Raw genomic sequence first — 72,089 nt, 5'->3', positions numbered from 1 at the left:
CCATTTGACGTGAATCAGTGGCACACTCAAGCATTGGCACAATTGACTCTTCAAGGAAGGGCCAGGGAACGGATTAGGCATCTGGCTTCCCCTTGGGCAGGAAAGGCAGCAATTTCCTGTCACTTTCATCTCCTTAGATGGCATCCCCAGCACTCATCAGCTGCAGATTAAACAAGCCTCCCACCTTGAACAACCAGGCACTCTGGACGGGTTTGTCCATCCTGCCACGCCAGATTTCTAGTGCGGCACGCTGTCGGGATTCTCTGTTTCGCCGGCTGGTCAATTGGGTTTCCCATTGTCGGGCAGTCCCACGCCATCGGGAAACGCCTGGGCTGCTGGCAAAATGGAGAGTCCCAACGGCGGAGACTTCAGCCCCCTGACTTTGTTCTCTGGTGGCCTTGGCTCCATATCCAGCGGATTTTCTCTTCCAGGCATTTCATGCCCTGAGGATTCACTTTGCAGCCTGAGGTTGGGGTTCCTTCGAACCTCACTCTTCCTCCCCACTGTGTGAGGGTCTTCTGCCCTCATGTAGCAGGTAACCACTCCTTGTCAGAGTCTCCCACTCAGACCATGCGGCCTGGCATTACACGGGGCCCCACCCAAGGACCTCACAGTCACCCCCTGTGCTGTCCCGCTGATTCCACCCACTCCCAACCACCTCTAGCTGCTACTCATAAGGGCAAACATTCACCAGAGAAAACTCCACAAGTCCAGCAAGGGGGACCTGAGAAACAGTAACTCCATCCCAGGAATGAATTTGGTGAACCTTCACTCTCTCCCTCTATAAACAACTACGGTAGCACAGTGATTAGCACAGTTGCTTCACAGTTCCAGGGTCCCGGGTTTGATTCCCGGCTTGGGTCACTGTCTGTGTGGAGTCTGCAAGTTCTCCCTGTGTCTTCGTAGGTTTCCTACCACAAGGCCTGAAAGACGTGTACCCAACAGGAGCTGGAATGTGGCGACGAGGGGATTTTCACAATAACGTAATTGCAGTCTTAATGTAATTATATTGTAAGTATATGGGCCGGGATTCTTTGAAATCCCGGCCATACGTTGACGCCGGCGTCAAAACCGGCCGAGTGATGCCAGTGTCAACGGGCTTCCAGGCCCAGGCTTTCACCCCTTTTTTGGGGGGCTAGTCCTGCGTGGGAGTGCTGGGCGTTCGAAAGCCCGCGCGCCACGGCTGGCGCGAGTCCGCACATGTGCATGGGTTGCAGTCTCCGCGCCAGCCCACGGGCAATATGGCAGAGCCCGAAACGGGCCTGGCGCGGAGGAACATAGGTCCTCCCCCCCCCCCCCCCCGGAATTAGCTCGCCCGCCGATCGGTAGGCCCTGACCACGGGCCTGGCCACCATGGAGGCCCCCCTGGAGTCGGATCGCCCCGCCTCCCCCTTTCCCCCTCCCCCCTCCAGGACGGCCCCTGCAGCCAGAACTCCGAGCTCCCGCCAGGTGGGACCATACAAAACCCACGCCAGCGGGACTCGATGGAATTCGGCAGGCACTCAGCCCGTCGAGCGCGGAGAATCGGCGCAGAGGTGACTGTGCGAGTGCGATTCTCGCGCCCCCCTGCCGATTCTCCGACCTGGCACGGGATTGGAGAATCTCAGTCACATTTACTGAGGAGACAAAAACTGTCCACAGTGCTCCAGGTGTGGTATTACCAAGGCTGTATATAATTGTACTAAGACATCATGTTCAGGTTGGCAGGCTATAATTGGAGTGGTATAGCAAGGGTCAGTACTTGGACACTAGATATTCATAATCTGTATCAATGATTGAATGTGGGGACTAAATGCAATATTTCCAAATTTGCAGATGACACAAAAATAAGTAAGTGTAAGTATGAGGAGGATGCAAAGATGCTTCAAGACGATTTGAAGAGGCTAAGCGAGTGGGTAAAAACTTGGCATATGAAACATAATGTGGAGAAATGCGACGTTACCCACTTTTGTAGAAAAAACAGACACACGGAGCATTTTTTAAATGGTAAGGAGCTGGGAAGTGTTGAATTTCAAAGGGACTTGGGTGTCCTTGTTCATGAGTCACTGGAAGCTAACAAGCTGGTACAGCAAAGCATTAAAAAGACAAATGGTATGTTAACCTTTATTACAATAGGGTTTAATTATAGGTCATGATAATTGTCATGGGGCAGCATGGTAGCATGGTGGTTAGCATCAATGCTTCACAGCTCCAGGGTCCCAGGTTCGATTCCCGGCTGGGTCACTGTCTGTGTGGAGTCTGCACGTCCTCCCCGTGTGTGCGTGGGTTTCCTCCGGGTGCTCCAGTTTCCTCCCACAGTCCAAAGATGTGCGGGTTAGGTGGATTGGCCATGCTAAATTGCCCGTAGTGTCCTAGTAGTAAGGTTAAGGGGGAGAGTTGTTGGGTTACGGGTATAGGGTGGATACGTGGATTTGACCAGGGTGATCGGCACAACATCGAGGGCTGAAGGGCCTGTTCTGTGCTGTACTGTTCTATGTTCTATGTTCTATAACAGTGGGTAATGTTTATGGGCAGGGCGCTAAAGCGATTGGCCGGATGCTGCAGGAGAAAGAGGATTGGCAGGAGCACAGCCCTCTTATCCTTTGCAAAATGTCTGAGTCCTGCCTGACAGAGAGCGGTATGTAACCTCCCACTGAACGAGGTGATCTAGGGGCCCATGGAGGCCGAATAAAACATCTCAGTAGCTACAACCTCCTCCAAGGTCAGGGGTCTCGGTGTTTTTCTCCATCTACTAACAAGGTCCGAAATAATAATAATAATCTTTATTAGTGTCACAAGTAGGCTTACATTAACACTGCAATGAAGTTACTGTGAAAATCCCCTAGTCGCCACATTCCGGAACCTGTTCGGGTACACAGAGGGAGAATTCAGAATGTCCAAATTACCTAACAGCACATCTTTCGGGACTTGCACGAGGAAACCGGAGGAAACCCATGCAAACACGGCGAGAACGTGCAGACTCCACACAGACAGTGGCCCAAGCCGGGAATCGAACCTGGGACCCTAGAGCTGTGAAGCAACAGTGCTATCCACTGTGCTACCATGCTGCCCCCACAAAAGATGTGCTTGTTTGGTGAACTGGGCATTCTGAATTCTCCCTCCATGTACCCGAACAGGCACTGGAATGTGGCGACTGGGGGATTTTCGCAGTACCTTCATTGCAGTGTTAATATAAGCCTACTTGTGACACTAATAAAGATTGTTATTATTATTATCAAGGTGGACAGACTTGCACACTTTCAGCCAATGGCATAGTCATTATCAGAGATTGCTGGCAGGCATGAGAGGACTGAGTGTTGGCAGGCATGATAGGACTGAATGAAAGCACTAGCAACAGGTCCGCTCCCGATAGCTCCGGGAAAATACTCACGGAGTCTGGCAATAATAGCTTCATTGAGAATTTGGAGGCAGTTTCACCAACATTTCAGGTTGGGGGCAGGGTCAAAGGAAATGCCGATTCGAGGGAACCACAGATTTGAGCCAGGGAGGTGGGATGGAAATTTTCGGAAATGGGAGGAGAAGGGGATTGATACGCTGAAAGATTTGTTTCTTAGGGGTCAGTTTGCAGGATTGAAGGGGCTGGTAGCGAAGTATGGGCTGGAGCAGGGAGAAATATGTCGATACATGCAGGTTCGAGATTTTGCCAGAAAGGAGATACAGAACTTCCCGGAGAGCCGGCCTCCACATTGCTGGAGGAGGTGCTGACGACAGGGGGACTGGAGAGGGGGTTAGTGTCAGCGGTTTACAGAGCTATTTTGGAAGAGGGAAAGGCACCACTGGAAGGGATCAAAGCAAAGTGGGAGGAAGAGTTGGGAGAGGATATGGAGGAGGGGTTCTGGTGTGAGGTGCTCTGGAGAGGGAATGTCTCCACCTCGTGTGAGAGGTTGTGGTTGATACAGCTGAAGGTGGTATACAGAGCACATCTCGCGAGGGCGAGGATGGGCCGATTCTTTGAAGGAGTAGAAGAATTCTGTGAACTTTGCCGGGGGGGGGGGGGGGGGGGGGGGGGGGGGGCGGCGCTAATCACGTTCATTTGTTTTGGTCCTGTCCAAAGCTGGAGGATTACTGGAAGGAGGTTTTTAGGGTAATTTCTAAAGTGTTGCACATGAAACTGGACCCGGGCCCCCGGGAGGCCATATTCGGGGTATTGGACCAGCCAGGGTTGGAAACGGGTGCAGAAGCAGATGTTGCAGCCTCTGCCTCGTTTATCACCCGAAGGCGGATCCTGATGGGTTGGAAAGCAGCCTCTCTACCCTGTGCCCTGGCGTGGCGGGGAACCTGTTGGAATTCTTGACTCTTGAGAAGGTTAAGTTTGAACTGAGGGGAAGGATGGAGGGATTCTACAATTCATGGGCATTATTTGTTATGCACTTTCAAGAACAGGACAACATCGAACATTAGTTGGGGGGGCGGGTGGGTGGGAGGGTTGCGGGGAGGGGGGGGGGGGGGCGATGGGTGTTAATGGTGGCTATGGGTGATTCCTGATTCCTTTTTGTCATTTGTTTATGTGAACATGTGGGAGAATGTTTGGAGTTTGGTGGGAGGATGGGATCATTGTTATTGATATAAGGATTGACATATTTGTTACTGATTCTTGTTTTTGGGTGTAAATTTTGGAGAAAATGTGAAAAAGGAGAATAAAGAAATATTTTTAAAAAGAAAATAGGGGCATGGTTGTTGCCTGCTCCGCAATTCATTTTGATCATGGCTGATCACCTAACCATTTCCCGCCTTACCCACATATCCTTTGATCCTTTAGTTTCAAGTGCTGTATTTAACTCCTTCTTGAAAACGTAAAATGTTTTGGCCTCAACCACTTTCTGTGGTAGAGAATTCCACATGCTTACCACTCTCTGGGTGAAGAGATTTCGCCTCATCTCAGTTCTAAATGGGTTTCTCCGTATTCTCAGACTGTGACACTATCGGGAACATCCTTTCTGCAACTGCCCTGTCTCGTCCTGTTTGAATTTTATAGATTTTTATGAGATCTCTCCTTACTCTTCTGAACTCCAGCGAATAGGATCCTAACCAACTCAATCTCTCCTCATGCATTAGCCCCGCCATCCCAGGAATCATTCCGGTAAACATTTGCTACACTCCCCCTATAGCAAGAACATCAAGTGGACCAAAACTTCTCACAATATCCCAGATGTGGTCTTACCAAGGCCCGTATAATTACAGCAAGACGTCATTGCGCCTGCACTTGAATCCTCGCGCTTTGAAGACCAACTTACCATTTGCCTTCTTTACCGCCGATTGTACCTGAATGCCTACTTTCATTGACTGGTACACAAGGTTACCCAGGTCACTTTTGCACATTCCCCTCTCTGAATCTATAGCCATGCAGAAAATAATTTTTTGCCATCCTGTTTTTGCTACCGAAGTGGGTAACCTCAGATTTATCCACATTATACTGCATCTGCCATGCATTGGCCCACTCACTCAACTTGTCCAAATCACACTGAAGAATCTCTGCATCCTCCTCACAGCTCACACTTACATCCAACTTTGTGTCATTTGCAAATTTTGAAATATTACACTTACTTCCATCATCTAAATCATGAATAAATATTGTGACTAGTTGGGGTGCGAGCACTGATACCTGTGGTACCACACTCGTCATTGCCTGCCATTTTAAAAAAATCCTGTTATTCCTACTCTTTGTTTCCTGTCTGACACCCGGTATTTTATCCATCGCAATACACTACCCCAATCCCCTGTGCTTTAATTTTATGAGCAAATCTTTTATGTGAGTCTTTGTCGAAATCCTTCTGAAAGTCCAAATAAACTACATCCACTGGCTCCTCCTCATCAACTACTGATTGGATTGGATTGTATTTGTTTATTGTCACGTGTACCGAGGTACAGTGAAAAGTATTTTTCTGCGAGCAGCTCAACAGATCATTAAGTACATGGGAAGGAAAGGGAATAAAAGAAAATACATAATAGGGCAACACAAGATATACAGTGTAACTACATAAGCACTGGCATCGGATGAAGCATACAGGGTGTAGTGTTAATGAGGTCAGTCCATAAGAGGGTCATTTAGGAGTCTGGTGACAGTGGGGAAGAAGCTGTTTTTGAGTCTGTTCGTGCATGTTCTCAGACTTCTGTATCTCCTGCCCGATGGAAGAAGCTGGAAGAGTGAGTAAGTCGGGTGGGAGGAATCTTTGATTATGCTGCCCGCTTTCCCCAGGCAGCGGGAGGTGAAGATGGAGTCAATGGATGGGAGGCAGGTTCGTGTGATGGACTGGGCGGTATTCACAACTCTCTGAAGTTTCTTGCGGTCCTGGACCGAGCAGTTGCCATACCAGGCTGTGATGCAGCCCGATAGGATGCTTTCTATGGTGCATCTGTAAAAGTTGGTGAGGGTTAATGTGGACATGCCGAATTTCCTTAGTTTCCTGAGGAAGTATAGGCGCTGTTGTGCTTTCTTGGTGGTAGCGTCGACGTGGGTGGACTAGGACAGATTTTTGGAGATGTGCACCCCTTGGAATTTGAAACTGCTCACCATCTCCACCTCGGCCCCGTTGATGCTGACAGGGGTGTGTACAGTACTTTGCTTCCTGAAGTCAATGACCAGTTCTTTAGTTTTGCTGGCATTGAGGGAGAGATTGTTGTCATCCTCAAAGAATTGCAGTAGATTTGTTAAGCATGATTTCCCTTTCATAAATCCATGCTGGCTCTATCTGATCCTGCCATTGGTTTTCAAGTGTTCTGCTATTAACTCATTTATAAAGGACTTAGGGATTTTCCCCACTACCGACATCAGGCTGACTGGTCTATAATACCGTTTTCTCTCAGCGTCCCTTTTTAAATAGTGGTGTTTCATTAGCTACCATCCAATTTGTAGGGACTGTTCCAGAGTCTATAGAACCTTGGAAGATAACCACAAATACATTTGTTATATCTAGGGCCACTTCCTTAAGTACTCTGGGATGTTGATTATCAGGTCAAGGGGATTTATCCACCTGCAATCTCATCCATTCCCCCAACACCATTCCCCTACTCATACTGAGCTGAACCATGAAGCGGACCTTTCCCACCATTGAGTGCACATCCTGCACCAAGGCCTCCTCTGTGGATGCCACCCATACAGTGTTGGCCTTGTTGCGTCAGAGTGATGGCACCATCTCCTTCGACTCCTTCAGTCAGCCTTGTAGTCCAAGGAGGGATGCTGTCATCCCTTCCTGATGCGCGTAACTCTGCCTTTTAGGTCCAGCAGCTCTGGGACAACCGTAGCGAGGAGCACGTTGTCGGCCTTGAGCTCAGCAGAGTCCTGGGGTCCAAAATCCCTCCAAGTCCCGGATCCCTTAGATCAGGGGTGGGCAAACCTTTCCGTGCAAGGGCCACATTCAGAAATTCACAATTTTAAAGGTCCGCATAGTACATTAAGTAAAATAATTAATATTTTAAATAGCCAAAATAAAAGGTCTTTAAAGAAAAAAATGCACATTTATTTGAAAAACAAAGTAACTCAGTAAGTAACAGAACAATGTCAATGAGAATGATGCATCTGACTGCAGTCATTTACCAGTTTGTTGAAATCAGGTGTCAAGTTGCTTGTGCTGATCCTTAACACTGACAGAAGCACAGCCTAGCCGAGTCAACGATAAAAACGCGCGTAGTGGGGTGGATGAGTGGGGCTGCCTTATTGGTCGGTTTAGTTGGGTGTGCGACCAATAGGAGTCCAGGTTACAAACAATAATAAGGCTTATTGTTTGTAACCTGGACTCCTATTGGTCGCACACCCAACTAAACCGACCAATGAGACAGCCCCACTCATCCACCCCACTACGCGCGTTTTTATGCGGCCCGCCAATGAGGTGCCCGGAATCATAACCGTCATTTTTGAAAAGCCGCCGGGGAAAAGCAGCTGAAGTAAATGCGCTTATTCAATAAGCGCATTTACTTCAGCGGCTTTTCCCCGGCGGCTTTTCAAAAATGACGGTTATGATTCCGGGCACCTCATTGGCGGGCCGCATAAAAATCTTTGTCGGGCCGCGGGCCGTAGTTTGCCCACCCCTGCCTTAGATGTTCCTGCCTCTGCTTGCTGTGTATCTTCAGATGCACAGATGCAGAAGCTCGGCTACCAGATATTCCCACTGAGGTGTGAGTATCTGCATTGGTGGAGGATGCAGGTGACATCTGTGATGCCTCTTTGATGCTTGTCTCCAAGGTGGCTCACTCGGAGCTGCTCATGTCTGAGGTGTCCAGAGGGCATGAGGATGGTTCGGGCTGGTCGACAGATTGACCAGCAAGAGAAGTGAGATGGCATTAGTGCATCACTGGTCCAGACTGATGGGAGGATTTTAATCCATGTGAGGCTTACATCACGGCTGCATGTTTCGAGGGATTTCACCTTTGTCTCTTGTCCCCTCCTCGCCCTCTGCACAGGTGCGGTCGTGCGCCTCACTGGCCAGGTCAAGGACTCTTTCCTGAAAGAGGATTAGGGATTTCAGGTCGGGCATGACTCCGGCAGTCTGTGCAAACGTATACCAGTTGTGCTTGAGATTGTCCTGCAATGAGACAGATGTGGAGAGTATAGGTGGGAGTCCTGCCAATTCAGATGGTGATGAAGTCTGGCATGTATGTGGGAGGTGAGTGAGAGCGGGAATGTGAGAAGCAGAATAATAACTGGGGGATCATGTGGGGCAGGTATGGGGGGGGGGGTACAGATGGCCAGTGTTGGGAATCCATGGAGTGGCTGGGGGGGAGATCACTGTGGAGGTGTGGGGGGAGTTAAAGGATGCAGCGAGAGACATAAGGAGGCAGACTTACAGTGGCTGCATGACACCGTAGCCTGTCCTCTTATGAAGCAACCTGGCACTCATTATCGCTGCCACTGATGGGGGTTGGTGACCTTGCCTGCTGGACATCTGCCCAATCACAGGTAGAGAATATTATGCCTCTGCATAAGGTTTGGTGAGGGCGCTCTTCGTGAAACGTGGCACTGTCTTCCTGCAGCCATCACCCTCGACTAGTCTTGGAACAAGTGCCGGGGAGCTGTTTAAAAGGGGCACCCCATTGATTGCACAGATTAGGTTTTACCGGAGTGAGTGAGTCAGAGGCAATCCGCCACAAGTACGACATGAAACACATGGAAAAAAAATGTTGTTAAAGAGGCTGAATAGGCGCTGACTTTTCCCGCTGACGGCAGCAGCAGTACTCTCCCTAGTTTGCTCGCCAGGACCGACCCGACACTTTAAACAAATATCGGAAGGTTCCACCCTAGGTCAGGATTTTCCAGCCCTTCCTTGCCAGCTGGATCTGCTGGTCGCATCCAAGGTGACACCACACCATGGGACTCCCAGTGGCGTAGTCGGTGAGCATCGCAAATGTGCAGTGACTTCAGCAGAATCAGCTAATGGCGAGCCACCTCTGCTGCAGGAAAACACACGGGGGTGGGGGAAATTCTGGCCAAAATATTTGTTTATATTCTCTTTCATTTTCTTATTTCCCATACGATTCATCCTAACTCAACTTGTAATAGACCCAGATTGTATTTTTATAATTGTTTTCCTTTTTACACACCAATAAAAACTTGTTTTTATTTTTCTGACAAGTTTACTCTCATGTTCAATTTTCCCTTCTTTAATCTTCTTCTCTGTCCTTCTTTGCAGAATGTAAGAACGTTCTATGCCTCTTCCTTTGTTGTAAACTATATGTTAATTATTTAATTGTTTTTTACCATCATACCTTTTAACATAATATCCCAATCGTCAATTGGCTCCCCATACCTTCCTAGTTTTCTTTCTTAGATGTAAGATTCTAGTTTCTGACTGAACTTCACTTTCAAACTTAATGTGAAATTCTATAGTATTATGGTCACTCTTTCCTAAAGACTCCTTTACAACAATATTATTAATCAGCCATTTTTCGTTGTACAATATTGGACCTAAAATAGTCTGTTCTTTCGTTGATTCCTCAAAGTACTGTTCTTGAAAACCATCTTGGAAACATTCCAAGAATTCTTCCTCCACAACATTGGTTTACCGAGTCTATATGCAAATTCAAATCACTCCATGATGACTGTATTATCCTCGGTACATATATCTCTAATTTCCTTATTTATACTGTGATTTACATGACCACTCCAGTTTGGTGGCCTAAAAACAATTGCCGTAAATGTTACCTGCCCCTTATTGCTTAATTTCATTCAAACTGATTCTATTTCTTGATCTTTGGAACCAATGTCATCTCTTACTATTGTACTAATTCAGTGTTCTTCAACTTTTTTTCCGGGGACCCACTTTTACCACCGACCAACCTTCGGGACCTAACCTGGACGACTTTCGGGACCCAACCCGGCCGACCTGAGCGACCCACGCTGGCCGACCTGAGCGACCCACCATTTTCTCTTACCTTATTTGGTGCTGATAAAAATGGAGGAAATGGTTTTGGGTCCCTCGTACAAGCTCCTCCAATGGAACCTGTTGGATGAAGTTGATGACTTCCGGTGTCGGAAAGTATGGATTCTCCATCTGTCCAAAGTTCTGCATCTTTTGCCTGTAAAATTTTATCAAATAAAACCGTCCCAAACTTGTAAAAAAAAAATAAAATGAATAAAATAAATGAAAAAAGTAAAAATTAAATGAATAAAATAAATGAATAAAATGAATAAACCCCTCCCCGAACTTGTAAAAAAAATAAAATGAATAAAATAAATGGAAAAATAAAAATTAAATTAATAAAATAAATAAATAAAATGAATTTTAAAAACCCGAACTTGTAAAACAAAAAGCTGCGACCCTTTAAAAAAATAACGGCCGCACTGCGCATGCACGCCCGATTGTTGGCGCATGCACAATAAAGCCGGATTTATTTTACATGTTCGCAGCCATTTTAAAGGGCGCTTGCAGCAGTGTTATTAAAAGCTGGCTTCTGCGCGGGGATTTGCGCGATCAGGAGCGCCACGAAGGACGGTTCTACGACCCTCCCGACACCCGCCCGCGACCCGAGTTTGAAGAACACTGTACTAATGCCCACTTTAACGAACAGAGCTACCCAACCACTTTTTCCCAGCTTCCTGAATGTCACATACCCTTGGATATTCAGATTTCATCTTTAGTTTCCTTGTACCCATATCTCTGTAATGATTTAGGTCATTCATATGAATTTCTATTTGAGCTGGCAATTCACCTGTTTTATTGCAAATACACCGAGAGCAGGGGGGGGGGGGGGGGGGGGGGCATTCAGATGGTCTTTAACTCAGTTTTTGTTGCTTTTTAAAAAAAACTCTGGCTCTATCTGCTGGCAAACGCTTAATCACTGTCCCTTCCTGCCATACTCTGATCATCATTACCTATATTGTTATCTTGATCTAATTCCTTGTCATTTCTTTCACCTAATCGTCTTCTATATGATCCCTTCCCCCACAATTTAGTTTAAAATCTTCCTTAATTTTCCAGTTATGGAACACAGTAGAACACTGGACCCAGCATAGCTCTTGTGAAAACCATCCGAATGGTGCACCCCATACTTTCCCCAATACTGGTGCCAGTGTTCCATTATTTGTAACCCACTTTTCCAACATCAATCTTTGAGCGATGCATTTATCTCTCTATCCTTATTTACCCTATGCCAATTTGCACGTGGCCCTGGTAATTATCCAGAGATTATTTCCTTTGAGGTTCTGGTTTTTAATTTGGTGCCTAGCTCCTAATCAGATTTACTCTATCCCAATTTGCTCTCTAATCTTATTTACGCTATGCCAATTTGCTCTCTAATCTTATTTACCCTGTGCCAATTTGCTCCCTAATCTTATTTATACTATGCCAATTTGCCCCAGTAATAATCCAGAGATCATTAACTTTGAGGTTCTGCTTTTTAATTTGTTGCCTAGCTCCTGATAGCCCCAATGCAGAACCTCTTTGATTTGATTTATTGTCACATGTACCGAAGTACAGTGAAAAGTATTTTTCTGCAGCCAAGGAAATGCACATAGTATGTACACAGTTGACAGTAGTTTTACCTATGTCACATCGACACAACAGCCCACACTCTTGGCAATCCCAGCTGCCAAATCCCAGAACCGCAAATGTGTTGCTCAATTGCAAGGGCTGTGGCTCTTCCACTCTCACCTTCTGGATCCCCTTACCTGTCTGATTCAGTCACACCAACCTACTCCTGACCACTAACAAAATCAGATGATGCTAACCTAAGGGTATGACAGTCTTCTGGAACGAAGGGGATCGCTTATGGCTGTGGATCCTTGGGCAGCTGTCCAGCACTGGGAAGAGACCATTAGCTCTAGGCAGTGCTCAAAGTGGCTGGAAAGAGAGATTGCAAGGCCAAGGAAAAGGGTAGTAACTGGGAGGGAAAGGAGAGATTTGAGATTGAGAGGTAAGGGGGTGGTTTGAGATTAGCAGGGTTGATAGGAGGTCAGCAATTTGAAGGGCTCCAGAGGGAGACTGAAAACCAGGGTTAGGGAAGGACAAAAGCTCCCTAGGGGGAGTGATTGAAGAGTTGTTTGCCCTGGGGAACTGGTCCTGGATCAACTATTAATAGCCTACAGGTCTGACCTTCCATTGCCTTTTTGTGGTCTGGCTTAGCACAGGGCTAAATCGCTGGATTTTAAAGCAGACCAAGGCAGGCCAGCAGCATGGTTCAATTCCCGCACCGGCCTCCCCAAACAGGCGCCGGAATGTGGCGACTAGGGGCTTTTCACAGTAACTTCATTTGAAGCTTACTTGTGACAATAAGCGATTTTCATTTCATTTTCATCCACAATGTTATCAGCACCTTGACATGCGAACTAGGTCCCCACCTTCCTTATGCAACAGGCTTGCCCATGATCTGATTTCAACAATCAAAATTTTAATACGTGGGAATTGGGGAAGATAGGGTCCAGATAGTTTAATTCCCTTCCCCTCTATTCTCTCCTGTCCATTGAGGGTGGGGTGGGCTTTAAATCAAGATCAGAAAGCCCAAAGGACTAAAAGCATGGTTAAAGAGCGAAGTCTAAATGGGATTTTAGAGTTGGAGGTGGCAACGCAAAGAGGATTCCAGAAAACACTAGAAAGATTGCAGAAGCAGTGTTGCCAATGTAAAGCAGGGGAAACAGCAAACAAAATGTAGCCTGGCATTCGAAGATTGGTATTGCAGGAACATAGTTCTCCTTTGCAATGCCTCTGTGAAAATAAATATTTCCAAATATATAACACTGTTTACATTTTCTGTGTATGCCCCTTAGTCTGCTATCCATTTCTATTTCAAATAGCCAATTTAACTGGTCAAAGTTAATTACCTTCTTCATTTTAAAAATCCTGACCATATCTCACAAGCTAAGCCTGTGTTTCTTGAATGAAAAGAGCTCCAAATTATCAAGTTTGACTTGACAATTTTAATTTTAGTTGCCTTCTCCTGTACTTTCTACAAACTCTCAATGCTCGGCTATATTTATATGTTTGGATATCACAAGACCTGTCGGCTAAAAAATATAATTTTAAATTTATATTGCATTTTCCTGGTAATACAACCTAAAACTTTATTTACCTTTCACACTGTTATGGGCCCTCAGCAATTCACCAGCAATAATATTCAGGGCCCTCTCATATTCCAGTCTTTAGCAGGTACCCCAAATATATACACATGCCTGAGCTTTCTCAATGTCAAATGTATAACAACTGAATTTATTCCCCATCAAAGAACATTTACCACATACTGGTCAATTCCTCTAATTATTTATGTTAGCCTGTGACTTATTTATTTGGTCTAATTTCTCAACTGCAAACGTGTGAATGATTCCATTATATACTCATCCAAATTGTTTATAAAGATGATGAACTGCAGGATTTCAGGAATCCATTTGTAACCTGACTCCATGTAGAGTTACTGTCAATGAAATTACTATAAATTTTCAATTCAGTATGATATGAATGACTTGTGGTATATGACTGGTAGACGCGAAGGAGCCATCATGAAGAAAGTTACACGAAAATAGATGCATGGCACATGGGTGCATGCAGTGGTTGGAGGGTGGCATCATGTTTGCTGGCACTAAAATCGAAGAGGTATTTGATTGCTCCAAATTTTAATTTTTGAGAGGTAGTAGAGACAATGGTAGTTGTTGGTGAACAGAGAGGTGGCAAGGTAGAGCTTGCTTTAATTCGTTTAAGTGTAGAAATTGGCCCCATACTTCTGAATAACGCCACCAAGAGGCATCATGCAAATGATGATGAAGAAAGTTTCAATGGGGAAACTCTGGAGTGCATACAACGTATGGCTATGTAGCCATGTAAGAAGTCTTACAACACCAGGTTAAAGTCCAAGAGGTTTGTTTCAAACACTAGCTTTCGGAGCGTAGCTCCTGCTTCAGGAAGGAGCTGCGCTCCGAAGGCTAGTGTTTGAAACAAACCTGTTGGACATTAACCTGGTGTTGTAAGACTTCTTACTGTGCTCACCCCAGTCCAATGCTGGCATCTCCACATCATGGCTATGTAGCCATGGGAAGAGAAACTAAGGCAATGTAATGTCTGCAATGCATTAAGAAGAAATGGAATCCAGAGCAGCAAAGTCATTGCAATGATTTGTGAAGGGGAGGAATTCCAGGAGGATATGCCAAAGGCTGTAGAGAGTTTGAGGAACATGATCCATGGTCACATAAGTTGCTGAGATCTTTGACAGGAAACAGTGAGAGGTGAGAGGGCAGTTGCCAAGGGCATTTGAGTACTTTTGAAAGAAAAGGAACATTGGACAGGATTTAGGGTGTGAGAGTAGATTTTTTGAGGGAGGGTGATGGCAATAGTTTTGAAAGATCCAGGAATAGATTAAAACTGTTGATTAAGGGACTGAGAACAAAGAAGATGGTTGATCAATACTTGGGACAGTAACTAGGTAGTCAACGTCATGAAAGGGAAAAATATGACAGTAAGATTCAGCACAATGTGGGAGGGCAAAATACCTAGAGTGAATAATTAGGAAGATAGGGATAGCGGAGCCCTTACTTTAATTGTAATTAATCTCCCTATACTTCATGGCAGAGGTGTGGATGGCGAGGTCAGTGGATCAGACAATGCGACTGATTATGATCAGAGATTTGCAGTTGTTTCAGCTATGCAGGATAATTTTGAAATAGTAAAGAAATTTTGCCATCAAAGCAGCATGGTAGTTTGTGAGAAAGTTGATCTAAATTTGTTGGTGAATAACCAGGGCACTCATTCACTACTTACTCTAATTTCCTGGCAATGGTTATAAAACCCGGATGAGGAAGAGAAGCTCTCTTGACTCTTGGGTAGTCAGGGAGGCCAAACAAAGGGTTGAGACAGTTCTTGAAGTTGCCAGATTTGGGAAAGTAGAAACATGAAGGTGTTACCTTATCCCAGCCGTTGATGGGGATAGTGGAGAAGTTAAAGGTTGTCATTGGTGCATAGGGGAAAACAGATGAGGAAATAATCAAGAGAGGCCTGTCAGTGAAAGTTACCTCCCAGATCATGTGTGTTCGCAAGGCTGTTTGTGAGAGCACGAATCAATGTGGAAGATGAGGTCGAAAGACGCAAAGAATTCAGACAGAGCTTCAAATCACAGAATATGAGGTGTCTCTTGTTAAGGAAGATGCCTAGCAATTTTATGTGTTGGTGAATGTAGCTGAATGGGAGGGTGAAAGAGAGTGAGCTGTTTGAGTGTGGAGAAAGATTGAGAAGAGAACAGGGAGAGAGAAGGATGCACTCTGGAAATAGTTATGTGCTGCCACTACATGGTTTGAGTAAATTCCATGGGAGAATATGAATCTAGGTGAGGGAGATGTCATGAAGGAGCTCCTTCATGACATAATCGTTTGCAAGTTAGGTTTCTGTTGGGTGCATTATATGGAGTCGTTCCTCTAGACAGAGGTCATGTTTAGGTCAGACCTTGTGCAATGGATATATTTGGAGCACAATCAGATGAAATGGGTAGCTACCCATTTATTAGATGGGGTTAGAAAAAGAGGAAATAGAAAGAGACTCACTTGGGAAAGGTTATAGGAGAGTGCTTACACCTGCCAGTTTTATGCTTGCATAATATCTGTCTGAATTACCAATGATGGGAAGCCAGGTGAGCTGTCCCCACTGTCGTATCTTCCCAATTCAGATACTCCAAACAGTTTATTTTCTCAAAGGTTTTACCCAGATGTCTTTAATAGCGAGGAGAACAAAGGAAACCCCAAATATAAAATCAAACCAACTTTATTGAACAGCAACAATATATACGTAATTATAAATTAACCCAATAATATTTAACAAAGATTCACAGATTTGTTATTCTACACGTAAAGATGACTTCGGTTGAGTAGTAGGCCCGATTCTCTGAGTCTTTCAGGTCCGTCATTTTGAAGGTGGGTCTCACACGTTGCTTCCTTCTGCCTTTGGTCAGACGTCTCGATTGCCTCTGCATAGTGCCTTCGGGCTGGGAGACCCCAGTGTTTGATTCTTATACCCCTCTCGGTGCCTTCCAGAAACAACTCTGGTTTCAGCCAATGAGGCCTGGGGAGGGGGTCCCTACACCCGATGGATTAAATGTTGATTGCCTGACAGGACTCCCGGGCCCACCACCAGGTGTCCATCTCTGGTGCTGTAGCTTGCATGTAACCTGCAGTAGAGAAGGTTTTGGCAGGAACTTCGGGTGGGCAAAAGTCTGGCTCTATCTGGGCTACTAACAATAGACTGGTACATATCAATAGGGCCTTTTGTTTACTATGGTCCTTCCTGGAACTAGCTGTTATCATATTACAGTGGCACTCTGGCTAATGCTTGTTAATATGGATGAATGGCTCAGGCGTAGGCCATGTGCCTTTATTTATTATGTGGATTACGTTTGGATGTGGGCTTTTTGGAGAATTATGAAGTGTTAAAAGGAAAATAATGTACTAGGGCTGATTCCAAAGTTTCTCATAATTCAGACCATTGGAGCCATGGATGACTATCTTATAACTCATGAGGCTATCTCTGGACCAATGAGGAGTTATAGGGCACTATCTAATGGAATAGTTTCTAAGGATGGGATTTACCAGTCACGTTGCACCTGAAAAGCAGCATGGCGCGGCGCAAAGTGACTGGGACATGCCACTTCCTGGATATACCCGGCTCGCCACCCCCATTTTCAGGACTTTCCACACGCACTTTCAGGCTCCCCCCCTTTCAGGATCCCCATCCTTCATCCCCCCAACCTTTTGAGAGGCCCCTTCATACACAGTCTTCACCCCCCCCCCCCCCACCCACCCACCCCCACCCTTCATAGCCCCCTCATCCCTCCTTTCATGAACATGGCCCCACTCAGAGCTGGCCCTTCGCAGTGCCCTGGAATCCTGGCAGTCTTCCTGACATTGCCACCCAGGCACCTTGACAGCACCAGGGTGGCAGTGCAATGGTGCCAGCCTGGCAATGCCAAAGTGCTTAGTTGCCAGAGGGAGAGCCAGGGTGCCACCCTGCCCTACCGATGACCATCCAGGGGTCTCCAATGGCCTGAGAGACCCCCCCCCGCAAAGATGCGTGAGGCTTGATCTACATTTGTGTGGACTAGTACTAATCGGCGCCCACGTGACCTTGCACTGGTGAGCCTATTAGATAACATAGGTCATTAGATTGGGCATCCATCCTACTAATGAGGTGGAGATTGCCTTTCATTCACCTCAATTAGTTTTGCGCCACGCCTAGGTGGGAGCGGGCCGGTTAGATCGCAGACCGCTTGCCACTCGACACGGTTCCTGATTTGGGCATCTCCCGCGATCTAACCGGGCCGCACAGATCCTCGCTGGATGCAATGCGGCCATTGGATTGCACCCATAATCTCGTTATTTCATTTGGACCAAGGACAGCTTCAGAACTAATACCACTCAAAATCATGATTAGTATTGGTGATTTAAATCAGCCAGGTAATTTATTTTTGTCATCAAGGTTATGAACCCCTCTTACAATGGGAACTTTTTGAAACTGAAACTATTTACTTGTTTCAAAAATCTTATATTCTATATTTTCCTGTTGTGTTAAATTAGTAACAGATGGAAGCTTTACAGAGGCACGAAAGGCATAGCAATCAAATTTTAATCCTTCCACAGAAATCCTGGAATTGATATCATCATAGATAGAACAGTACAGCACAGAACAGGCCCTCCGGCCCTCGATGTGCCGAGCAATGATCACCCTACTCAAACCCACGTATCCACCCTATACCCGTAACCCAACACCCCCCCCCCCCCCCACCAACCAACCTTACTTTTTAGGACACTACGGGCAATTTAGCATGGCCAATCCACCTAACCCACACATCTTTGGACTGTGGGAGGAAACCGGAGCACCCGGAGGAAACCCACGCACACACGGGGAGGACGTGCAGACTCTGCACAGACAGTGACCCAGCCGGGAACCGAACCTGGGACCCTGGAGCTGTGAAGCATTTATGCTAACCACCATGCTACCGTGCTGCCCTTAGCATATGCTATCAATGTTGATTTGAACTCCAGGACTTGAGTACACAATTAAGGTTGACAGGCTGGTATATAAGTGAGGGAGTACTGCTCTGTTGGAGGTGCTGTCTTTTGAATGGATGGTAAACCAAGTCATCCCTGATAAGCGAATCAGATTTTTCCATTAAAGTTAATGTTAAACTTGCTCTTAAAATCTAGAGGACCTTCCTCATCAGAAAAAAACCTTAAAAAAATTATACCCTGAAAGTAGAAATACTTTACGTTGCTAAATTCCTATAATAGTAAATTAAAAATATATTTAAATTAATTTAAGTTTGAAAGTTAAAAGAAATATGATCGTCGGGATCCTCTGTTCCCGAGAGGAAGTGTTGATGCAGGGGCAGGGTTCGTGAACTTCCATGACAGCAAAACTTAGGACGCACCTGGACCGATTCAGCGACTGTTAAGGAGCTAGCACCAGGCAACATGTTGATGCACTATCAATTACGATGAGACGAAAGTAGAATGTAATCGAGGCTTTATTACAAAGAGATGTGTGGCCTCCTACAGCAGCTGATGAAATGGCTGCTGTTCAGACTTTATACTCCGCCTACTGGACGGAGCCAGCAGGCAGGGATCTACCCCCATACCTGTAGTACGGGGGCCTTCCCGTAAAACCCATATATACAATATAATACAACAGTGGTGACTACCACACATGTGGAACACAATAGATTCCAATGAGATACGGGGCAGGATTCGCCGGGTCCGTGATTGACACTCAGGAGGCTGACAATTTCCAGCAGCGTATATACGCTTCACTTACCACACACACATCCCAGCCAACAAGATGGCACTGGTTGCGCTGGAGCATGCCCATCCCGCTGATGTCTCAGCTGGGGTCAGGGGGCACTTAGGGGGGTGGCCTGGAGGAACACCCATATGACCTGTGGCCCGAATTTCACAGTGAGCAGTATGCACAGCTGCATGGCTCCCTTGCAGACCGTGACAATGGTGCTCCAAAAATTAACCTCACCATCGAAATTCACCCCAGTGGAGGCAGAGCATCGCGGAGACCCCAGAGAAAACCGGGTCAGGCCTGTTAATGATATGCCAAGGGCGTTTATTGTATGTGCGTTCTGAAACGCATTGACGCCACTGTTGAGGCACGGGAGAATTGTGATTTGGCATAAACCCTGCACCCTCCGCGATTTCGACATCAAAACAGATTTTCCGCCCAATCGTGTTTCCCGATTCCAGTGTTAGCTGATGGAGCATTCCACCCGGTAACTTTCTAGTTAACTCCACTTGCTGCCGATCCTGCTTCCCAAACTTCCTACTTGCCACAAATCCAATATGTGACCCTCCCATCATTGTGGATCCTTTCTCTTGCCAAACCTCCAACTTCCCTCACCCACCCTATTGATGATTCTTCCTCATTCCATTCCCTGACTCCCCCATTCATATCAGCCCTCTCCTGAACTCACGTTCTGGTTCAAGGCCCAGATCAGGATTCAATCCGAAGCCTGAGTTCCAGGGTTCTCAAAGTCCGGTTTCTGATGGTGCCAAGATGGGGCTGTTATAATCCATGTTAATTTTCAAATGCTCCTGCTTGTAACTTCCCTCTCCTGAACCCTCCCTCATTCTGGAGATGAGCAGCGAGAGGCAGGAGGGGCTGCTTTCACTTCGACTTTCAACTCAAATCACTTAAAAAGAGTGGCAGTGTTCGGACCCTTGGGACATGACGGTAGCGAGTGGTGGAAATGTGCACATTCAACAGCAAAATGGTGCAAAAGTGAACTTGTTGCTAATTTTACATACTATTGTGTGCATTTTAAAAAATACATCAATCATAACAGCCCCAACTTGGCATTTCTGCACTGTTGGACCCCACATTTTCACAACCCCGGAGTTCCATTTACAGATCGTATCTGGATCTTGGGGTTAATTATTTAATTTTGTGTATTCATAAACCCATTTTCATGTCACCATTTTCCACAGCATATTTAAATGTTTTAATATTTTTATAAATGAACCACTATGGCAGCCTGAGCGGTGGTAAGGTGCATAATGTGAATATCTTTGAATACAAAAGAAATCTCAGTAGTCTGTTGATTTAATTGAATTAGATTGGAGTTGTAGGCATTTCATGGAATTTCAGGAACCCAAACTGGTCACAGCATTTTCTCATGTTGGTCCTGACAGTCAGTAGCAGCCCCGTTTCATGTTTATTTGGGTGAATGCCTTACTCTTCCACTTGTGCATTCTAATCTCTCCAGTGCTGGACACTGTTCCAAGCCTCCATCCAACCTCCAAACTGCCCAATTTTAATAAAAGAAAAATACTGTGGATGCTGGGGTTCTGAAATAAAAAGAGTGCTGGAAAAATTCAGCAGGTCTGGCAGCATCTGTGGAGAGAAACAAAGTTAGCGTTCAAGTCCAATATGACTCCTCTTCAGAACTAGTTTTTTTTCTAAAGTGCTGGAGCGGTTGTTCTCACTTGTTTGTGCTTGTAGTGTGATCATAGGGAGGGGTGGGCAGGGGAGTGGACCTGTGTAGAGTGTTCTTTCAAAGAGTTGGTGCAGATTTTATGGGCCGAATGGCCTTCTTCTGCACTGTAGGGGTTCTATGGATTCTAAGGATTATGATCTGGACCCGAGACCTTCATTGAAATGGAACATAGGTTCAGGAGAGAGAAGCGACGAGTGGGAGGTTCAGTGAGAGGAAGTGTCAGGGAGCAGAAGATGGTGCAAGTCTGAAGATTGGCAGTGGGAAGGCAGGTTTGGTGGAGGTAGTTGGCAGCATGGTGGCGCAGTGGGTTAGCTCTGTTGCCTTACGGCGCCGACCCCAGGTTCGATCCCGGCTCTGGGTCACCGTTTGTGTGGAGTTTGCACATTCTCCCCATGTTTGCGTGGGTTGTGCAGGTAGGTGAATTGGCCAGGGTAAATTGCCCCTTAATCGGAAAAAATGAATTGGGTACTCTAAATTTAAAAAAAAGAGTTGGGGGTAGTGATTGCTGGTCGGAAGGGCAGCAGTGGGGAGAGGGGGATAAGGGTGCCTGAGAGGCCTGAAGACAGAAGATCGACGGCGAGAGAAAAAGTCAAGGAGGGAGGCCGATCCAAAATGGTATCGATCAAGTCACATGACCCTCTGTCAGACCAGTGGAAAACAACTTTAAAACAATTCTTCTGACACGTATCGAGAATACAAGCCTCATAAACTGACCAACGTTAAAACGAGGCAGCATTAAATGGGACAACTATAAACAGGGACTTACTGTATTTCGAAGGTGGGCAGACCAATTATCCAAGTGCTCTAGCCAATATTTATCCACAGTCAATATCACAAAAGGGCATATTATCTGGTCATTATCATATTTCTGTTAGTGGATGTTTATTTTGTGCAAATTGGCTGCCACTTTTTCTATATTCGAACAATGGCGACATTCCCAAAAAAACATTATCGGCTATAAAATACTTGGGATGTCCTGTGTCATGTATAAATATAAATCTTCCTTCCTTTCTTTGCTAAGTATCACAGCAGTTATATAAGGCTGTGATAACCAATGAAACATTGCAATATCACTGCACAGTGATTTTTCTTTGTGCTAATTTGATAACCATTCCCCGTGTAATATTCACAGATTATTATAGTTAGTAAACAGAAAAACAGTTGAGCATTGGTTAATTAAGAATGAGCTGCATGGTTTAGAATACCACCAATTAGATCATATATATTTAACTATGTGTTTTTGGTGATAGAAATCCAAAGTGATACATAAGACATGGTAAAGAATTGTGTCATATCTGAAATATATCCAAAGCTGACCGTTCAATGATCACGATTGTGCTCATGTGATTCTTGTTATGCCTCTCCTCTGCATCAATGGGGCATGGCTCCTCACAGGTGCCATCAACCAGGCCCTCAGAGGGTAATCCCTGTTTCCAAAGAGTCAGCTTTTCATTCTGAATGGAGATGTGAATAACTGAGAGGTGTCACTGTCACAGAATGAAAGAACCATGGCACCTTCCGGGATATATTTCACAGACATGCATTAACATTTTTTTTGGATCACATACAGCTGAACGTTGAGGGAGTGAATCCTGATCGATTGACAAATATTCCAGGATGTGACTGAGGGCTCCTTGATTGCTGCACATTTGCAGTCTATGACTCCCTGTGCCTCTGGGAATTCAGTCACTGCAGTAAGTGAGAGAGGACTCAGTCCTAAACTGGTCACTGGTCACATCAGTGGGCATGAGTGACGGCTTTGGCATACATATCATCTGGGAATACAGTTGTAAGCAGCTGAACATGAAATCCTATTGTCACCAGTAGATCCCTGGAAAAAGCATTCAGGAAAATGGTGACTGTGGTCAATGTATTCACACAAGTATGAACTGTCTGTATAGTGCTGTGACCTATGACCCGGAAATGATAATATGGTCTACCTCCAGGTACTGTACTGGAAACCCGGTGGGCTCCGCCTCTGGCTCCGTCCTCCCAGGGGCGATATATACCTGTGGGTGGGACTCATTTGTACAGCAGACACTGGCAGGCGAGTTCCTGGATAATAAAGACTCATGCCTCACAGTCTCGCAGTGAATTGACGGTATAAAAGTGACCTTTACATTACTGGCACCTTGACAGTGAGTCCACCTGGTCCTCTTGGAAGGTGGTCTTGTTCCAGGAAGCTGCAACTGTCAGCAACAATCAGCCTGAAATTGTCCAGTGGCACCTGCGCTCTGTTGTATTGAGGAAGGTGATCCTCTGCCTATACAGTCAGTGCTGAGGGTATTCCTCATACAAGCTGGAGCTCTGTATTCATTTCCTTTGTCCTGTGGAACAGCATGTGGCTGTGGAGAAATCATCTCCTGGTGTAGTTGTTATTGCTGTTACAGGTGCTGTTGGTGTTTGTGTAGCTGTTCTTCCTGGTCTTTATCAGAGGTCCATGGCATGACTGCATAAGCTACTCCGATATTACAGTGGAGGTTGACAGCAGAGAAGTGGAGATCAAGGTGGACCAAGTCCAAGATAGGTGAAACGGCTTCCCAAAAGTAAAACTTCCAAATATAAAATGTCCACTGAAAATAACACAGGCAGGAAGCAGCCATATGATTTCACTCTTTCAAACCATCATTGATCAATGACTCCTTGTTGTGCTCTCACCTTGTCCACCTTGAGAGAGACATGCTGGCTGTTAAAGCCAGAATTCTGGTATAAAGACCATGGGCGGGATTCTCCAAAATCCCCGGGGGGGGGGGGGGGGCGGCGTGAATCCCGCCCCACCGCCGGCTCCCATATTCTCCGGCGCCGGTTTTCAGGCAGGGGCAGGGATCACGCTATGCCGTTAGGGGGCCGTTGATAGCGACCCGCCCCTGGCAATTCTCCGGGCCCCGATGGGCCGAGCAGTCGTCGGTTTCTGGCCAGTCCCTCCGGTGTGTAATGGACATGGTCCCACACAGCGGGACCTGACTGGTAGGCCGGCTGGTGTGGTCCTTGGGGTCGGGGCATGGGGGATCCGGCCCCAGGGGGATCTGGCCCCCACGGTGGCCTGGCATGCGATCGGGGCCCACCGATCTGCGGGCAAGCCTGTGCCGTAGGGGCACACCTTCCTTCCGCCATGGCCGATGCGGAGAAGACACCCCTCTGCGCATGCACCAGAATACGCCGGCCGTTCTGCGCATGCACCAGAATACGCCGGCCGTTCTGCGCATGCACCAGAATACGCCGGCCGTTCTGCGCATGCACCAGAATACGCCGGCCGTTCTGCGCATGCACCAGAATACGCCGGCCGTTCTGCACATGCGCTAAGTCACGCCGACCCTTTGGCGCCAGTTGGTGTGGCGCCAACCCATCTGGCGCCAGCCTAGCCCCTGGAAGTGTGGAGGATTCCGCAACTTCCGGTTGGCCCAACGTCGGAGTGGTTCGCGCCTTTTTTCTTTACTCCGGCGTCGGGAGAATCCCACCCATGATCAACTGCGAGATGCTGGAATCATGTGAGTAATTGTGTGTAACAAACCAAATCACCTGGCATTGAACTTTCTGAAGGAGGGCAATGTTTATCGCAATATAAATGTCCCAAGCGGCTATACTATACTCAATCATTTATGTAATCTTTATTTGAGGAAATGTGTTTGAGGCACATGTCAAAATGGTTTCTGAATGTGTATATCATATGCTGATTGCTGTACACCTAAAATATTTTTGTTATGGGCAAGCAGTCTGCTGTTCATTCAAAATCATTGGTGTGCAATAAAAATTGAATTTTCCATTAATTCGAATCAAGTAATTTAAATAACAGTGTACCAGATACATTTTTTCCCCAGAGTTTCAGTTTGAATTACAGGTACAATGCCTCAATATGGGACATAGTCTGTGCCAGATTTTCAACCTTGCCAGCTTTTGGGTTGGGCCTCTTGGGCAAGGTTGTGCGGGCAAGGCTGGATGGGGGTCGGGGGGGGAATGTGGTCAAGTGTCACTCATTTCATTTGGGAGTGTGAGAAAAGACTGGTGTGCAAAGCCAATAACTAGTCTTTGCCAATACAGCACTGAACAACCTGTAAGTTAATTTATTCATTTAATAAGAATTAAAATGCATACATGGCAGCCGATAAAAATGTTCCATTTTCAGATATCTCTGATTTTCAGATAGCTGGGTTTGAGACACTGCCTGTGGAAAATAATTCAAATTAAGAAACTGTGTTTTCCGTGAAGTAACTAGTTAATGTGTGAATATCAGAATGCTAAGTGCATGAATTTGTTCCCAGCTTAGTGCCAGATACAATAACTGGAAAGTAGAATGGAATGTGCCTGATGGGACAAAATAGATGTAGCAGTTTTAATAGAATGGTTGCTGTGGTCAATAAATCTGCTGACAATGTGCATTGCAATATCTCCGAATTAGTCCTGCATTTAACAAGTCTTCAAGGCAACTTTTGCTTGCAGCAGTATGATTTGCAATTCAAAACCATGAAATTTCAACTGTTGATCAGAGGTTGGCTTCAAGAAAATACTGGGGAGAGTTTTAACCACAAAATGCAGTAGGTTTGAGTAACGGTGGGTGGGGTTCAAGCCTTTCAAATATCAACCCGCCCACTTGTGGCTTTAACAGATGTGGGAAGATGAACAGATGATCGACCGATATCAAGGAGACAGGTAGACGCTTCAAATATCATAATAAACTGTGAGCCTTGCTTTTCAAATTGAACTATGGGTGGTAAGATTCACTCTACCTTAGAAAACCAAGCAGATATTGTTGTAAAACCAAGGTCTGTGCACATTTATATTTATTGACAGATTTTCACATTACACACAGACACCTCCTAATGCAGCCACCATAGTTTCAGTCTGTGTATATTTGTAAATGCTTAAGTAAATCCCCAATTAATGCTCACCACCTTCATACAATTAAACTCGGTTAATATATAATTAATAGTCTCTTCACTCTCTATAATAAAATGAATAAAATGAACAAAATATCAATATAAATTAAATTAAAAATCTCCATACTCTGAAAAAAAATTACATTGCATTACTCATCTCCTCTTGGATTGCTAACAATGGGTGCGATGTCATTTTAGGTGGGAAGCGCAAGGTGAATTCCGCCATGTGGCTGGGCTTCATCCAGATTGCAATCCATCCACACTTACTGCAAAAATAAACCCCCATTTGAATCACGCTGAGCCAGAGTCCCAGGAGTCTGATTCGCCCAACGCGGGGTTCAGCTGTTCATTGCTAACAAGGGGGAGATGCATTTAAACCGTCCCTCAACACTCACTCCCTGTCAAGCCAAGGATATGGCAGCTCGGAGACCTGCTTCTCGCTTTCTCGATGCAGGCCTTGCTACCCCCTTCTGGTCTTCCTCAGATGAGGCTGCATGTTCCTCTTCCTCAACCAGCATGTCACCCCGCTGCTGTGACAGGTTGTGAAGGGCACATCAGACCTCAACAAAGCAGATCCTCTGGGGACTACTGCAATGTGTAGCCAAAGTGGGCCAGGCAGCGGAACCACAATTTTAGCAGTCCAATACACCGCTCAATTACAGTCCAGGTGACAGAATGAGCCTTATTGTAATTGGCCTCTGCCTCCGTCTGGGGCCTCCACATTGGCGTCATCAGCCATGAACTTGATGGCTTCTCAACTTTGCTCCTCGCTTGAAGTGTGATGATCCTCAGGATAAATCACCACCAGTCAGCTCTTCCCCTCAAAGGGGAAAGCAGCCTATGGGTCATCTGGGACTATGGTCACTTTACTTATCTTACTGGAGAAGTGGGTTCAGTATTCAATGGTGTGCTATCTTACTGAAGAAGTGAGTATACTTTCCTTAGTATTTAATGGTGTGCTATCTTACTGAAGAAGTGAGTATACTTTCCTTAGTATTCAAGGTGTACTATCTTCATTATGTCCTTTAGACAGAATCTTATTTCAAACATTTCACAAATAGAATCCCATATCCACTGATTCCACAGGAGCCAGTGTTTTAGAAATTAAAAGACTTTTATGATCCTTTTTATCTGGTTTACTCAACCTCCGTTTCCCAAGTTAAAGGGCACCATTTTCCATTTTCACCAATGAGAGATATTAAATGAGCTGCACCAGCATCACTGAAAGTGACAACTGAAGGTTCTGTAGGTCACCCAAGAATGGGAACTTAATTACCCACTTCTCCAGATTTCAGTTTTTTACTTTCCCTTAAAATATTCTCTACTTTGTACTGTTTATTGTGGAACTTAACTCTAATACATCAAAATTAGCATTGGGTCTAGTCTGAGTGGCCAACTAGTTCAACTGATTAATCGAGCTTTACAAGTTCACTGCCTCTTCTTTGGATATAATCTTTGGATATAACACAATCAGTCTGTGGTGACTCAGTGGGATGGGAATACACACTTGAAATAGAATTGTTGATGCAATGCAAGGCCTACTGTGCTTAATATTTGAACCTACAGACTTAAAAGGCGCATAAGCCTAACTCTCAATTTTAAATTCAACTCTAATCTTATTAATAACACATTTCTATAATTTTGCAGTGCCACCCCATAATAAATCATCAGCATGAAGATGCCTGAAGGTTTTCCTTTACGATTCCAATAAAACTTTACAGGATCTGCTTTTAGTTAAACACAAACTACTTAAAAAAAAAAGCAGAACTCATCAAAAAATACCACTCGTTTGAAATACCATTCAGGCAGTAGACACGTTGGTTTAGTTCCCATAATTTTCCTACTGCATCTGCTGCCCCTTTGGGCCGCTTCAGAGTAACCACTCTCTGAAAAGTGTTACCCGATTGAAATGTAACTTTTATGTTGATTGATCCGTACTCCCATGAAAATGTGGCCAAAAGAGTTTAAGGATTATTTTTCAATTTTTTCCAATTAAGGGGCAATTTGGCATGGCCAATCCACCTATCCTGCACAGCTTTGGGTTGTGGGGCGAGACCCATGTAGACATGGAGAGGATGTGCAAACTCCACAAAGGCAGTGACCCGAATCGAACCTGGGTCCTCGTGCCGTGATGCAGCAGTGCTAACCACTGTGCCACTGTGTCACCCGAGCTCAAAGGATTTGCAAGATTATTATTGCAGGAGTGGAAAGTCCACTCCTTAAAGCACTGGCAACAAACCTCACATTTGGTTTAAGTCTGCTGAGCAAGGACTTTCTCAGTACAAATTCACCAATGCGAGAAAGCTGGTTAGCCCAATCTGGTACCTCAGAATTAATTCCAAACTATTTCCAATTTTCTTCATTTTGCCTCTCATTAATTTACCCCCAAGCTTATTGACAACAACTAACATGTCATGAATATGTTCCAGTTCTGTGGCTTTTATTTCATTATGTATTGTATTCAGGCGAGAGCCGCTGATTGCGCTTTTATGTCTATTGGGATTACTGCGAGCATGTCCTCTTGCACTACTGGAGAATTTTCCATTGGTATCTGATTGTTTTCTGACACAAGAGTTACTTCCATTTCTATAGGTGCTTGCACTGCTTTCTTACTCTCCATGATCCCCAGAAATAGAGCCATAGGATCCCAACTGTGCAGAAGGAGGCCACTTTGTCCATTGAGTCTGCATCAACCCTCCGAAAGATCACTCGACCTAGGGCCACTCCTCTGCACTATCCCCATGACCCCGAACATTGAATATGGCCAATCCACCCAACCTGCGCATGTTTGCACTGTGGGAGGAAACTGGAGCAACTGGAGGAAACATGCTTTCACTACATCCTGTCAGTCCATGGAGCTTGCTTCTTGGCCATCATTGGGAACATTCAACCAATGTTTAAAAACTTATTAACTCACACCTGAAGGGACTGAAGGCTGATGTAGCAATGTTACAGGAGACCCATTTGAAGGTAGTGGACCAGGTTCGCCTGAGAAGGGGGTGGGTGGGACAGGTGTTCCACTCTGGATTGGACGCAAAGAACCGGGGGGTGGCGATTCTGGTGGGAAAGAGGGTGTCGTTCGTGGCGGAGGAGGTGGTGGCGGATAAGGAGGGTAGGTATGTGATGATGAAGGGTAAGCTGCAGGGGGAGAAAGTGGTGATGGTCAACGTATATGCCCCGAACTGGGATGACGCGGGTTTTATGAGGCGCCTATTGGGCCTCATTCCGGGACTGGAGGCAGGGGGCTTGATCATGGGGGGGGACTTTAACACAGTGCTGGACCCCGGGCTAGACAGATCGAGCGCAAGGACCAATAGGAGGCCGGCAGCGGCAGAAGTGCTGAGGGGGTACATGGAGCAGATGGGAGGAGTAGACCCATGGAGATTTGGTAGGCCGAGGGCGAGGGAGTATTCCTTTTTCTCCCACGTCCATAGAGTGTACTCCAGAATCGATTTCTTCGTGTTGAGCAGGGGGCTGATCCCGAGGGTACGGGAAGCTGAGTACTCGGCCATTGCGATCTCTGATCATGCACCGCATTGGGTGGATGTGGAAATGGGGGAGGCGCGGGACCAGCGCCCGCTGTGGCGGCTGGATGTGGGGCTGTTAGCGGACGACGAGGTGTGTAAAAGGGTCCGGAAGAGCATTGAGAGCTATCTGGACTTGAATGACACGGGTGAGGTGCAGGTGGGGATGGTCTGGGAGGCCCTGAAGGCAGTGATCAGGGGAGAGCTGATCTCCATAAGGGCGCATAGAGAAAGAAAGGAGAGGCAGGAGAGGGAGAGGCTGGTGGGGGAGCTATTGGAAGTGGATAGGAGATATGCGGAGGCACCAGAGGAGGGGCTGCTGGGAGAACGGCGCAGCCTGCAGGTCAAGTTCGACCTGCTGACCACCAGGAAGGCAGAGACGCAGTGGAGAAGGGCACAGGGCGCGGTCTATGAGTATGGGGAAAAGGCGAGCAGGATGCTGGCACACCAGCTTCGCAAACGAGATGCGGCTAGGGAGATTGGGGGAGTGAAGGAGAGGGGCGGGAAGGTAGTGCAGAAGGGGCAAGAAGTGAACGGGGTCTTCAGGGATTTTTACAAGGAGTTGTATCGGTCTGAGCCGCCGACAAGGAGAGGGGGAATGGAGGACTTCCTAAACAAATTGAGGTTCCCAAGGGTCCAGGAGGGGCTGGTAGAAGGGCTGGGGGCGCCAATAGGGCTAGAGGAGCTAGTCAAGGGAATAGGTCAGATGCAAGCGGGGAAGGCGCCGGGGCCAGATGGGTTCCCGGTGGAATTCTATAAGAAAAATGTGGACTTGGTGGGACCGGTACTGGTACGAGCCTTTAATGAGGCGCGAGAGGGGGGGGGTTCTGCCCCCGACAATGTCGCAGGCTCTGATCTCCCTGATATTGAAGCGGGATAAAGACCCCGTGCAGTGCGGGTCCTACAGGCCTATCTCGCTTCTGAACGTGGATGCCAAGTTGCTGGCAAAGATCCTGGCAGCTAGAATAGAGGATTGTGTGCCAGGGGTAATCCATGAGGACCAGACGGGGTTCGTGAAGGGGCGGCAGCTCAACACGAACGTGCGGAGATTGCTGAATGTAATTATGATGCCGGCAGTGGAGGGGGAGGCTGAGATAGTGGTAGCGCTGGACGCGGAGAAGGCATTCGATAGGGTGGAGTGGGAGTACCTGTGGGAGACGTTGAAACGGTTTGGGTTTGGGGAAGGGTTTATTAAGTGGGTGAAGTTGCTCTACTCGGCCCCGACGGCGAGTGTAGTGACAAACGGGAGGAGGTCGGAGTATTTCGGGCTCCACCGAGGGACCAGGCAGGGATGTCCCCTATCCCCCCTGCTTTTCGCACTGGCGATTGAACCGTTGGCGATGGCACTGAGGGGTTCAGGGGGGTGGAGAGGACTGACTAGGGGAGGGGAGGAACATCGAGTATCGCTGTATGCGGATGATCTACTGCTGTACGTGGCAGACCCAGAAGGGGGAATGCCGGAGATAATGGAACTATTAGCAGAGTTTGGGGACTTTTCGGGGTACAAATTAAATTTGGGCAAAAGCGAGGTTTTTGTGATACACCCGGGGGACCAGGGAGAGGGTATTGGGAGACTCCCCTTCAAGCGAGCAGGAAAGAGCTTTAGGTACTTAGGGGTGCAGGTGGCAAGGAACTGGGGGACCCTCCACAAGTTGAACTTTTCCAGGCTGGTGGAACAGATGGAGGAGGAGTTTAAGAGGTGGGACATGGTACCGTTGTCGCTGGCGGGGAGGGTGCAGTCAATCAAAATGACGGTCCTCCCAAGGTTCTTGTTTTTATTTCAGTGCTTGCCCATCTTCCTCCCTAGGGCCTTCTTCAAAAAGGTGACGAGTAGCATCATGAGCTACGTGTGGGCGCATGGCACCCCAAGGGTGAGGAGGGTCTTTTTGGAGCGGAGTAGGGACAGTGGAGGGCTGGCACTGCCCAATCTCTCGGGGTACTACTGGGCGGCAAATGTGTCAATGGTGCGCAAGTGGATGATGGAAGGGGAGGGGGCAGCTTGGAAACGAATGGAGAGGGCGTCCTGTGGCAACACAAGCCTGGGGGCCCTAGTAACGGCACCATGGCCGCTCCCCCCCACGAGGTACACCACGAGCCCGGTGGTGGCGGCCACCCTCAAGATATGGGGGCAGTGGAGGCGACATAGGGGGGAAATGGGAGGTCTGTTGGCGGCGCCAATAAGAGGGAACCATAGATTCATCCCGGGGAACATCGACGGGGGATTTCAGAGCTGGTACAGGGTGGGCATACGGCAGCTGAAGGACCTGTTTATAGAGGGGAGGTTTGCGAGCCTGGGAGGGCTGGAGGAGAAGTTTGAGCTCCCCCCGGGAAACATGTTCAGATATTTACAAGTGAAGGCATTTGCTAGGCGGCAGGTGGAGGGGTTTTCCCTGCTCCCCAGTAAGGGGGCGAGTGATAGGGTGCTCTCGGGGGTCTGGGTCGGAGGGGGGAAGATATCAGACATCTACAAGATAATGCAGGAGGCGGAAGCAGCATCGGGGGAGGAGCTGAAAGCCAAGTGGGAAGGGGAGCTGGGAGAGCAGATAGAAGACGGGACGTGGGCGGATGCACTGGAGAAGGTCAACTCTTCCTCCTCGTGTGCGAGACTGAGCCTCATTCAATTTAAGGTGCTGCATAGAGCTCACATGACGGGGACAAGGATGAGCCGGTTCTTTGGGGGTGAGGACAGGTGTGTCAGATGTCTGGGAAGCCCAGCGAACCATGTGCATATGTTCTGGGCATGTCCGGTGCTGGAAGGGTTCTGGAAGGGGGTGGCAAGGACGGTGTCAAAGGTGGTGGGGTCCAGGGTCAAACCAGGATGGGGGCTTGCGATCTTTGGGGTCGGGGTAGAACCGGGGGTACAGGAGGCTAGGGAGGCCGGAATACTGGCCTTTGCGTCCCTAGTGGCTCGACGAAGGATATTAATTCAATGGAAGGACGCGAGGCCTCCAAGCGTTGAAACTTGGATTAACGATATGGCTAGCTATATTCAGCTAGAAAGGATCAAATTTGCCCTGAGAGGGTCGGTACAGGGATTCGCCAGGCGGTGGCAACCTTTCCTTGACTTTTTAGATCAGAGATAGACGTTCGGGGTCGTGGCAGCAGCAACCCGGGGGGGGGGGGGGGGGGGGGGGGGGGGGAGGGGGGGAGGGGGGGGGGGAGGGGGGGGGGGGGGAGGAAGGGGGGGGGGAGGGGGGGGGAGGGAGGGGGGGGCAGCAAGGGTCGTGGGGGGACATGCACGACTGTAACGCGGGCAAGTCTGCTCGCTGCTCATGTCTGAAACTGTAGGCTGCCTTGGTTGTTAAGGTTGCCTGGGGGGGGGGGGGGGGGGGGTGGGGGGAGAGGACTGGTGCGCGCGAGAGGGCGGGCGAGGGAGGGACATTTGCCTAGAGGGATTGTGTTGTAAATAATTTAAAAATTAGTAGGGGTAAATGTCTGTATGGAAAAACTCTTTCAATAAAAATTATTTAAAAAAAAAAAAACTTATTAAGAACTCTTCCTGGAATTCCCACAATTGCCATATTCTCCCCATGCACTTACCTTTCTGAAAATGATATCACCCACCCATCCATTCTGGGCAATTGACCTTTGGATGTGATAGTCTTGCTCTATGTGTCACTATCTTTCACATTACCACTATCCAGCCCTTGACCCGTCGTATTCTGTTCCTCAATTCCTTCGTCGTAAAGCACATAATGGAAGATGGTGGCATGGCGGTATTGTCACTGGACTAGTAATCCAGATGTCTGGGCCAATGATCTGGGGAGCAAGGGTTCAAATTTTTGGCAACTGGTGGAATTTAAATTGAATTAATGAATCTGGAATTGAAAGCCGGTAACCATGAAACCCTTGTTGTAAAAATCCATCTGGTCTATTAATGTCCTTTAGGAAAATTAATCTGCTGTCCTTATCTGGTTTGGAAAGTTTGAGCGTGATCTAATGGAAATGTTTCTAAGTGCCATTTCAGGCGGGTTTGGGTGAGAATTTCTCCGCAGTTCTGTTGGCGAGTTCCCCACTTCTATCTAATCACACTTGGGCCTTGGAAAGTCGCCCTGCAGGCTAGCTCACAGTTAAAAACTTGCTGCCCCGACCAGCCCTCAGAGATTGGGCCATCATTTTAAAAGGGTTCCCCGATCTCCAAGTGAGCTTGAGGGACCCCCACACTATCCATCCATAGACAATGTCATGCCGCACACACATGGGCATTACCCCACACTCTCCCCCAAGCAAAGGCATCCTGCTAAGGTGTTGCTGAGGGTCCCTCCCTTTCAGGCCTTCCCATGCCACATTTTCGGCACTTCCCTTTCAAGACCCCTACACTGCACCCCCACAACCTTCTGGAGCCCCTTCATAACCTCCCTTCACCACCTCCCCCAACCTTCATAACACCCCTCATCCCGCCTTTCATGGGCATGGCCCCCTCTCAGGATGCTGACCCCTGGCACTGCCATCCTGAAACCCTGGCAAGTGCTACTGCCAGCCTGGTCCCGTAACAGTGCCAGGCTAGCAGTGCCAAGGTACCAGGCTGGCAGTACCAAGGCACACAGGTGCCAGGGGAGGGATAGGGTGTCACCCAGCCTTGTCCCCGACAATCACAGACCCTGTGTATCCTGCACCATTTTTCAGTGGAATGGAATGTGCATGCGTTGCAATGGACCCAGCCATTCTGCGGCCACTTTTGGCGTGGGAGCCGGATGTCTTAGCCGGTGCCGCTGCTAGCCTCTCAATGGTCCTGGAATCGGTGAGGGATCGGCGCCGATTTTGGCGTTGTAAAATAACACAGTTCCCACGCTGGCGTCGGCACTTAGCCGCAGAATCGGAAAATCCAGCCCTTGGTCTCGAAAACGATGATCCAGCCCTAATTCTCACCGCAAAGTCTACAAAATGTAGAATGAAAATATTTCTGTCTTTGACCCATAGCTTTGGATGTATGGAAATTAGCTTGATAGAGTCACATGCCAATAGAAGGATTACAGTAGGACATGGTGATGAACTCTGATATTTTACTTATTTCACATTTCTCACTAATCTCTGCTGTTAGTCTTGCATACTATTTTGGAAAATATTGTGCGAAGTTGATGGTGCTCGCTTTCTTTAATCTCTCTTTATATATACACACAATAAAATTATTTGTTAAGAATCGTGAAATCTCGTGTAGTTTTGTTGATTAATTGTTGGGTGATTGGAATTCTTCTTTAATGGTTAATGGTCCCTCACAGGATCATAACTCTGTCCAGACTTTTGAATACCTCGACCGAATCTCCTCTCAACCTTCTCTTCTCCAAGGAAAACAATGCCAGCTTCTACAATCTACCTACCTAACTGAAGTTCTCATCTCTGCAACCACCCTCATGAATCTGTTCTGCACATTGTGATGTTTTCATGTCTTTTCGAAAGTGTGGTGCCCAGAACTGGACGCAATATTACAGTTGAGGCTGAACCTGTGTCTTATGTACGTTTAACATCTATGTCCTGATGAATAAAGGGGAGGAATAAAGGGGAGGATATTGCATGCTTTATTAACTGCACTCTCAATCTGTCCTGCCACCTTCATTGGTTTATGCTTCTCCCCTCCCTTTGTTTTATAATGTCTCTCAAAATGGATCACTTCACGCTTCTCTATTGAATTTCATCTGCTGTTTTTCCACCCATTCCACCAAGCTGTCGATGTCCTTTTGAAGTTCTACACTACCCTCCTCACAGCTCACAATGCTTCTAAGATTCTTATCATCTGCAAATTTTGAAATTGTACCGTACCTCTCCAAAAGTATACTTTGCCTCTCCAGGTAACTCTGGCAGCTTTTAACTTTTTCTTCAAATGTCTAAAGCCCTCAAGTAGTGCTTTGGAAACCCCAGTAGCCAAAATTGGTTCTGTTTGCATTTTATATGTGAAGCTGGCTCCCTGAACGACTGACGTACAAAGTACAACCCGCTCCTGCCCCCAGCAAAAATGACGGGTGCCAGGTTCAGGGCTCAGATTTCTAGAATTAGGGCTCTGGCACCAATTTGGCTAAGGCATGGAGCCCTTCCGAGCCCGGGGTCGGAAAAAAGAGCCCACCGCCAGGGATCGCCCTTCAGCTGGACTGGAAGATCCTGCTGGCAGGCAAGGCCGGAAAATCCCGCCCATGGTCTTTTTAACCAATGATGCTTAACATGAGAAAAACATCAAGTGTAACTCCAAGAATTTTGAAACGGCTGTTTTATTTTAGATTGTTTTTTGTGAAGACACTAACCTATCTAAGAATTTATTACAAATACTTTTCAGCATTCACTAATCATCTCATTCAGCAAAATTTCAACCCAAGATGCATCTCAATAAATGATAGCACTTAACCACTCACAAAAAGTTCACTTGAATGAATGTTAGGAATTTTCACATGAATATTTAGCATGATTGTGGTCATGCTATAAACGGAAATGTTGCCAGGCCTATAGTCTAAAAGTCAAGAACAATAATGTGGTGTTCAAGAAGAGGTCAATACAGTCGTTGAAGCCAGTGATTAAGGTTAAAAGCTCAGCTTTTTAAATGTGATTTTCACACTGAAAGATAGCTAATTATTTATCTAGATCTGGGGATACCATCTCAATATACTGAATAGACTGAAATGATGGAAAATTTCTTAATTCAAAGTGCGGTGAACCTGTGAAATTCTGTACCAAAGAAGGCTGTAGAGGCCTTCTAGAAAGAGACAGAATTGTTTTAGATTTTAATGGCATCAAGGCTTATGTGGAGAAAGCAGGAATATGGCTTTGAGATAGAGGATGAGCCATGATAATGGTGGATGGCGGTCAGGCTCAGAGAGCTGAATGGCCTACTCCTGTTCCAAGATTATTTGTTTCTATTTGACCTCATGAACATCAGAAAATAGTTTTAACCTCTAAAACTTATTATAAAACTACTTATCTGAAACAAGTTTAAACAATTAAAATCTCACTGCTGTTTTTGAGAAGGTGCTATGTCATATAAAATAAAAAGACAACTACGAATTTATTTTTTCTACTTCAAATTATGAATGGATCAGTCCTTCGGGAAAGCAAATGAGCATCCTGAAAAGTGTCTTATGTGTGGATTATGCTTCCAGGGCCTTTTCATAGATCCATAAAAAACAGAATTTTAATCACTATGGGCTGGTTCGGTTGTGGGCGGGGGAATAAATCTCAGCAAGTGTTGGTATAATCCTGTTTATTTCCGGAGTTTAGCAGGGGATGTTCCAAGGCAAGCAGGAAATTCCCATGAAGGTGTTGAATCAGTTATTAAAATATGTAAATATCTAATTAATTGTGTCTCTCAAAGAGTGGTGGATCTTTGGAATATTTAACCCTAGGAAGCGGCGGAGGCCGAGACCTTGAACATTTTCAAGGCTGAGTTTGCTAAGTTTTTAATCAGTGGGGGAATTAAGGTTAATGGAGAGAAGGCAGGAAAGTGGACTTAGTGAGTGTTAGATTAACAATGATTTTATTAAATGACAGGTTTGAAAGCTGAACACGATGGCGTTTACAACAGCATGGACACTCTGCCACGGGATTAGAGAATCCTGCCCATAGTCCCATTTTGGGAGAATCCAGCCCAGTATTAAACTTAAATAAAAAGCATTTAATTGTGCAGGGACAGGTGACAGATCAGAACATTAGAAGGAATATAAGGAACATCAAAGAATGGCTAAAAGATTAATAAGTAGGGAAATAAGAGAAAGTAATATAAAGATGGAGTAAGAGTTTCAATAGATATTTAAATAAGAAAAGAGTTTATAAAGTGTCTGTTGGCCTTGTAGAAAGTGAGTGAGGGGAGCTAATAATAGAAAGTAGGGAGATGGCGGATGAATTCAACAAATAGTTTGCATCAGTCTCACTATAGAGGATACAAGTAATATCCCAGAAATAGCCGGAAATCAGGAAATGGAAGGAGGGAGGAACACAGGAAAATTACAATCACCAAGCAAGTGGTAATGAGCAAATTGTTGGGTCTGAGAGCTGACAACTACTGGAGTACGATGGACGTTGCCCTGAGGTCTTGAAAGACGTGGCTAGTGAGAAAGTTGATGCATTGGTTTTAGTATTCCAAAACTCCCCAAATTCGGAGAAAGTTCTAAATAGAAATGTAACTCCTTTATTCGAAAAGGGAGGGAGACAGAAAGTGGGAAACTGCAGGCCAGTTAGCTTGGCATGTGTCATAGGGAAATTATTAAAGATGTTACAGTAGGACAGTTGGAAAAATTCAAGGCAATCAGGCAGAGTTAACATGGTTTAGTAAAAGGGAAATCATGTTTAACCAACTTATTGGAGCTCTTTGGAGGTGTCACGTGCTGTGAATAAAGGGGAACCATTGAAAGTAATGTACTTAAATTTCCAGAAGGCATTTTATAAGGAGCCAAGGTCATCAAAAGCAAATGATGTAGAGTGTAACCTATTGGCATAGATAGACGATGGCTTCTAACAGTAATCAGAGAGTGGACACTGTGCCACATTAGTTAGCACTGCTGCCTCACAGTGCCAGGGATTCGGGTTTGATTCTGGCCTTAAGTGACTGTGTGGAGCTTGCATGTTCTCCCTGAGTCTTCATGGATTTCCTTCGGGTGCTCTGGTTTACTCCCACTGTCCAAAGATGTGCAGGTTAGGTGCATTAGCCATATTACAAAATGCCGCTTAATGTCGAAAGATGTGTAGGATAAATGGATTAGCCAATGATTAATATGTTGGGTGATGGGATAGAGAGGGGGAGTGGGCCGAGGTCGAGTACTCTTTCAGAAGGTTCTTGCAGACTCGAAAGGCTGAATGGCCTCCTTCTATACTGTAGGGAGTCTCTGGATCTTTTTCTGATTGGCAGGACGTGACGAGTGGTGTGCGACAAGGGTTCGTACTGGGGCCCCAACATTTTACCATTTATATAAATGAGAAGAAGAACATAAGAACTAGGAGCAGGAGTAGGCCTTCTGGCTCTTCGAGCTGCTCCACCATTCAATGACATCATGGCTGATCTTTTGTGGACTCAGATCCACTTTCCCGACTGAACACAATAACCCTTTAATCTTTTATTCTTCAAAAAGCTATCTTTATCTTGAAAATATTTAATGAAGGAGTCTCAACTGCTTCACTGGGTAAGGAATTCCATAGATGGGTGAAGAAGTTCCTCCTAAACTCAGTCCTAAATCTTCATCCCCTTATTTTGGGACTATGCCCCCTCATTCCGCTTTCACCCACCAGTGGAAACAACCTGCCCGCATCTATCCTATCTATTCCCTTCATAATTTTATATGTTTCTATGAGATTTCCCCCCCCCCCCCCAACCCTTCTGAATTCCAATGAGTACAGTCCCAGTCTACTCAACCTCTCCTCGTAATCCAACCCCTTCAGCTCTGGGATTAACCTAGTGAATCTCCTCTGCACACCCTCCAGCGCCAGTATGTCCTTTCTCGGGTAAGGAGACCAAAACTGAACACAATACTCCAGGTGTGGCCGCACTAACACCTTATACAATTGCAACATAACCTCCCTAGTCTTAAACTCCATCCCTCTAGCAATGATGGACAAAACTCCATTCGCCTTCTTAATCACCTGTTGCACCTGTAAACTAACTTTTTGCGACTCATGCACTAGGACACCCAGGTCTCTCTGCACAGCAGCATGTTTTAATCATTTAAATATTTTATCATTTAAATAATCCCTTTGCTGTTATTCCGACCAAAATGGATAACCTCACATTTGTGAACATTGCATTCCATCTGCCAGACCCTAGTCCATTCACTTAAACTATCCAAATCCCTCTGCAGACTTCCAGTATCCTCTGCACTTTTTGCTCCACCCTTCATCTTAATGTTGTCTGCAAACTTTGACACATTGCACTTGGTCCCCAACTCCAGATCACCTATATAAATTGTGAACAATTGTGGGCCCCACACTGATGCCTGAGGGACACCACTAGCTACTGATTGCCAACCAGAGAAACACCCATTAATCCCAACTCTTTGCTTTCCATTAATCTGAATTGGAAGAAGGGACTGGTTACTTAATTTGCTGCTGACACAAAGATCGGAAAAGATCATAAAGTAAATTGTGAAGAGGACGTCAAGAGATTATAAAAGGACACAGATAAGTTAAGTGATTGGGAAAATATCTAGCAAATTGAGTATCAAGTGGGCAAATATGGAATTCTCCATTTCAACAGGAAAAATAAAACAGAAGCTCATTATCTAAATGGTGTGAGATTGCGGAGGTCTGAGTTTCAAAGGGATCTGGGTGTCCTAATGCATAAATCACAAAAGGAGAAAGTCCAAGAGTGATTCTCCATTTTTAAGAGAGCTAGCAGAGCCCCGGAGTGCTCCACGCAGCTCTGGCTGCCAATATGGGGCCCTGCACTTCCGGCCGCGGGTCTGTGCATGCGCGTGGCAGCCGCCTGCGGCGCTGGCCCTGTGCGACATGGCAGAACCAGACTGTGGGTCGGTGCCAAATAAGTAGGCCCCCCCCAGATTGCGCGCGCCCGCCGGTCGGTGACCCCCAATTGTGGGCCTGGCCATCGTGGAGGCCCCCCCCGGTGACGGATCCCCTCGCCCTGCACCAACAGCCGCGAATCCGAGATCCTGCCAGGTGGAACCATACGTGAACCACGCCGGCGGCAACTCGGTGGCCGGAGAATCACAGGAAGGCATCGGACCCAATTGCAGGTCTGACGTCTCATTCTCTGCCCCCACGCCGAGCGCGATTGCGGCGCAGAGGCTCGGAGAATCCTGGCCATGATTTGGCGTGAAACCGGTGCCGATTCTCCAACAATCGCATTTCCCAATTCAGGCGTCAGCCGACGGTGAATCCCGCCCATGGTGTTGCTTATTTAAGACAGAGATGAGGGGATGTTTTTCCCTCAGATGGTCGTGAGTCTCTGGACCTCTCTTCCTCAAAAGGCAGTGGAAGTAGAGTCTTCAGATATTTTCAAGGCAGAGCCAAATAGATTCTTGATTAACAAAGGGGTGAAAGGTTATTGCGGGGAGGGGGGAAGAGGCAATAATGTGGGGTTAGAGGTTACAATCAGATCAGCCATTATCGTATTGATTGGTGGAGCAGCCGAGGGCCAAGTGGCCTAATCCTGCTCCTAATTCGTATGTTTGTATAAAGTTAACTGCTTCAGCTATTCAAGCTTTCTGTTCAACTATATATTCTGAGTACACCGACAATCTGCAGAATCACAAAGTTAATTACATCACAAGATGCGTTCCATTTATTTAGCATTGCTTTACATTTTGAAGGTCATTATTCCACAGGGTCCAGCAATTGTAATGCTAAGTTAATCTAACTGAGCCTGAAACCTCAGTCCTAGGTTGCACAGTTATGAACACCAGAAGCTTGATTAGCCGCCCATCCACATCCACCTTGGACATTTACACCCTCCACCGCAGATGGACAGTGGCAGAATTGTGTACCGCCTACAAGGTGTACTGCAGCAACTCACCAAGGCTCCTTTGAAAGCACCTTCCAAACCCATGACCTCTATCACCTAGAAGAACAAGGGCAGCAGATGTACAGGAACACTTGCAAGTTCCCCTCCAAGGGGTATCTGTCCAGGATAGCAAAGCACACTTGCCACAAACAATAAATAAATGAGTAAGCATGAAAAAATGCAATTTGTTCGTCCAGGTTGCTCAAATCAATTCAAATTGAGTTTGAATCAATTCATGTATCTGGATCTACTGATCTGCACTCTGGCACCGCCAAAGAACATTAACATCAAACAGTCATACTCTGGAGCTTTTATTTAGGTCCTCGGATTGTTACAAAAAAAAACACATTTTATTCAGTTTTACAAGCTTACTCGTCAATTGTCAACACATTTGGACTGACTAATCTTCAATTATTCATAAAGTCCAATTATATTTCATCTCATTAGCAGTGGTATATGATTAGGGATGAAAACTGCAGTGAATATTTCAACACCAACTTTGAATAACTTCCAACACACAATCTCAAAAGTTCTACGTTGGCAGTGTACCTAGATAAACATGAGTAAAAGCAAAGAATAATAACCGAGTGCTTGAAATTAATGGGGCACTTGTGTCAGTGCAGCTTTATTAAAATGATTACCTTTCAGTTCTCTATTGTAGTATCTCCAAGACAAATTAAAACAAGCTTTAGTTACTCTTCCAGTTTTTAAATAATGGTTTTTATTGATATGCAAATTCTCTAATTTATCACATTAATGTTAAAATCATTCACTGTTTTGACGTGACGAGCAATATTGTGTTAAGATATTATGTGAGAGATAGCAAATTTGTGTACTGGAAACTGTAAAAGAAAACAAATTTCAGGCTTTGCTTGACCAAGCCAAAGGAAGCTCAAGATAGTTATCTGGCTTGGACTCCGCTTAAGATAGAAGCAGTCGGCAAGAGCTTAAGGGAGCCAGTGTAACCCTGAATGCATCAGTTGTTACAAAGTCTTTTCTTACAATACAAGTAATGTACCTTTGCCATTTATCTCACTATATTTGTGAATATTCGTTTGCCTGATTTGACAAGTGGCTTTTTGATATCCAAGTAGCGTGGATTGAGGACTGACTGACTGGCACAAGGCGGAGTGGGGATAAAGGAGTCTTGTGTTAGGACGACAGCTATTTACAATTTACATTAACGGCCTGGAAAAGGAACTGAGGACAATATTCATAAATTTGCAGATGATACAAAGATATGGGGCGGGATTCTCCCCGACCCAGCGGGGCATGCCGTACCGGCGCCGAGGAGTGGCTGTCGGGCCGCCCGGAAGGTGCCGAATCCTCCGCGCCTTCAGGGGCTAGGTGAACACCAAAGGGGTTAGCGCCGCGCCAACGGGCCTCCGCCGGCCGGCGTGAGATGGTGCACATGCGGGAGCACCAGCGTGTGCTGACGTCATCCCAGCGCATGCGCATGGGGGTTCTTCTCCGCACCGGCCATGGTGGACCGTTACACCGGCCAGCGCAGAGGGAAAGAGTGCCCCCACAGCACAGGCCCGCCCACGGATCGGTGGGCCCTGATCCCAGGCCATCGTGCCCCCCCCCCCCCGGGGCCAGATACCCCAGCGCCATCCCGAGGACCCCGCAGGCTGCCCGCAGAGCCAGGTCCCACCAGTATGGGGCTGGTGTATTTTACGCCGGTGGGACCCACCGAAAACGGGCGGGCACTCGGCCCATCGTGGACCGGAGAATCGGCGGGGGGGGGGCTGCTGCCAACCGGCGCCGGAGAAACCCACCCATGCAGAGGGACAGGGAGTACTGAGGAAGCAGAGGAGCTGCAGAAGGACTTGGACAGGCTTGGCGAATGAGCGAAGAAGTGGTAGATGGAATAAAATGTGGAAGAATACACTATTTTCTAATGAGGAAAGGCTTTGGAAATCAGAAGCACAAAGGGACATAGGAGCCCTCGTTCAGGATTCTCTGAAGATTAGCAAACAGATTTAATTGGTAGTTAGGAAGACAAATGCAATATTAGCATTCATGTCTACATGAGCATTAGGGGCCTCACGGTAGCATGGTGGTTAGCATCAATGCTTCACAGCTCCAGGGTCCCAGGTTCGATTCCCGGCTGGGTCACTGTCTGTGTGGAGTCTGCACGTCCTCCCCGTGTGTGCGTGGGTTTCCTCCGGGTGCTCCGGTTTCCTCCCACAGTCCAAAGATGTGCGGGTTAGGTGGATTGGCCATGCTAAATTGCCCGTAGTGTAAGGTTAATGTTGGGATACGGGTTACGTGGGTTTAGTAGGGTGATCATTGCTCGGCACAACATCGAGGGCCGAAGGGCCTGTTCTGTGCTGTACTGTTCTATGTTCTATGTTCTATGTCGAGAGGGCTAGAATACCAATAGCAATGATGTACTGCTGAGGCAGTATAACGTCCTGGTCAGACCCCATTTGGAATATTGTGACCAGTTTTGAGCCCCATATCTAAGCAAGGATGTGCTGGCCTTGGAAAGGGTCCCGAGGAAGTTTACTAGAATTATCCCAAGAATGCAGGGCTTGTTAAATGAGGAGCAGTTGAGGACTCATGGTCTGTACTCGATGAAGTTTAGAAGGATGAGGGGGGAATCTCATTGAAACTTACATAATACCGAGGCCTAGATGGAGTTAACATGGAGAAGATGTTTCCACTCTTAGGACAGACTAGAACCTGAGGGCCAAGCCTCAGAATGAAGGGACGATCCTTTAAAACTGAGATGAGGAGGAATTTCTTCATCTAGAGGGTGGTGAATCTGTGGAACTCATTGCTGTCGAAGGCGGTGGAGGCCAAATCACTGAGTGTCTTTCAGAAAGAGATAGAAGGTTCTTGATTAAAGAGGATCAGGGTTACAAGGAGAAGGCAGGAGAATGGGGATAAGAAAATATCAGCCATGATTGAATGGCTGATTGGACCCGATGGATGGGCCGAATTACACAATTCTGTTCCTATATTTTAGGGGCTTATGGTCTTAAGCGACACATCTTTGTATAGCTTCCCATGGAGAGGATCAGCTTCCTTATGCACTACTCCTTAGTGAAATGCAGGTGTTTTATCCGAGGCTTACAGCTGCTGTTGGGAGGTGGTGTTGGAGTGAAAGTGGGAGTTTGGGGGAGCGCAAGAAGTTCCTGTGAGCTTGCTGCCTTCCAGCTGCAGATCCCTGTGCTCCTTCCACTTATTGCTTATGTCCTACTTTCAATTGCCCGACAGCTATTAAAAGCACTTTATAATCAAGTAACATGTAGTCAAAAACCAAGAGTAATTACCTGTAAAATATCTCCCAAGTCTTCGCAATGTTTTAAATGAGGGCAGCTGTGGATCCCTTTTTAACCAATGTTAGAAATGCTGCTTCCTGACTTCTGCCACTCATGATGTGTGGGTAGGTAACATTGGTTGATCTCAACATTGTGCCATCTGACTCTTATTTTAATATATTCATATGGCCTTCACATGTTTCCAGCAGGAGTGCTGACTGCGTAAATTGAAAGCGGCGCCACATCAGGCCCCATGTGTACCAGCAGCGCTTGTCATTCGAAGACCGTTGAAATCTCCAGATGACCAAGGAGATGGTGCAACAAATCTGCCGCATCATGGCGCACGTGGAGCCATGGGGGTATGGAGGAGGACACCCGCTCCCCATGGCCGTGAAGGTGACGGTCGCCCTGAACCTCTATGCCACGGGGTCAATCCAGGCACCAAGCGGGGACATGCCAGGGATCGTGTTTTTGGGACCCTTAAGGGGGAGGGGGAGCAGCCCCAAGTTGTGGTCCACATAGGTACCAACGACATAGGTAGGAAGAGAGATGGGGATTTGAGACAGAAATTCAGGGAGCTAGGATGGAAGCTGAGAGCTAGAACAAACAGAGTTGTTATCTCTGGGTTGTTACTCGTGCCACGTGCTAGCGAAGTGAGAAATAAGGAGAGAGAGGAGTTGAACACGTGGCTACAGGGATGTTGCAGGAGGGAGGGTTTTGGTTTCCTGGATAATTGGGGCTCATTCTGGGGTAGGTGGGACCTCTACAAACAGGATGGTCTTCACCTGAACCAGAGGGGTACCAATATCCTGGGGGGGGGGGGAATTCAGCAGGGGGATGGGAACCTAAATTGTAGTCCCAGTGTACAGGATGTTGAGAGTAGTGAGGTCAGGGATAGGGTTAAAAGTTCAAAAGAGGGCACTGGCAAGCAAGACGTTGGTTTGAAGTGTGTCTACTTCAACGCCAGGAGCATCCGGAATAAGGTGGGTGAGCTTGCAGCATGGGTTGGTACCTGGGATCTCGATGTTGTGACGATTTCGGAGACATGGGTAGAGCAGGGACAGGAATGGTTGTTGCAGGTTCCAGGATTTAGATGTTTCTGTAAGAACAGAGAAGATGGTAAAAGGGGGGGGGGGGGGGGGGGGGGGGGGGTGTGGCATTGTTAATCAAGGAAAGTATTACGGCGGTAGAAAGGACGCTTGAGGACTCGTCTACTGAGGCAGTATGGGCCGAGGTTAGGAACAGGAGAGGAGAGGTCACCCTGTTGGGAGTTGTCTATAGACCTCCAAATAGTTCCAGAGATGTAGAGGAAAGGATTGCAAAGATGATTCTCGACAGGAACGAGAGCAACAGGGTAGTTGTTATGGGGGACTTTAACTTTCCAAATATTGACTGGAAATACTATAGTTCGAGTACTACAGATGGGTCAGTTTTTGTGCAGTGTGTGCACGAGGGTTTTCTGACACAGTATGTAGACAGGCCAACAAGGGGCGAGGCCACATTGGATTTGGTACTGGGTAATGAACCCGGCCAGGTGTTAGATTTAGATGTAGGTGAGCACTTTGGTGATAGCGATCACAATTCGGTTATGTTTACTTTAGCAATGGGCAGGGATAGGTATATACCGCAAGGCAAGAATTATAGCTGGGGGAAAGGCAATTATGATGCTATTCAGCAAGATTTAGGACGTATAGGGTGGGGAAGGAAACTGCAGGGGATGGGTACAATCGAAATGTGGAGCTTTTTCAAGGAACAGCTACTGCGTGTCCTTGATAAGTATGTACCTGTCAGGCAGGGAGGAAGTTGTCGAGCAAGGGAACCGTGGTTTACGAAGGAAGTTGAAGCACTTGTCAAGAGGAAGAAGGCTTATGTTAGGATGAGACATGAAGGCTCAGTTAGGGTACTTGAGAGTTACAAGTTAGCCAGGAAGGACCTAAAGGGAGAGTTAAGAAGAGCGAGAAGAGGACACGAAAAGTCGTTGGCGGACAGGATCAAGGAAAACCCTAAGGCTTTCTATAGGTATATCAGGAACAAAAGAATGACTAGAGTAAGATTAGGGCCAATCAAGGTTAGTAGTGGAAAGTTGTGTGTGGAATCAGAGGAGATAGGGGAAGCGTTAAATGGATATTTTTCGTCAGTGTTTACACTGGAGAAAGACAATGTTGTCGAGGAGAATACTCAGGTTCAGTCGACCAGGCTAGATGGAATTGAGGTTCACAAGGAGGAGGTGTTAGCAATTTTGGAAAGTGTAAAAATAGATAAGTCCCCTGGGCCAGATGGGATTTATCCTAGGATTCTCTGGGAAGCCAGGGAGGAGATTGCAGAGTCTTTGTCCTTGATCTTTATGTCGTCTTTGTCGACAGGAATAGTGCCGGAAGACTGGAGGATAGAAAATGTTGTCCCCTTGTTCAAGAAGGGGAGTAGAGACAACCCTGGTAATTATAGACCTGTGAGCCTTACTTCGGTTGTGGGTAAAATGTTGGAAAAGGTTATAAGAGATAGGGTTTATAATCATCTTGAAAAGAACAACTTGATTAGCGATACTCAACACGGTTTTGTGAAGGGTAGGTCATGCCTCACAAACCTTATTGAGTTTTTTGAGAAGGTGACCAAATAGGTGGATGAGGGTAAAGCGGTTGATGTGGTGTATATGGATTTCAGTAAGGTGTTTGATAAGGTTCCCCACGGTAGGCTATTGCAGAAAATACGGAAGTATGGGATTGTAGGTGATTTAGCGGTTTGGATCAATAATTGGCTAGCTGAAAGTAGACAGAGGGTGGTGGTTGATGGCAAATGTTCATCCTGGAGTTCAGTTACTAGTGGCGTACCACAAGGATCTGTTTTGGGGCCACTGCTGTTTGTCATTTTTATAAATGACCTGGAAGAGGGTGTAGAAGGATGGGTTAGTAAATTTGCAGATGACACGAAGGTCGGTGGAGTTGTGGATAGTGCTGAAGGATGTTATAGGATACAGAGGGATATAGATAAGCTGCAGAGCTCGGCTGAGAGGTGGTAGATGGAGTTTAATGCGGAAAAGTGTGAGGTGGTTCACTTTGGAAGGAGTAACAGGAATGCAGAGTACTGGGCTAATGGCAAGATTCTTGGTAGTGTAGATGAACAGAGAGATCTCGGCATCCAGGTACATAAATCCCTGAAAGTTGCCACCCAGGTTAATAGGGCTGTTAAGAAGGCATATGGTGTGCTAGCCTTTATTAGTAGGGGGATTGAGTTCCGGAGCCACAAGGTCATGCTGCAGCTGTACATAACTCTGGTGCGGCCGCTCCTGGAGTACTGCGTGCAGTTCTGGTCACCACATTATAGGAAGGATGTGGAAGCTTTGGAAAGGGTTCAGAAGAGATTTACTAGGATGTTGCCTGGTACGGAGGGAAGGTCTTATGAGGAAAGGCTCAGGGACTTGAGGTTGTTTTCGTTAGAGAGGAGAAGGCTGAGAGGTGACTTAATAGAGACATATAAGATAGTCAGAGGGTTAGATATGGTGGACAGTGAGAGTCTCTTTCCTCGGATGGTGATTACCGACACGAGGGGACATAGCTTTAAATTGAGGGGTGGTAGATATAGGACAGATGTCAGAGGCAGTTTCTTTACTCAGAGAGTAGTAGGAGTGTGGAACGCCCTGCCTGCAACAGTAGTAGACTCGCCAACTTTAAGGGCATTTAAGTGGTCGCTGGATAGACATATGGATGAAAATGGAATAGTGTAGGTCAGATAGGCTTCAGATGGTTTCACAGGTCGGCGCAACATCGAGGGCTGAAGGGCCCGTACTGCACTGTAGTGTTCTATGTTCTACATCCGTGCATCTGCGCCACCAGATTGCCCGGGCAGCGGGATCCGCTGCTACCGCCGGGATGCCCCAGGTCTGGAGGTGATCAACAGGATGCATGTCCCCTATGAGCATCGCCGCATGAAGGGGTGCACTTCACAAACCGCAAGGGATACCACTCTATGAACAGGCAACTGGTAGGTGACCCGAGATGAACATCATGCATGGCTGCGCCCGTTACCCGGGCAGAATGCACGAGACCTGTGGCGGTAACAATTATACTCAAAGACAAGAGGCAAGTACAATAGAGGCTTTATTACTGTGCGATGCTATTCCTCCATCTGCAACTGTAGACTAGGGTCTGAGTGACTCACACGCATATTTATACACAAGCTCCCTGTGGGCGGAGCAAGCCGGCAGGGGCTTGCCGGAGGAACCTGTATTACAGGTACAGCCATACATCCCCCTACTGCAAGTACACATCACTACAGTGGTTATATCACCACATTACCTTTATCCTAGTGCACTCAACGGCGCCTGACACTTTTGAAGCACACCCCAGGTGAGGGGTTGGCTTCTGGATGACAGGCGGTATCGGCTGCGGTCGTGGCTGATGACGCCTATCCGGAGGCCTCAGACCAATGCGTAAACCCGCTATAATGACGCCCATACAGCGACCAGCTGTGCGATCGACTGGTGCATTGGCTCAAGATGCGATTCAGGGGCCTGGACCGCACTCGAGGGGTTTTCCAGTATAGCCCCAGGAGAATCTCCCACATCATGGTGGCCTGCTGCGTCCTCCACAACATTGTGCAGCAGAGGGGCAACATATTAGAAGAAAAGGAAGAACACTAGGCCTCGTCCATCAAGGAGGATGTGGAGGAGGGCCAGGGTGTACGGGGCATTGGGCCAGGGTCACCACAGGAGGCTGCACAATGTGTGCGCCAGGGCCGGCATGCCCTGGGACAGTCTAATCGCCACCAGGTTCGCTGGTTACGGGGCCTGCTCGAACGTCCCCCCACAACCACATCCCCCTTCTGTCCACTCCCTGCACCCCTCCCCAATCTCTCTCCATGCTTCCTACCTGCTTTACTACAGGGTAGTGCCCTGGGTTGGCAGTATCAGCGGGTCTGGACCGTGGAGTGGAGGATGATGATATCCCGCTGCGCGATGAGATCTGGTGCCCAGCATCGTTTCATGAGGTCTGACCCCTGCCTTCGGTAGCACTTTCCATTGTCCGCCCGGGTGATCCCTGCATGTGTACAGGCCATTCTCTCACAGTTTCAGGGGTGGTGGAGGTGGTGGAGATGGGGAGCAGGGGGGGCGGGGGGGGGGGGGGGGGGGGGGGGGGGGGGAGGAGCGCGAGTTTGGGCATCGGGGCACTGTGCAGCGGTGAGTCACACACCGTATAGCCCTCTCACATGGCACCCCTGTATTTCTGACCTCATCCTCTGCCGCCCACTGGGGCCGACCCCGGGGGTGGCCCCTGACTGCCCAGGCCTTTGCCCATCTCCCACGCCCCACACCACCGGACTCCCCTCCCCCCTACCCTGCACACCATCAGCCCCAAGCCTAGCCAGACCATCCCTCACACTCTTCAGACTGAGCACGTAGGCAGGTCACAAAGTTGCCGAACAGGTGTTTGTTGTGATATATACAGGCATTGTGCCTTAGTGCCTGTTGCTAACTTAGATGCTTCATCAGTGCAGGTCCCATCTCATCGCCAGATGAGTCTTGGGGTTGTGTCCGGGATCGGGGGACCTCAGATGGACTTGCCTCATCGGCACGTGATCCGACAAGACACGTTGCATGGTTAGACCACGGGTAGGGAGCACGGGGGGGGGGGGGGGGGGGGGGGGGGTGCCACACGTGCCATAGGGACATTGCTATTCACTGTGACCTCACTCAGTTCCCCAATGCAGACCTCCACCTCGGTGACTGCCTGCTCTCTGACCCCACTGACCAGGTCCAACGTCCCCTGCTCTGAGATGGTGAGGGGCCGCAGGTCCAGCGGTCCCTCTCCAGTATCCTCCAGCTCCCTGCAGTTGTGGGCCACCTTTTCCTGGGGGATAGATAATGCACAGTGTGAGACATTCAAACACGGCCAGCACAGGGGGTCCACAGCTGGTGGACTGTGTGCAGGGTACCCGACCATGGCAGGCGGCATGGAGGATTGGCATTTGGTGCAGGATGGGGTACGTGCGGACTGGCAGGTGGGGTCAATCACTTTTGGGGTGGGGGGGGGCTATGGGTGTGTGGGCCGGGGATTGGTGCCAGTGGCACAGTGGTGGAGGTGGCACACCCCGGGTGGCTGCTCGCCCTCGCCCAGCGCTACCTACCCCTGGTGAGGGCCGCATGGGGGGGGTGGAGATTGTGGGATGGAGATTGGCGCCTCCAAATGCTTGATTTTATAAGTACGAAATATCACCTAATAGCACATTTACACTGTCATTTCAATGCTAGTTTTACCTCAAAAGTCAGTGCCAAGCTGGCAATATAAATACGGTGCTGCTTAAGCCTCTGGAGTTTGCCCACGGTATCAAAAAGGGGGCTTTGACCCATACAGTAGCACAGGTGCAAAGTGAAATATTCTCAGAGGTGAAAGCACTCACATCATTTTAGCCATTTGATAACTGGGCTGATTGACTAAATAGTTCACTTGTACCATGCAAATGTCAAAGGACCAATTTTGCTGTTGTTTGTCCCCTAAGGTAGCCTTGTGGATAGCACAATCGCTTCACAGCTCCAGGGTCCCAGGTTCGATTCCGGCTTGGGCACTGTCTGTGCGGAGTCTGCACATCCTCCCAGTGTGTGCGTGGGTTTCCTCCGGGTGCTCCGGTTTCCTCCCAAGTCCAAAGATGTGCGGGTTAGGTGGATTGGCCATGATAAATTGCCCTTAGTATCCAAAATTGCCCTTAGTGTTGGGTGGGGTTACTGGGTAATGGGGATAGGGTGGAGGTGTTGACCTTGGATAGGGGGTAGGGTGCTCTTTCCAAGAGCCGGTGCAGACTCGATGGGCCAAATGGCCTCCTTCTGCACTGTAAATTCTATGTAATATATGTAAGCGAGTGAGGAAGAGATACATTTTTTGAAAGTTGTTAGCATTTTTGATTGAAAAATATTATGTCAGACGAGCTCTCAATATCGCAAAGCAAGTTCTTTTGTAGTTCTGGAATATATTCAAGGTTCACACTAATAAGCCCAGGGTGTATACATTTCAAAAGATTCAAATGCAAGTTTACTTCTTCAAGATTTCAAGAGGAATGTGTTTGAATAAAATTAAGTTTTGTCTCATTTCAAGAAAGGTTTCTGTTCCTTGTTTTGTTTAATTTCTATTAATAAAATCGGTGAATTATGTGATGGCGTGAAGTGATAAGGATCAGAACACTTTCTGCTTTATATTCAGTGGCTGACTGCGTCTAGCACAAGCTTCATCTTAGAACCATAGAATTCCTACATTGCAGAAGAGGCCGCTGAGTCTGCACTGACCCTCTAAGAGAGCACCCTACCTAGGCCCATTCCCCCTCCCTATCCCCAAAACCTGACTATCACTGGACACTAAGGGGAAATTTAACATGGCCAATCCACCTAACCTGCACATGTTTGAACTGTGAGAGGAAACCGTAGCAACCGGAGGAAATTCACACAGAGACAGGGAGAAAGTGCAAACTCCATACAGACCCAAGGCCGGAATTGAACCCGGGTCCCTGGCGCTGTGAGGCAGCAGTGCTAACCACTGTGCCACCATGCCACTGGCTCCTTTTAAATTGTCCCTAAATTGTTGCCATCGTATGCAATTTGACATTCTTGCATTTGACCTGATGAGTGCAAGGCAAAAAGATTCACTATCATGTCTCTGTTGTAGTAACCATTGCTGGATATATTAGGGTATGTAAGGCCCTGTACTACAGGATACGGGGGTAGTCCCTGCCTGCTGACTCCGCCCAGTAGGCAGAGTATAAATATGTATGCTCCCCGTACAGCAGCCATTTCGCCAGCTGCTGTAGGAGGCCACACATCTTAGAGTAATAAAGCCTCAGTTGTATTCAACTCTCGTCTTTGTGCAATTGATCGTGCATCAGTCTCTCTATTCAGCAACGTAATATAATACTTGGAATCAAATGTATTGGAAACACCAACTAAGATTTTCTGTTCTTCTCAACTCTTGAGGAATTAAAAAGGTCCACTCTTAATGATTAGGGCCGAAAACATGCTACTCAGTTAAAGAAATAGTTTTGAATAATTATTATTCATTATTGAGCAATGCTAATTTTAGTGACTTTAAAATACCAGAATTGTGACAAAGGGCTAGCTTAAATAGTCTAGATCCATAAGTTTGAAAATATATTTTCAATGGTTACATTTCCTTTGAAAAACTTTGAAGGATAAATGCAACAAAGTATTCTTCAGTGCCAAGGGGCAGACAGGTGATATGGATGGCTCAGTACTCCATCCCCAGGGAGCAAGGTCAGCAAGGAGTCAACCACGCCGACATGTCAGGACACGCTAAATAGCCTGCCTATGGGACTTCAGCCCCTCACTGGGGAGGAGGTCCTGCCCTCCGGAGCTGTCGGCCAATCCTTCTGTTCCAGTAATGCCAAGAGTGCATCAATGAGCACTGCTGGGACTGCGAAACGAAAGCAGAAGACCCAATGGATCCCTAGAAAATGGTACGGTCGGGATCATGGGCAGGGAGGGTCTGGGCGGGTTAGGGAGTGGGGTGGGGCTGGGTTGTTGGGTTTAAGGCAGAGATGGGTATCTTGGGGGTGGAAATTTCAGGGTTAATTGGCATGGCACCAAGACTAATTGATCCTTGATTATCTATTTAAATAAGGCAGAAAAACTGCAAATTTCAGCGCCCGCCCACCCCTCGTAATATGCGGACGGACAGGAAGCACCCTATTTTAAGTGTGCCCGCATCGAAAATATGGTCAGTGGATACAATAAAATCCAGCCCGTGGTTTTAATTATGCTTCATTCAGAAAGCATCTATGATCCTACAGGTAGGTTTTTGAGTTGCTGGTAGTGGATTAATTTGCTTTATGGCAGTAACGACTCAGAAGGTGGACTTGTTTCACATGTTAAGTGTGAAATTTAGGTTACAGAATCTGAATTAACTCATATACTCAGGCAAGTTTCAGAAACTTGGATGATTTTCAGTGGAAGTTGCTGGTGTTTTATGCCCTGATTTATCCGTATTTACTTCATTACTTAATAAAAGAATGCAAAAGTAGATGGACATTTATTTTAAAAGTAACAGACTGAAAGTAATGTTGGGGGTTGTGCTAATACTAAACCTAAAATTGCGATTACTTCTCATTTTCCAACATATTACTCCGCCCTCCAGAAATATACATGAAAAGAATGTCCGACGTTAGTCAGGGAGGTTGTGTGTGAATATCGGGAGAAAAGCCACAGGGATTGGGTGCAGGCAAGAATCCCTAAAATGTTCAGAAGCGCGAGTACTGTACCAACACAAATGCACAGAAAAAGAGTTCATTGTTCTTTTCATAGACAATAAAGAACTTTGTTCGAAGTCTTCCCAATCTCAGGACACAGGGAAGGATTGTTCCTTTGGGACAATATCATCATTGGAATTGAGTTGGAGAAAAACTGCTGCCCAAACAACCCAGTCTGGTCATGGAACAATCCCATTTATCCCATATTTGGGATAAATTGCATGTGTGGGGTACTTGCTGTGATCGCTGAAATGGGCAGAGCTTGGTTTAAAGAGGACAGAAGCTTCCGAAGTGTGCAAGCCGATATTCAGAATTGATGAGGTATGAGCTCAACAACAGAAAAGCTAACAGTTGGAGGGATTAGCATATGGTAGAGTAGCCCTATCACATACCTTTCATTTGTGTAATTGATTCCTCTTGCTTCCTGTCTCCACAGTCCTTGTACTGTATCCTTTCACTTGGCTATCCTTCCATTAACACTTCAGGGACAAAAAATCAAGGGAAATTGACCAAAATTCCAAGCTCCATTACTCACACGCCATTTACATGCCATGGGGGTGGACAGTAGGCACTGTGGCAAACATCAATGGTCAGAGGGAGAAGAAAAGATTTTTGTGGACAGATTTAGAGACAGGAATTTGAATAAAGTTCTTCTTCCTCTCCCTGTCACCCCATTTTCCTTTGGGATCACATTTGTAAAAATAAATTTAGAGTATCCAATTCATTTTTTCCAATTAAGGGGCAATTTAGCGTGGCCAATCCACCTACCCTGCACATCTTTGGGTTGTGGGGGCGAAACCCACGCAAACACGGGGAGAATGTGCAAACTCCACACGGACAATGACCCAGAGCTGGGATCGAACCTGGAACCTCGGCACCGTGAACTTTGGGATTACTTCTCAGTGGGCCAATTGCTGGGGTGAATCCAGTTCAATAATTCTGTAGACATATGAAATGAAATGAAAATCACTTATTGTCACAAGTAGTCTTCAAATGAAGTTAATGTGGAAAGCCCCTCGTCGCCACATTCCAGTGCCTGTTCGGGGAGGCTGGTACGGGAATTGAACTGTGCTGCTGGCCTGCCTTGGTCTACTTTCAAAGCCAGCAATTTAGCCCTGTGCTAAACCAGCCCCTAGTGGTGTTTGCGGAGGACAGAGTTGTATCCCCACCCCCTCCAGCCCACCTACAGTCAAGTATTTGCAATTTGAGTGACACCACAGTTTAAATTTGAGAGTTCTATCTCTTAAGCCTGAAAGCTTCAAATCCTGGCATATAAAGAACCATTTCTAACATGCAACATCTTTGATCTGTTCACAGAAAGTGTATAACGTGCTGTGCAAAGTGAAAAGGGCTTAGGCAGAGATAATTTTTTCCAAATGTGAAAACTTATGAGATCTATATTTGACAAATTTGTAATTGAACTTTTGAATCCATCTGTAAAATATTTGTGAAAACCATGAAAATGTTCAATTTAGCCACTCGTCAAATGGATGCTTTTTCTCTTTCAGAATGAAATGTAATCACTTCAACACTATTAACAATTCCAGGATGTATGAGTGAATTAAAAGAATGCTCAACTGACTTATTTTCTCTTAATTAGTACAATTGTTTATATTTACTAACTTACATCTTTAAAAACAAGTTACCTGGCAGTTATTGTAGATTATTTTGGTTAGTCTGTAAACAGTCTGTGGTGAATGTTTTGTCCCTCGGCTGGACACGCTCAGCAGGCCCGGAAACCGGTGCAAAACGTGTTTTTGGCCACATGCGGCCCCGGAACGTGATTTCACGCTGGCTGGCCAATTAACAGGTAACCAGCAGGAAGTGTGCGCCAGGAAGGGTGGAAAGAGGGTGGCCACTCAGAAAAGGGAGGATGCAGGCTGGTCACTTCTGCTGTGCTCCCTCAGGAAGACAGCCACTGCGGAGCTGTCTCAAGGAGCTGCAAACTTGCAAAAAAATAAATTGCAATGAGTGTCTACGCAGCAGAACCTGTTTCCAGACACCCTTTTAAATTTTATTTCAGCCCTGGATTGAGATTGAAGCTGAAAGGTGAGAGCTGTCTTGGCCGATCGGCCACCCTGCCAATCATCAAGCAGATGGGCCACGTAAAATTACATTCAATTCACCCCTTAATGGGTTAAATTACCTGCTTGAGTCTGCAGGTGTGCTTTCAACTTGAAACCGGGTCCACCGACTGAAATATCGTGCGAGTATTCAATGATGTCGGGACACTTGGCCAATACCTTTTCATGTTATTTCACACACTTCCGGGTCAGGCACTGCCTGTACGGGCAGATGCTATCGTTGGAATCACCCGATCTTCCTTGGTTAACCCCAACAGCAGCTTGTGGCCGGTATATACTGTGAACGTCCGCCCATAAACATACTGGTGGAATTTTCTCACCATAAACAGAACTGCCAAGCCTTCCTTTTTTAAGGTGGCACAGCGGTTAGCACTGCTGCCTAACAGCTCCAGGAACCTGGGTTCAATTCCAGCCATGGGTAACTCTGTGTGGACTTTGCACTTTCTCCCTGTGTCTGCCTGGCTTTTTTCCGGGTGCGCCGGTTTCCTCCCACAGTCCAAAGATGTGCAGGTTAGATGGATTAACAATGGTAAATTGCCCCTTAAGTGTCCAAAAGGTTAGTTGAGGTTACAGGGATAGGGTGGAGGCATGGTCTTAAGTAGGGTGCTCTTTCCAAGGCCTGTTCAGATTTGATGGGCTGTATGGCCTCCTTCTGCACTATAAATTCTTTGATTCTATGATTCTCTTGTGCATCGTTCCGCTCGGCGTCCGCAAGTGTGTAGCACGCAAAGGTTATTGGTTGCTCCGAGCCATCGAGAATGCGGTGTGCCAGGACTGCCCCAATGCCACATGGCAAGGTGTTGCACGTGAGGAGCAATGGTTTGTCCGGTCAAAGTAGGTTAGCAATTCATTTGACGAGAAAAGCCGCTACACCCCTTGAAACACCTTCTGGCGCGAAAGGCCCAGGCCAATTTCTGCCCCTTCTTCAGCAGTTGGTGTATCGGACTGAGCAGTATGGCCATCTGGGGTATGAACATTTCATTGCAGTTCACTAGGCCGATGGAAGAGCGGAGTTCCATTTGGCCATAAGGGATGGGGGTCTGGCGAATCGCCTGCACCTTGTTCTCCACTGGATGGAGGCCCCTAATGTCCACTCAGTAGACTAGATATGTGATCTTTGGCATGTGGAAAACACACATCCTCCCTCCAGAGGCGGACCATGGCCCAAGCAAACCGCTTGAGGACCTCTGTTGGGTTCTCCATGTGTCCTGATGCGAGGTCCCGATGATGAGAATGTCATACAGGTAGATGGCCATCCTTGACAGCCTTCACGTGATATTCTTCATAACCCTCTGAAATATCGCACAAGCCGAAGAGACTCCGAACGGCAACCACATATACTTGTGCAGTCCCTGGTGGGTATTGATTGTCACATACGTCCGGGAACCCAGTTCGAGCACCAGCTGCAAGTACACGTGGCTCATGTGCAGCTTAGGGAACATTTTTCCTCTGCTCAGCCGGGCGTAGAGATCTTCAATCCAAGGGACAGGGTAACAGTCAAGACGGGATACTTAGCTTACAGTCATTTTGTAGTCCCCATAGAGCCATATCAACCCGTCCGGCTTCAACACAGGGACTACAGGCACAGCCCAATTGGCATCGTAGATGAGCGAGTAATATCCAGCTGTTCCAAAAGGTCCAATTCACGGTCTACCTTATTGTGAAATGCGTATGGCACAGGACGGGTGCGGAAATATCAGGGCTTGTCATTCGCTTCCACATTTATCATAGAACATATAATTTACAGTGCAGAAGGAGGCCATTCGGCCCATTGAGTCTGCACCGGATCTTGAAAAGAGCACCCTACCCAAGACCAACACTTCCACCCTATCCCCATAACCCAGTAACCCCACCCAACACTAAGGGCAATTTTGGACACTAAGGGCAATTTATCATGGCCAATCCACCTAACCTGCACATCTTTGGACTGTGGGAGGAAACCGGAGCAACCGGAGGAGGATGTGCAGACTCCGCACAGGCAGTGACCCAAGCCGGAATCGAACCTGGGACCCTGGAGCTGTGAAGCATTTGTGCTATCCACAGTGCTACCATGGTCATGGTCATCGCTCCTTTAATGATATCGAGGCCTTCAGCATTCTAGTCCACGGGGGTACATCTGGCACATGCGTTGTCAATCCAGATGTAGGGGACGCAGCCAATTGCACCCCATAGGGCTGGGTCCGGTGCCATGGACTACCACAAATGGTAGGCATGCAGACTGGGCTCCGTATGCCGCGGGAATGTGGCGGTGCCTTTGATTTCTAAGGGCTCCCAAGTATACGTGGCTAGTCAGGCCTCCATGTCACGAAGCTCCAATGTCTGAAGACCCATCCGATAACCGTAAATGTGCGAAAGCTGATGACAGAAACTGCTGCTCCCGTGTCCCGTTCCAACTCGATGGGGTATCCGTTTAGCAGCAGTGTCACACAGCTGGGGTGCGGCATGGTCGTGCTGTGGTTAGATTGCTGCCTCACGGCACCAAGGTCCCAGGTTTGGTCGTGGTCCCAGGTCGCTGTCTGCCTGGAGTCTGCACGTTCTCCCCATGTCTGTGTGAGTCTCAGCAGGGGCTGTTTAGCACAGGGCTAAATCGCTGGGTTTGAAAGCAGACCAAGGCAGGTCAGCAGCACGGTTCAATTCCCGTAACAGCCTCCCCGAACAGGCGCCGGAATGTGGCGACTAGGGGCTTTTAACAGTAACTTCATTTGAAGCCTACTTGTGACAATAAGAAATTTTCATTTCATTTCATTTTATTTCAGATGGGCACAGTTCTGGGGCCTGTAGCCCAACAATCCGGGAATGCTGAGTCAGGGTAAGCTCCACGGTCGCTCCAGGGTGACTCACGGCGGCGGTTGAGGGACCCAAATGGCAGTGTGTGTGCGGCCTGTCCAGGTCAATCAAGTTCTTTATCAGAGCATAAGTTGGTCCACCTATGGCGGTCTGTAAGATGACGGTTGTCACTCACCATTGGTGATGGCGTTAGTGTGGAAAAAATGTTGAAGTGTTTTGACATATGAACCCAATCATCCAAGTTGGCGTCAAAACGCTCGAGTTTTCCTATGCTTGGCATGCCTACCGGCTGAAGAGCGACCTCCTGAGGTATTTGAAAATGGCCCGCGTTCTCAGCACTTGATCCATTCGATCCTCACCACCAGTGTTGTAGACAGAGACAAGGTCTCCACAAGAGGCCACGCTGACAGGATACAATTCTCTTTATTCTCACACTAAATACAACAATCATTCCTTTCCACTCCCCGCAGGCCTCCCTCCAGGTCAGAGTTTATATCCTGTTCTTCCAAGCTGGTGGACTAAAGTAAGGAAATAACGTTAAAGATGTGCAAACCTTTAAAAATGCCATGGTTGGAATATCGTGAGCAGTTTTGGGACCGCATTACTGAAAGATTGGATATACATTCACTGAAATATTGCCAAAAGCTAGGAGGTTGAAATTATGAAATAAGGTCCGTAATTCTCTGACCGTCGCATTTCTTGCCGGCAGCGCACTCCCGCCCGCGGGTTTCCTGGCAACATGGGGTGGTTTCAATGGGAAATCCCATTGATAAGTGACGGGAAGATAGAATCCCGCCTCCTGAGAAATATGTGGCTGGGGAACCAGAAAATCCAGCCCAAGAAATGTAGGGTTTTTTCACTATAGTTGGGAATATTAATAATAATAATCATTATAATTGTCACAAGTAGGCTTACATTAACACTGCAATGACGTTACTGTGAAATTATCCTGGTCGCCACATTCTGGCCCCTGTTCAGGTACACAGAGGGTGAATTCAGAATGTCCAAATTACCTGACAGCACGTCTTTTGGGACTTGTGGGAGGAAACCGGGCCACCCGGAGGAAACCCACGCAGACACAGGCGGTGTGGTCAATAGCAGTCCTCGAGAATATAAAGGGTAGGGATAAGATAAATAGTAAGCAGTAGTTTCCACTGGTCAGCAGGATGGTAAAACATGTATAATGGTCACAAGAATTAAAAGGGAGATTGAAGAAAATATTTACACAGAGCGGAAGAAATTTGTTTGCGTAGTGTTTTTTCTTGGAGCACCACACAGACTTGCATCAATGTGGCTTTCTCATGAGCCGTCCTTTGAAATGGCCTAGCAAACCATTCAATTCAACATCAATTTGGGATGGACAACAAAGGCTGGGATTGCCAGTGATGCCCACATCACATGAAAGAAGAAAAGAAAATTCTCCAGTGGTAGGCATTGATATCAATAGAAGACCCAACTCCGGTTATAGGTGCCCAAGGAATTGCCTGCCCCTGCTTCATCAATGTAAGTCTGCGTAGCACTGTTAGGAGTGCACTACAGGAATTAATTTATTACCCAGATGCACTTCTTTACCACAAACCACTTTTAAAAATTCTTTCATTGGATGTGAGTATTTGAAGCCGAGTCCATAAATTAGTTTAAAGGGAATTAGTTAATTTCTTGATAAAAGATTATTCACAGAAATGGTAGACTGGATGACTAATAAAGAGAAAAAGACCGATGCAGATTTTATGTTCTGTTTCCGTGTTGTAAACATTGTGCAATTCTAGGATCCATACACCAGCCTGGAAGAAAGTAGATGCAAAGACATGACCTTCACAGCCATTTGTTGAGCAATTGAACTGCAAGCATCCTTATAGCAGTTGGTACAGATCTACAACTGCTTCTTGAACCAGAGCCTGCAAAGTACACTTCCATAGCCACTGCCATGTAGGTGGGCCACAATCCTCAGATATGGTAAATGATATAATGATGGGTTCAGGAATTTGTTTCTGGTTCTTGTTGATCCCCTTGTTGAGTTTTTAGTGCTCCTTAACGTCCATTAGTCCCTCCCTAAAATTTTCAATTCTAGTGAAAGAAACAATAACTTTTCATGTCTTTCTAACATGTATTTTTTCAAACATACATGTTAGATATGAAATAATACCTCCATTATTAATTTTAACTCAGTAACCACCATTGGCTCTCTCAAAGCCTGATCTTGAATTCCAGTTAGTGAAACCCATAAGATGGGGTGTGAGGCTTGCAACAATGCTCAATCTCTGAGGTGAAGCTAAGAGTGTTCAGTTTGAGTGTTCAGCTCCAGGGTCCCAGGTTCGATTCCCGGCTGGGTCACTGTCTGTGTGGAGTCTGCACGTCCTCCCCCTGTGTGCGTGGGTTTCCTCCGGGTGCTCCGGTTTCGCCCCCACAGCCCAAAGATGCGCAGGGTAGGTGAATTGGCCACGTTAAATTGCCCCTTAACTGGAAAAAATGAATTGGGTACTCTAAACTTGTTTTTTAAAAATTAAAAGAGGGATGAGGAAAGATAGTTAATCATTGTTACCGACACAAAGAAAATCATTTATTACTTTGATAAGGGCAACTAACCACCTTAAAAAAAATCTTATATTTGATCATTAACTGGGGCCAGAAACCTGACTGGGCGTTTAAAACATGGAACTTCGGGAAGAATAGCAAGGATTTGGGAGGTAACATGTTCAAAGACTTTGGAATGGAAGCAGGCTGGAGATGTGGCAGTAGTTAGCAAGGACAGAGGGCTCGAGCATTGATTTATTAAAAGAGGTCTGAAGGCAGGGGAGGGACAGAGCTGGAGGAGAAGGAACCATTGACAACATTAGCTAACATAGTGGTCAACAATCTGGTATGAAGAGCATTGATGGAGAAAGAGGTGGATTTCATGGGCAGGTGAGATCAGAGAGAGCAAGACAGAACATTTATTTAAGATACAACCTAGAGGAGGATGTGAGTTCATGGCTGAGGCAACAGGGAATATTAAGGGATATCTGGCCTGGTGTATAGGTCAGAGAGAAGCAGCAGAGGAAGCTGAATCAATGATCTTGAGCTTTGTGACAAATAAGTCCGTCATTTCATAGTACTTGTTGTGGTGGGTGATGCAGCTAGCGGAATGGTATTTAGGAAGACCGTTGGCAATGGAAAAAATAATCCTTGGGTTATCTTTGCATTCATGGATAATCTTTGAATAGTGAGAAGTTTTATGGATAGAGAGCAAGCCCCTTCAATTCTTCATGTGGCCCAACCAGATCCACCCATAGGTAGTTAAGCTAGTTGTCCATTCAAGATATTTAAATCTGCAACTCTTGGTCTTAAAATGAGAGATAACAGGGAAATGACTAAGATAAGAAGAAACAATGGGAGCGATTCTCTGGCTGCGTTGCGCCCGGGGCCAATCCCGCTGCATCAGGACAATAGCGGGAGACACCCAAAGCGGGATTTGCACCAGGCGCCTAATAGTTTACCATTCTCCCATCCACTCCAGTTGGTGTGATCAAGATCACAGCCAGAAAGGGCAATCACAGTTCATTTGTATTCATTTTAATTAGTGTGATTAAAGAGGAATACAGCAGCAGCTCAGGAGCCACCCACTCGCCCCCAACCCCCCCACACCAGGAAGACAGGTGGGTGCCATTCAGTACTGCTGTACAAAAGCGGCGACTAGATGCCGTGGACATCAAAGGGGAGCAAGTAGGTAAGTAGCCCTCTCCACATACCTCCATGTAGCTCAATGATGCGCTGTCAATAGGGGCTGTTTAGCTCACTGAGCTAAATCGCTGGCTTTGAAAGCAGACCAAGGCAAGCCAGCAGCACGGTTCGATTCCCGTAAAGGGTTTGGGAGGTACAGGCGCCGGAATGTGGCGACTAGAGACTTTTCACAGTGACTTCATTTGAAGCCTACTCGTGACAATAAGCGATTTTCATTTTCATTTTCATGACAACATTTATTGTCCCTTAATTTCCTGGTCAGTTTTCAAGTAAGACTGGAAGAACCTGTCAATTTTCCACTTGCAGCACTTAAATAAGTCTCTGATGATGTAATGTGGATGACCTTGCAACTTTCAAAGCTTGAATGAGCTTTAAAGTTGCCGTTTAATTTGGACAACCAGTGTTTGAAGTGGCTACGTTAGATAAGAAACAAAGGACTTAGATTTACACACCACTTCACGGTCAAATAAATACCATTGAAGAATAGCAGGAATCTGCAGAGTCAATTTGTGTCCAACATGTTTCCACAAGCAGTAATGAACAGATGAACATGGAACAGTACAGCACAGAACAGGCCCTTCAGCCCTCGATGTTGTGCCGAGCATTGTTCGAAACCAATATCAAGCTATCCCACTCCCTGTCATTCTGGTGTGCTCCATGTGCCTATCCAATAACCGCTTGAAAGTTCCTAAAGTGTCCGACCCACTATCACAGCAGGCAGTCCATTCCACAACCTAACCACTCTCTGAGTAAAGAACCTATGTTGTAGTTAATATTTTTCCCGCTTCTGGACTGGGATAGAAAGATTCAACAACGCTCGTTAAGAAAACAAAACTAAGCTTTATTTGCGAATTACAACTGTCTGCATGCAGAAATGGCTGAAACTTGGAGTCGGAAAGCAGTCAAATACAAACTGCTGGGTCCGTCCCAAGTCTGCGCTATTACAGACAAATAGGATGATATTTATACATTATAGAATCAAGATAACATGAATACAGCTTGTTCAGGAATTTGATCAAAAGTAAAACATGAGCAATATCATAAAACTAGCGTCACCTTGCTGACCTTTAGAGGACTCAGGGTCTCATATCATTATCTTGTCTTTTGGTCGCATGTTTAAGAAACGGAGCAAACTTGTTTAAGTATCGAAAGAAACTAGTTCTAGCTTATCTTGTGTATTTCGACTGCTCTGGGGTATGACGACTGAGTTTTATCCGAGTTTAGAGTTTGCAAGTTTTCGGGTCAAGTTGACCTTTTCTGCTTGTATTTGCGCCTTAGGTTATGCGAAGTCAGTTTAAATTTCATTGTACCAAGAAACTTGACTAGTTTTCCCATCATGCCATTATTTGCTTCGCACAACACCACACCTACCTCGGACATCCCTCCTATATCTCCAACCCCAAACCTTATAGTTATTCCCCCTTGTAACAGCTACATCCACCCGAGGAAATAGTCTCTGGACGTCCACTCTATCTATCCCCCTCATCATCTCATAAACCTCTATTAAGTCGCCTCTCATCCTCCTCCACTTCAAAGAGAAAAGCCCTAGCTCTCTCAACCTTTCCTCATAAGACCTATCCTGCAAACCAGGCAGCATCCTGGTAAATCTCCTTTGCATCCTTTCCAATGCTTCCACATCATTCCTATAGTGAGGTGATCAGAACTGCACACAATACTCCAAATGTGGTCTCACCAGGGTCATGTACAGTTGCAGCACAACCCTGCGGCACTTAAACTCAAGCCCCCTGTTAATAAATGCTAACACACTGTAGGCCTTCTTCACGGCTCTATCCACTTGAGTGGCAACCTTCAGAGATCTGTGGACATGAACCCCAAGATCTCTGTTCCTCCACATTCCTCAGAACCCTGCCGTTGACCCTGTAATCTGCATTCAAATTTTTTCTACCAAAATGAATCACCTCGTACTTATCAGGGTTAAACTCGATCTGCCCTTTTTCGGCCCAGCTCTGCATCCTATCAGTGTCTCTTTGCAGCCTACAACAGCCCACCACCTCATCCACTGCTCCACCTATCTTGGTGTCACCAGCAAATTTACTGACCCACCCTTCAGCCCCCTCCTCCAAGTCATTGATAAAAATCACAAATAGCAGAGGACCCAGCGCTGATCCCTGTGATACACCATTGGTAACTGGTCTCCAGTCTGAAAATTTTCCATCCACCACCACCCTCTGTCTTCTTTGTGATAGCCAGTTACTGATCTAATTGGCCAAATTTCCCTCCATCCCACACCTCCTTACTTTCTTCATAAGCCGACCATGGGGAATCTTATCAAACGGCTTACTAAAATCCATGTATACAGCATCAACTGCTCTACCTTCATCTACACACTTAGTTACCTCTTCAAAGAATTCAATCAAATTTGTGAGGCAAGACTTACCCTTCACGAATCTGTGTTGACTATCCCGGATTAAGCTGCATTTTTCCAAATGGTCATAAATCCTATCCTTCAGGACCTTTTCCATTAACTTAACGACCACCGAAGTAAGACTAACAGGCCTATATTTACCAGGGTCATTCCTATTCCCTTTCTTGAACAGAGGGAAAACATTCGCCACTCTCCAGTCCTCTGGCACTATCACCGTGGACAGTGAGGACCCAAAGATCAAAGCCAAAGGCTCTGTAATCTCGTCCCTTGCCTCCCAAAGAATCCTTGGATATATCCCATCTGGCCCAGGGGACTTGTCGACCCTAAGATTTTTCAAAATTGCTAATACATCCTTCCTCAGAACATCTACCTCCTCCAGCCTACCCGCCTGTATCACACTCTCATCCTCAAAAACATGGCCCCTCTCCTTGGTGAACACTGAAGAAAAGTATTCATTCAACGCCTCTCCTATTTCTTCTGCTCCATGCACAAGTTCCCACTACTGTCCTTGACCGGCCCTAACCTCACCCTGGTCATTCTTTTATTTCTCACATAAGAGTAAAAAGCCTTGGGGTTTTCCTTGATCCGACCCGCCAAGGACTTCTAATGCCCCTCTTAGCTCTCCTAAGCCCTTTTTTTTAAGCTCATTCCTTGCTACTTTGTAACCCTCAAGCGACCCAGCTGAACCTTGTTTTCTCATCCTTACATATGCTTCCTTTTTCCTCTTGATAAGACATTCAACCTCTTTTGTGAACCGTGGTTCCCTCACACGGCCATTTCCTCCCTATCAAGGACACGCAGTATTTGTTCCTTGAACAAGCTCCACTTTTCATTTGTGCCTTTCCCTGACAGTTTCTGTTCCCATCTTATGCTCTCTAATTTTTGCCTAATCACATCATCATTACCCCTCCCCCAATTATAAACCTTGCCCTGCCGTATCGCCCTATCTCTCCATTGCAATAGTGAAAGACACCGAATTGTGGTCACTATTTCCAAAGTGCTCTCCCACAAACAAATCTAACACTTGGCCCGGTTCATTAACCTGTACCAAATCCAATGTGCCCCCCCCCCCCCCCCCCCTCTTGTCGGCCTATCCACATATTGTGTCAGGGAACCCTCCTGCACACACTGTAGAAAAACTGCCCCATCCGAACTGTTCGACCTATAGAGGTTCCAATCAATATTGGGACCCATGACAACTACCCTAAGACCTCCACACCTATCCATAATCTGTTTTGCAATATCTTCCTCCACATCTCTATTACTATTTGGGCGCCAATAGAAAACTCCTAACAACGTGACCGCTCCATTCCTATTTCTAACTTCGGCCCATATTACCTCAGTCGGCAGATCCCCTTTGAACTGCCTTTCTGCAGCCGTTAAACTATCCTTTTTTAAAAAGTTTTTTATTTAACACAAATTTGTAACAGTTACAGAGAAAAAAATGGCCTGTGCAAAGAGCCTTAACATAGTGAAAACGAACAGTGAGAAAGAATAAACATGTTAATAAGGCACTTTCCCTGCCAGCTCTGTTTGCCCATGCCAACACGTGTTCAACTAAACTAACGTGGCCCTAACCCACCACCCCCCCCCCCACCCCCCCCCCCCACCCCCCCCCCACCCCCCCCCCCCCCCCCCCCCCCCCCCCCCGGGAGGCCTGACCTGCCAGGTCAGCCCTGCGCTTGGCCCTAGCCCGCCCCACCTCCAACTCTCCCTGGTGCCCCCTGACCTACGCTAGCTACGCTGACCCCTGCCCTTGGCGCCTGCCTGTCTCCCGTCCGAGCGCTCGGGCCCTCCCCGCACACACCAGGGACCCATTAACCTAATTGTATCCCACCGTGCCCTTTCAAGTCGTGTAACCAGCCCCTAGCCCATCCCCCTATCAGAGGCCCCGATCTCCCGCCAAAAGGTACCAAGTGCAGGGCCCCCTTTGCAGGGCCCCTCTCTTTCCCCCCCCCCTGTTGCAATCCCCCCAAAACACCCTAAACAGTGCGCCCTCCAGCCCCCACTCTCTGTCCAGGCCCATTAGTTCAAGTCCAGTTTCTTATCTTTAATAAAGGTCCAAACCTGTTCTGGTGTCTCATAATAGTAGTGGAGTTCCTCAAACGTAACTCAGAGCTTTGCAGGATACAGCATTCCAAACCTCACCTCCTTTTTGTAGAGGGCTGCCTTTACCTTGATGAATCCTGCACGCCTCTTGGCCAGGTCCATTCTCAACTCCTGGTAAATGCGCACTTCGCAGTTCTCCCATCTGCTGCTCCTCTCCGCCTTGGCCCATCGCAGCACACGTTCCCTGTCAGCAAGCCGGTGAAAGCGGACCACCAAGGCCCTCGGTCGGTCGTCCGTCCTGGGCTTCCTTGCGGGGAGCTCTATGTGCCCCATCCAACTCCAGGGGTTGAGGGAAAGCCTCCGGTCCCATCAGCGCCTCAAGCATACCCGTCACGTATGAGCCCACATCCGACCTCTCGCAGCCCTCGGGGAGGCCAATGATCCTTAAATTCTGCCTCCTGGCTCTGTTCCCCAGCTCTTCAAGCTGCTCCTGCATCCTCCTCTGACGGGCGTTCAGCTCCTCCACTTCGTGCTCCAGCTCCGTTACCATGTCCACCTGGCTGGAGAGCTTCGCCTCGACCTCCCTAAGCGCCTTCCCTTGGACCGCCTGTGTCTCGACCATTCGGTCCATCACCGCTCTCATCAGGTCCAGCGTGTCCCTCCTCAGCTCGGCGAAGCAGTTCTTGAAGAACTCCATCTGTTCTTCCCTTGGCCAGTGAGCCTCCGCTCCCCGGTCCCCGCCGTCCGCCATGCTTGGCCGCCCGGTCTGGTGTCCCCGCTGCTCCCGCTTCGATCCTTGCCGCTCCACTCGACCACTTCTAGTCTAGCTGCCCATACCCCGGAAAGGAAGCCTCTTCCCTATCGTCTCCTCCACTGATTCAGGCTGCCAGGTCCCCAAAAAGTCCGTTAAAAAAGGTCCGTTTGCCCTTCGCGGGCGGAAGCGATCCGACCTGCGACCTGTCTCCTCGAGGGCACCACCGGAAGTGCCCGTTAAACTATCCTTGATTAACAGTGCTACTCCTCCACCTCTTTTACCACCTTCCCTACTCTTACTGAAACTTCTATAACCCGGAACTTCCAACAACCATTCCTGTCCCTGTTCTAACCATGTCTCCGTAATGGCCACAACATCGTAGTCCTAAGTACCAATCCACGCTCCAAGTTCACCTACCCTATTCCAGATGTTCCTTCCATTGAAGTAGACACACTTCAACCCACTTTTCTGTCTGCCGGTACACTCCTGCAACCTTGATACCCTCCTCAGTAACCTCACTACTCTCAACACTGGCTTCTGGACTACAGCTCATTTCCCCATCCCCCTGACAAATTAGTTTAAACCCCCTCTGAAGAGCCGCAGCAAATTTCCCTCCCAGGAATTGGTGCCTCTCTGGTTCGGGTGCAAACCGTCCTGTCTGTCCAGGTCCCACCTTCCCCAGAATGTGCTCCAATTATCCACGGAACTGAAACCCTCCCTCCTACACCATCCCTGCAGCCATGTGTTTATCTGCACTCTCTCCCTGTTCCTCACCTCGTTAGCACGTGGCATCGGCAACAAACCAGAGATGACAACATGGTTTGTCCTGGGTCTCAGCTTCCACCCTAGCTCCCTAAATTCCTGTTTTAAATCCCGTCCCTTCTCTTACCTATGTCGTTGGTACCGATGTGTACCACAATTGTGACTGTTCCCCCTCCCCCTTAAGGATTCTGAAAACACGGTCCGAGACATCACGGACCCTGGCACCCGGGAGGCAACATACCATCCGTGAGTCTCTTTTGTTGCCACAGAACCGTCTATCTGACCCACTAACTATCGAGTCCCCAATAACTATTGCTCTCCTGCTCTCCCTCCTTCCCTTCTGAGCCACAGGGACGGACTCTGTGCTGGAGATCCGTTCAACGTGGCTTACCCCTGGTAGGTCGTCCCCCTCAACAGTATCCAAAGCGGTATACTTGTTACTGAGGGAAACAACCACAGAGGATCCCTGCACTGACTGCTTCCTCCCAGCCCCTCTCACCGTCACCCATCTATCTTGATTCTTCGGAGTAACTGAATCCCTGAAGCTAGTATCTATGACCACCTCTGCCTCCCGAATGATTCAAAGTTCATCCAGCTTCAGCTCCAGTTCCCTAACACGGTTTCTGAGTAGCTGGAGATGGGTGCACTTCCCACAAGTGAAATCGGCAGGGACACTGGCGGCGTCCCTCACCTGAAACATTCTGCAGGAGGAACATTGCACTGCCTTCCCTGCCATCCCCTCTAGATAAAACAAGAAAAAGAAAGCGCTTACCTGTTATTCACTCTACCCCTTAGGTTAGAGGAGGTCGAAGGGTGGGGGACACTACAAGTGTAGTGTCTAGGGTTTAGGAACCACCCAACTTAAATACAGGTAAAAATAAAACACTTAACCAGCAACAACTGCACCCCGCACAAAAATAGCAATCAGCTGTTATGGGCCCGCACAAACAATTTAAATTTTTGATACTTACCCAGCAGTCACTCTGTCCTCACTCCGACTGGATTCAGCTGGAAACTCCCAACAGTAAGTTTTTAAAAAAAATTTACTCCCCTTCTCAGCAAGCATTCACTCAGCAACCACTGTGCCCCACACGATAACACCTCAGGGAAAAGAAAAACTACTTATCAGTCACCAGCCAATCGCTTACCTGCAGACTGTGACGTCACGGTTCAACTTCTTTCTACTTCTACCTGCCCTCGAGTCTCCCGCTTGATCTTTACTCGGCTGGGATCCTTACAGTGATTGTTTTTTTTTTGGTTAGAGGAGGAGGTAGGGAGGGAAACACTGAAGAAGTGTCACTTGACAACAGCTCCTCCACAAACCATCTTCTAGATACAGTGACCGCAATGCACTGATGCAAAGATGATCTGTTTTAGGTTTTGGTTGAGAGACAAATATTAGCCAGGACACTGGGAGAACTCCCATGCAGCTCTTCTTCAAATAATGCCATTGGGTTTTAAATGCCCACCTGAAAGGTGAGATTCTCTGGTGTCTCCACGGCATGTTTCTCAGCGGCGGGAAGCAGCCAGCCATTGGCCAGTGGCAGGATATTCTGGTCCTTCTGCTGTCTATGGGATTTCCCATTGAATCCACCCTCCCTGCCACTGGGAAACTGCGGCAGGGGTGCACGTTCGGCTGTACTGGAAGATTCTGCTGGTGTGAACTGCTGTCAGATCTCGCCCCAGATTTCAAATGGGCTTTAGTTTAATATCTCACCCATAAGACAGCACCCCTCACAGTACTCGATTGGCCCAAATTGGAGCAAAGCAGCGAGCTGCCACAGAAGGTCCAATAGGTGCCTACAGCTCAATAAGATCATTCAGATGAGGCCCAAGCTCTGATTTTCAGCAAACCTGACCTTCTGATGCTACTTGGCTTGAATGTGTTTAAATTTGATCGTTGAAGGTTAACCTGATGGGTAGAAATTAACAGAGATTCAGATTATAGAGAGCTGATCTGCCTTGAGGATTGTTTTTTTATTTATCATAGATATCATAGAATTTACAGTGCAGAAGGAGGCCATTCAGCCCATCGAGTCTGCACCGGCTCTTGGAAAGAGCACCCTACTTAAATCCATACTTCCTCCGTATCCCAGTAATCCAGTAACCCCAGCTAACCTTTTTGGGACACTAGGGGCAATTTAGCATGGCCAATTCACCCAACCTGCACATCCCTGGACCGTGGGAGGAAACCGGAGTACCCGGAGGAAACCCACACAGACACGGGGAAAACATGTAGACTCCGCACAGTCAGTGACCATTAAATTGTCCCACCTCAGCCAAAGATCAGAGACATGGGGCGGGATTCTCTCAGCCCGGGGCCGGGCGGAGATTCCCTGCAATCAGCGTGAATCGCGCCACTCTGTCCCGAGAATCACAGAGCGGAAAGTCGGTACCGGCATGGTTGGCGCGGCGCCAGTGGGGGACTGCTCTACCCGCCCCACCCACCTCTCCACTGATTCTCAGCCGTAAAACCCAAGTCCCACCGGCGCCGTTCATACCTGCTCTCAGCCGGCGGGACCTTGGCGTGGAAAGGTCCAGGGGCAGCCTGTGAGGAGGGGGGGGGGGGGGGGGTCCAATCCCGGGGGGGCCTACGATTTGGCCTGGCCCGCAATCAGGGCCCACCAATCGGCAGGCCGGCCTCTCTGGCTGGTGCCCTCCCTTCTTCCGTGCCGGCACCTGTAGCCCTACACCATGTTGGTCGTGGCCAGCGTGGAGAAGGGAGCCACTGTGCATGTGCGGACCCCACGGCACCCAGTTCATACCAGTATCAGCAGCTGGGGCAGCGTGGGTCGCTCCAGTGCCGTGCTGGCCCCGAGTCCATGTTGACGCGGTCGAGAAACGCGACGGTGTTTCTGACGGCGTCAACACTTAGCCTCAGGATCACTGAATCCCGCCCTGCTGTGTGCAAACACCCAATCCATGTCAGGTAAGCAAAATTTAATTCAAAGGACGAGCCAGAAGTGATAGAGACTGATTTATATGGAAGAGTGAACTGCAGAGTCACATCACTTCCGCTTTCAGTAATTATTTCTCGGTAAGTCGTTTCATAGACAATGAATCCTCCAGAATGGAAATGTTAGCTCCATTCTCACTCCACAGATGCTCAGACCTGCTGAGATTGTCCAGCCTGTTCTGTTTTTGTGGTGGTGGTTAACAGGATAGTTTATTGCACCTTACTATTGACGTACAGTGGTGACTAAATTCCAAGAGTCAAAGTTCCTCTCGCTGGTCTCACACAAGGCCTCGCAGTGACAGCTGTTATATGATTCTGGTGTAACAGGGGAGACTGGGGATATCAAGGGGCTTAAAAGCCTTCCTCAAAATGGTTTGGGTGCAGGACGTGGTTACGGAGTGAATCATTCCCCCTCAAGGGGTGGACAAGTGAATCATTCCCCCTCAAGGGGAGATTCACACGGTACAAAATTGCCTGTCTCAACCCGCCCGCTAAACACACGCCCGCCCACCTACCCAACGCTGAGCCCCTTACCGGGTTAAATATCGTGGGATTAGACATCTGGAGACTTGTCCACCGGGAATAATTTATGCTTAGAATATGTCAACCATTACTGTCCTGTAAAAGGTTCAGAACAAATTATTCTCCCATTTCAACTTTAATCAATGGTATGTGCAGACAGACACTTTAGTGCTGTACATGCACACAATATGCATTAAATTTAATGCACAATAACAGAGAAAATATGGTTTGATGGGTTATAGCTAAGAATTTAAAAAATCAAGAAGCGACAGGGATTTTATTTTTAATCAATTATTTAGACCTTGTGAATTATATAATTACAGGAAATTCGAGATGTGACTGGCGCAATTGTTATGATCACTTTTACATCATTTCAGCAAAGGAATTGGTGGAAATATCCCAGGAAATGCAAGTGCTTCGAAACAATAGTGAAACTCACTTTCCTTTTAATTCCCTGGGACCTTATGATGTAAAACAAACCTAATACTATATATGAAGCATTCCAATGGAACAACCTTTGATGCCCTCTCCAAGGGACTGGTAATGGACAGCTTGTGTTAGATTGCTGTGTTCCCCAGTCCTCCAGTGGTGAAGTCATGTCACAATTTGAAGGAAAAATAATTAGCATGCATCATCCAGCGATACAGCATGGTCAATAGCCAAATCAATAAAATCATTGTAATACGATGCTACTTGACCTGGATGTGTTTAAATTTGATCGTTGAAGGTTAACCTGAAGGGTAGAAATTAACAGAGGTTCATATTACGGAGAACTGATCTGTCTTGAGGATTGCTTTTGTATCTATGTAATTAGATACATTAGATGCAACAGTGACTCCACCCAT

General features: G+C 47.1%; 1 long non-coding RNA gene across 1 annotated transcript; it reads right to left on the bottom strand.

Annotated features, from left to right (window-relative positions):
* Window positions 1-20,122: 20,122 nt before the first annotated feature.
* Window positions 20,123-55,267, bottom strand: LOC119972935. The gene is made up of 2 exons (XR_005462182.1): window positions 54,871-55,267; window positions 20,123-20,743 (listed from the first exon to the last, which is right to left on the bottom strand). It is a non-coding gene; the product is annotated as an uncharacterized LOC119972935 (long non-coding RNA).
* Between the last annotated feature and the right edge of the window lie 16,822 nt (window positions 55,268-72,089).

The sequence above is a fragment of the Scyliorhinus canicula genome, chromosome 10 (genome assembly GCF_902713615.1).
Source record: "Scyliorhinus canicula chromosome 10, sScyCan1.1, whole genome shotgun sequence".
Lineage (NCBI taxonomy): Eukaryota > Metazoa > Chordata > Chondrichthyes > Carcharhiniformes > Scyliorhinidae > Scyliorhinus > Scyliorhinus canicula.
The sequence above is the reverse complement of the archived record's forward strand: the minus strand, read 5'-3'. Positions and strand labels throughout refer to the sequence as shown.